This window comes from Hyalella azteca, unplaced genomic scaffold (genome assembly GCF_000764305.2).
Source record: "Hyalella azteca isolate HAZT.00-mixed unplaced genomic scaffold, Hazt_2.0.2 contig17346, whole genome shotgun sequence".
In the NCBI taxonomy this organism is placed as follows: domain Eukaryota; kingdom Metazoa; phylum Arthropoda; class Malacostraca; order Amphipoda; family Hyalellidae; genus Hyalella; species Hyalella azteca.
The window spans coordinates 46,280-107,227 of NW_025947133.1; the positions used below are offsets into that span (position 1 = coordinate 46,280).

At 37.1% G+C, this 60,948-nt stretch overlaps 1 protein-coding gene and 1 long non-coding RNA gene across 2 annotated transcripts; one reads left to right on the forward strand and one right to left on the reverse strand.

Annotated features, from left to right (window-relative positions):
* Positions 1 to 22,633: 22,633 nt before the first annotated feature.
* LOC108677283 lies at positions 22,634 to 51,683 on the forward strand. Its single transcript, XR_001931244.2, has 3 exons — positions 22,634 to 22,747; positions 46,798 to 46,902; positions 47,523 to 51,683. It is a non-coding gene; the product is annotated as an uncharacterized LOC108677283 (long non-coding RNA).
* A 141-nt stretch (positions 51,684 to 51,824) lies between these two features.
* LOC108677293 (single-strand selective monofunctional uracil DNA glycosylase-like) lies at positions 51,825 to 60,712 on the reverse strand. The gene is made up of 5 exons (XM_018165501.2): positions 60,318 to 60,712; positions 59,321 to 59,455; positions 58,811 to 58,963; positions 56,751 to 56,924; positions 51,825 to 56,222 (listed from the first exon to the last, which is right to left on the reverse strand). The coding sequence occupies exons 1-5, from the start codon at positions 60,570 to 60,572 to the stop codon at positions 56,136 to 56,138; spliced, it is 804 nt and encodes a 267-aa protein (XP_018020990.1). The 5' UTR covers positions 60,573 to 60,712; the 3' UTR covers positions 51,825 to 56,135.
* Positions 60,713 to 60,948: the final 236 nt, after the last annotated feature.

Here is a 60,948-nt window from a genome sequence, read left to right on the forward strand (position 1 = left end):
ATGTATTTATTTGTATTTATTTATGAGTCCATTAGGTTACATTCGTTGATTCGTTATTGATGTATTTTCAGGAAAGTCTCAAGACTCAAGACTTGAGAATTCAACACTTAAGAATTACACCCTTTAATTGAGAAACTCGCGTATGACATGAGCCTTGGGGAAGGGGAGAAAAGGGGTTTGAAGGACGACATGAGGCACAAATAAGCAAGGATGTTTGGGTCTAGCTGGCGTAAGGATTGAGCCCACAACAACATGTTCCCTTTAGGGCTCATTTTTCCAATGTTTTTCATCATGTTGATGGCTAAAATTATATGATCAGTTGTATAGTTTTCAATTACTGACTTCTATTTCACGATGCCGAACTCTATGCTAGCAGGTAATCAGCAGAAAACTTGATACGCGCATGCCAAAGTGCGACTTTAATATACGACTCATAACATCAGATTTCATAAAACCCCATAGGGGCTCAATGGGAGAAGGAGAGCATACAGATAAATTAATCGACCGTATTTTCCCCATTATAGAAATGCCTACCATTTCGGCCTTACTGAATATGCAGTAAGATTTTGTTGTTTTTTCTTATGTTTTGTGTATTGGTAGCTGAATTATTTTCACAGAAGATCTTGTGATTTACATTTCCCTTGTTCAGCTTGCATAATGTTGTTCCGTGCCGTTGAATCCGGAAAAGTTATTGGTGACATGAGCTTCATTTTTCATTCAAATTTGTTGAACTAGTTCGAGTCCAATCAATATTTTAACAATTGTTTGCAATTCTTCTCCACTAAGGTGTTTTCACAATTTATTGCTTCATCTCAATTATTAAAAATATTCTCAAAATTTCTACGGAGTTATCTAATCTTTGTAGGGCGATGGCTCCAAAACTTGCTGTGATCGAGTACAACTTGAAGGTCGTACAGGTGCTGCGTTTCGCCAGTTTATAGCTTCATTTAACCGTTAATGTTGATCAGTTAGTTAGTTGTATTTTATTTCCCTGAATGCGTTAGTATCCTTAGAATCGCGTAGATTTGCTGTTCGATTAACTCAAACTAACAGTTTCATCGTCGCCTTCTAGTTTATCGCTGGGCGTGAGTTTGGGGCTCATCGCAGGGCTGAACCTATACCATCCCGCTGTGGTGGCGGAAAGCCTACACCAATGCACTGATTCGCTCCTTGGGTGCATGCGAAATTTTATCAATACTTATCCAATATAACTGATGTTTGGCATCACTAAGTTTTAAGGTGACCATCTGAAGGGAAATTAGTACTAAATAGACAATCAACGTCCAAGTCGAGGAAGACATGTGCATGAAACGCGCCTGATCAGCCGAAGATGATCACCGCACTACAGCGCATGCATTCACCCCGAACCTCGTAGTGCCCAGCTGAGAGCAACTCCAGCTCAATTGAACATTTTATTTGGTAAATACGGTCAAGACTTTTGAGATATATAGTCTTATCGTGCGTTGCAAACATGATAACGGCTAAAATTTATTTTCAAAACCTGTTAAGTATTGTTTACGATTCATTTTTTAAGAAAGCTTTGAAATAATCATCAGGTGAAGCAGTCCACATACTAATGACCAGCCACAATCATATACTAAATACTACCCACTTCGATCACTTTCTAATCCACATGGGCTCAAAATTTCTAACCGTTCCATTAAGAAGTCTGTTGAAAGTGCTATATATAACAATATTACTGAATGTGCGATTGGTTGAAGAAAATTCAGCACAAATTAAGCTATTCCTGATACTCCGTTGAAGATCCAATCACCTCATGACAGTGACACAAAAAATTGGGACTTATTAATGTACTGCGAACCTACATCACCAACCATAGTTTATTGACATAGCTTTATTATTACCATGTGGAACACGTAGCAAACTTTCTGATTATTTTACATTAATATCCTCATACTAGTTTTTTTCGAAATTCGATACAACACAAGTAAGGAAATTGCATTGCCACGATTCAGATTAAGTAAAATTAAAGGGAGTTATAGTATGAAGATCGCATGTTTCGAGCAATTGATCCAAAAACGTTCCAGAGTTCCAAAAACGATCCATTATTCGGAATTATCGAAAAATTCAACCTCTTTAATGAAATGAGTTTTATTTTCTAAAAATACGTTAAAGGTGTGTAGGTGTGTATATTTAGTTATCATAAGTAAAACACACCCGAGCATCTGAAACTGTTTTTTGGTGGATATTTACAGGAATTTTCCTGAGTGTTTCACCCATTTGTACAACTATAAATGGGAAGCACTGGCTCAGCCATAGCCGCCTGGGTTTTTACTGAGCCACGCGTACGCCTTACAGACAGCACTTACAAGAAAGTCTCCCTTACAAATAAGATGTAATCTCCCTTACAAATAAGATTTTCTTGTCTCGTTCTTTATGTTTACTGATTTCGAGGATAAGCTATTGGAATATCTGTTCCGATAATATTTTTCAGGCTATTACATCTTCCCATAAATTCACTTGCAGAAAGCTTCATTCATCACTGCTTATTATTATGTTTTTAACTTCTATATTTCTTTCTTGTAAAAACATTTAATAGGATTCCGAAACGAGTCTCTCGCACAAGGCATTTAATCGTGGATACTGTGTTCCTTGCTATAAAACTCTCTGTGTGTTGTAAGAAAATGACACGAAAAAAATTAAATTGCAGCATTGTAACTTGAAACCTATCATGTTGCTCTAATTTTAAAATCCATATCGATGTTTGAGATAGGATTCCATTATTGTAATAATTTAGAGCAGATTGATCGTATGGTTGACTGCATACACGGAAAAGTTAAAATGAATGAGTGCCCCAAAAAAAATTTTAATTTATGACAAATTCAGTACAAATTTATGTATAAAGAAATGACTTTCGAAATATTAGAAAAGAGAAAGAAAATATAATGTTTCTGTTCTGTAGAGAGGCTGTAAAATCCGCGTCGCAAGTTTCGGGGATGAAGTGCCAGTCATCATGCTTTTGTGACTTTGTGAGGCCGCATTGACTTATGAAAATTAAATATTATATAAATATTCTTTAAAATATATCTTTAATTATAGATCATTATTCGCGTTAATTGCAAAGGGTTTGCACTTGTTTGAAAACTGCATACAAGCCTCGTTCAATAGAACAACAACCATGCATGCACATGCAATACTTTTTGCGTAAGGCCGTTTTGAACTTCTATAAAATGGCAATTTCACGATAATATTTACAAATTTTTGTGTAAAAAAACTGAACTGATCGGTAATAATTCGCGTTAATTGCTAATCGTTTGCACTCGTCGTTCGAAAGCTACAAACAACGCGCGTTCAACAAAGCTAATTCCAATAATGTACATGCAATACTTTTTTTGCGTTAGACCGTTTTAACTTTTATAAAATGACCAAATTAGCGAGATATAAATATCAGAAAAATAACATTCATAGCTTATTATTCGCGTCAAACTGAACAATAATAAGTCTAAAGACGTGCAATGGCACGCTCAATGCGAGTAATTGGCAATGGAAAAGCTTGGGCAACAGTACCAAGAAATTTTTTGGGCATTTTCTTCTTTTTTCAATAAATTTTACTTGTTTGGCTCCCCTGGACAATTGAAATGTCCACAATACCTACCTCAATAAAATAGGCACGTATGAACTCGTTTCATAATAATAATTCTCAAAAAATTAATTCAGAGTCTTGTGCATCGAACTGGCTTAGTGCTCTAATAGGAATATCTCCCATGCTGAAACCGCATCTCGATCGTTTTCAAGTTAAAAAATTCAATTCCTAATACTAATTATGGATTTATGAGCATCGCACCATTTGCGATAATTATGATAACTTCTTGAGAATTTTGGTCCAAGTTTGGTCGGGACAAACACAAAGCTAGGGCCCAGGCGCAATCTTCTTGACGAGAAAAGTTCCGCGCTGTAACAGGACGCACTCCCGCAAATGCGATCAATATTTAGGTCTCCATTTCGCGAATCCTTACGTCCGGAAAATGCGTTCCCTTGACTTTTGTGAGCAATTTATATCAATTTACGGACCAAAGTACAATTTGTCTAATGGAACCGTGCTTAGTGAATAGTTTTTTGTTTATTTCGAGTCTATATTTTTTTATGTAGTTGAAAGGATTTCAGTTCGAAACGTTTTTTGAGCACTAGGTGTTCGTATTATTATCCGCTAGTAATATTAGTTTTTCAAACTTTGAGCATACATAATCCGCAATTACTTAAAAATTCCAGTGAAATTATAAGTCTATTGATTAGTTCAATAACGTAATATTGTTATTGCTTAACAGTAGGTAGGATTGTTTGAGGCACTAACATATCTATCTTTTTATTTCAAATCCGCAAGAAAATATATATGGGCACATTTTAATACATCTTGATCTAGAATTTAAACGAAGTAAAAGATGGTTTTAACACGGAAACAGGAAATTGATTCTTTAGAAGCATTGCCTGCGATGCCGGGAAAATTTTTGTTAGACTGGTTTCGTTTGCAAGGGATTTGGGATCGCCAAAAGCCTCCTCACGAACTTTTCTCTTTATAAGTACTTGGAAGCCCAAAAAGTTTATCTATCTCCTTCCAGGACCATTTAATTTTACTAGCTCCTTCTCCATGCAATAAATAACTGACTGGAAATTAATTTATGAATCTGAAATTATTCAAGGAAGCAATTTATCATAACCTTTCAAGAAATTGTAGGAAGAAGGTCTACACAAACCAAATCAACTTACACTCCTCAAACTTATTTTATAGATACGGCCAAGCGACAATAAGTTTTAAATATATTCCCTACTTTCGCCGTTTGATTTTTAAGAATAACTGCAGGCTGCAATGTAACGATAATTCTTGATGTGTGAAAATTGATTGATGATTCCTCAATGGAAAATAATACTGAAGTATGCGTAAGATTGCTCTATTATTTCCTTTGAAAAGTTATTCAACACCAAAGAGTTTAAATCATGCAGACGGTTATCGGTTAAGAAGCCTCCAGCGTGGTTTGTTGACGAACGAAGGAGACAGGCGAGGATCGTCAGGAAGAAGGCTAGCAATTAGGCTTTAATTACTTCATTAAATAAGTTACTGAGGGTTAGCCCGCCATCTCTGCGCTAGCCACCGCTAGTGTCAGGAAAACGAATTATTCATCAAACGCTGGACGGGAGCTGGCGACCATTGTTTTAAAATTGACACACTTAAATTCTGGCATGTAACACTGACCCGTACTTTTTCCTGATCCAACAGTATTAGGATGACCCACACGGGACAGGAAATGCATCGCTAGTAGCAGAAAGCTTCGCTCGTTCCTCTGAGTGTCAATTTGTGTATGAACTGAGGTCGGACTTTGTTTCGTTGTGGAATCATAATATGGAGACGGCTGTACAAATTTTCCTTTGAGATCACCAGATGATGAAACAAAATTTAATTCCGTTGTTTAAAATAATACAAGAATTAATGTTAGCTGACTTTAGCCTCATTTAGTTCGAGAGTTGAACCGAATGAAAAACTAATGCATATTAAATGGGAAGTCAAGCCCTATTGGAATCTATAACGAAACAAACTCGATTTTTTGCTAGAAATTTATTACAGAACGAGAATTAATTAATCTAATCATAAATGTTTATCAAATTTTTACAAGAATTTAATAAAGAAACGAATGAACAAGTATGCCAGGATTTTGCAGGCAGACAGACTAGATCAGAAAATTTTCAAAATTTTTATTACATCTGAGATAAAATCTAAAGAAAAATGAACGAGTGTTCTATAAAGCCGAACTTCGCGCCCCAATCTTTTTATTAACTTACTGCAGAACTCAGTTTATGAGAACGTACAAAGTTACACACACGGTAGTGCAGCATTACAGTCTTCACACATGGTAGTGCAGCATTACAGTCTTCCCACACGGTAGTGCAGCACTACAGTCTTCGCACACGGTAGTCCAGAAATAAAGTGTTTACAATGTACCGCAGCATTACAAGTTCCTAGGCCACCGCCTGTATAGACAACGAGATTATTCTGTTGGAAGCGCCGGACGGCTTATTTCGGCAGCTTGATGCACAGACGCTGAGAAATGGAATTAATTTTAAAAATTCAACTGCGTGGTGCATCTTCCTATGCTTGCCTTAACATTCGTATCTTTCTCTTCTACAGCATATAACAACATACAGCATGTACAAAGTGAGGTACGTTTGACTCAAAGATTACGCCGTGAATCGAACAGATCATGATATTTAATCGTTAATAATTATCAATACATATTTACCGTATAGGCATTTGGAGGTGTATTTGGCTTTTTGCACCGTTATTAATATCTATCTATTCCGCACAGGCAAAAATAGTTTTACATTAGCACATTCAAATAGACCTTGATTGTGAACGAAATAAGTTCAAATTGTATTTAGTTTCAGTTTAGAACCTCAAGTCGATTCCATAAACGAAATCCTCATTAAAAGAAGAGAAGGTTTGGCAGTGGGTTATCCATTGTTATGAAGAATCTCTTGCCGAATAATAATACAGAGAAATAACATCGATGTGATCTGGTAATTCAGAAGATATTGCAATTAATTTATCTATCTGATTTTAGTGCATGTTCTATCCACTAACGTAACTTGATCATATTTGCAGTTTCTAACTCAATTCAACCCATAATGCCATCGCGTTGTCTACTCAGATTTGCTTCGAAACAATGCCCAGCCAGATTCTAGTTCCAATTTGCAAGTCTCTGTCTATCGATTCATCAATTTATATTCTGAATGCTTTGCAGCAACTGAACAATAGATCTTCATGCGACACTGGAAGCCACACCTGCTGCAATAACGCAAGGCTTCTGCATCTGTCGCTCTCTACATGCACTGACAGGACATTTTTTCCTCCAAATAAAAGCTCTCGCTGAACCTGTTCATGGATGCTTTGATGAAAATCTGCTGGCTATTGAAGGGAATAATCGGGTGGCAGGTGGTCATTTCAGTTTTATATGAAGCTTAAAATAACTTCATATAAATTATTCATGTGAGGAATACAAAGTTCTCTGATGAATAGATAGTTCATACGATGAATCCTTATAGTTCATTTGATGAATAGATAACTCATGTGATCATTAGTTATTTCATGTGATAAATCCATAGTTAATTACATAAACTGATAATTATCAGTTTTTGTAATTACCTTATTCCCTAGTTCTTTTAACCTATATAATACATGCAAATGTTGGTGATACAATTTTCCCGACAGAGATCAGGCGTTACTTTGTAAGTCCATTAGAATTTTTGAATCGTATTTATTATTATTTAAATTCAGCCATATTAATCACGAGATGAGGCAACATCCGTCAATTAACACGTAAAATACGATTCCAAATGCACATACAAACTCATCATACATTACGACTGAACGAATATAGAAAGAAGGAGCGACGCGAGCTGCACAACAACAATACGCGCATGCAAATACACGCTGCCGTGGGGAACGATGGTGTCTGATTCTCAGCAGTTCCCACATGCTATTGTGCAGTTCGAAAACGGTATTGTAAGTTCAAAAATGCGATTGAACATACAATTTACAAATGGTATTGTAAAGTTATATGGTGTTCAGGTTCTGCTTAATATTCGTCTTTGTTCTTCAATGTTTTGTATTTAACGCAAAAATTTCTTCACATTGATGCTATTCAGAAGGCCGCTGATAATTATAAGCGTGTTTCAAACATTAGCAAGCACGCGATGATTAGCATAGCGTCACTTGGCACTAAAAGTTACAGGTTAGTAACCGAGAATTAAAAATATTGCAAGCTTCTCACTCTTAGAAAAGTATATTATTGAATTCCCAAACTAATAACGCCCAGGCGGATGACATTCAGATATGCTCGAGAGTTGCGCTGCACCATGTGCCGTGAGAAGCGATGTCGTAACGCCGGCAAAGAGCAGAGGAAAAAGCAAGGAGCTTCACGACGGATGAAACATTTTTCTTATCTCAAAAGCCTCCCGCTGACTTCAGAATTTAATTCACGGAGGTAGCTTCAGCCCTAGCTGGTGAAGGCCACTTATCTCCGCGCGGAGAGTAGCGCACTACGGGTGCAATAAAATACGCGCTTCTGAATGAACGGCTGAGCAAAATAAATGAAACCGAAGAGAAAAGTGCTGCGCAGCCACGAGATCATGCAGAGGCTCTTTGCAAACTTCGAGACAATGCGGCACTCCGGAACAAATCCTCACGGGATGATTTATGCATCAAAAAATGAGCGTAAAACTGCAGATGGTCCTCAACTGAGCCTCTACTTTACATGAAGATGTTCAGGCGTTAGTGATCGAGCTATGAAATGCAAGGCGAACGAAGGCTACGAGGATCTTCAAGAAGGCAGAACACTAACGGGTTTAGGGCAAAATAAGATTTCATGTGCGAAGTCCTCCCAAAAAATGAGGTCTGGAAGGCTGAATAAACCCAATTCTGATCATTTCCGTTAATGGACTTGCATTTATGGAAACAAAGCTCCATTTTAATTTCCAAATGCCATTTTTCAAACTGACTCCACAACATACACGTATAACGAGCTGTGGAATCTCGGCAAAGTTTTGTTCGTTTCGAATGAAATTTAACTTTTGCGTGAAATTGCCATTTTTTATCATATTATGGATGAATAAATTTCATCGGATGAAATATATTATTGATATACTTGTATTCTTTCAACCAACCATTTGTATGAAACAGGAACCACATTATGCTTGATTTTCTTCGATAGCATAATAATTTTCCTCAATATTCAAGCAAGCTAAAATTTTAATCATCAACTAAATCAAGCAAGAATAACATCCAAACTCAGCATTAATAGCGAAAAATTCAGCATATTAACAAAGAAACAAACAACTACGAATGTAGAAGACTTTATTCACTCAGACTCCAAAAATTAACGCACTGAAATCGTTGCATTCCACGATGAAAAACGCTAAGAAAAAAATTACGTCCATTTATTTCATGATTTGACATTGAAAGCTGTTGGTAGAAGAGATTAATATCCTTAATTATAAATAATGGATGGAATTAATAAGCATATCCCTTAGCACTTTCCTGGTCGAATTTCAGAAATAACAGACAGAAAAATCCCATATATTTCCGGCCGTCAAGCAATGATGGTTACGAGGATGTTCGGGACTTCAATTAAGGCCATCAATTCTGACAGATGAAACTCATTAGAATTGTCCGACGACAGGGATGGCAGGCAGCCGACCAGGCATCGACCCCTCTCCCCCCCCCCCCCGAGACAAGCGCTGAGAAACTTAGATCGGGAAATATTAATTGGAGAAATTTCGTGATGATACGGAAATGATTTTACTGCGGAAATGAAAGAAGAAGAATAATGAGGATTGTTGCCAAGGTCGTTAATAAAGGAAGGATTACTCATGATGCTGAAGAAGATTTCTCCCACTGAAGGGGCGAAAGTTCATTAATTTTAACGTAAAAAATGAATAAGAGAATAAAACCCATTGTTGGAGTGTTAATTAATTAAGTGATAGCTCTCCACTCCAGCAGTGAGATATATTTTTCACAAACTATTAAATAAACATATGTGAGCAATTAACAATTAAATGATGTATTAGAAACTCGTATAGTAACTAAAATTCGTAATAAATGACATCAATTATTCGTAAACGATTCAAATGTATTTAATCAGAATTTAATAATTTGTCTAATTTGAATTCATAGCTATTCCATGTCTTGATACCGATGACCCTGATGTAATGCGATATATACTTCGCATATAATTTTACAGACTACAAGTCCACTATGGAGTAGAAATATCATTACCAATACGCTTATTTCTAATTTGAAAACTCCCAGTCAGAATACGTTTATCACATGGATCACATCAACCTCGAAATTTTACCCTACCAAAATCATGCGGATTCTTTACCTTATATTCTTTGCCAAAATAAGATCAGTTTGACTGTGGTTGTTTGACAACCAATTACAAGTGTATTTATACGTTTAAGATTATACTAGGCGTGTGAAAATAAAACGTTCACGAGGTTTCTTCATTGGAATCAAATATCGATTCGTCTTTTAGCTGGCTTCGTTGTACTGGTCTACCTCTCATGACTGGCTGCTCAGAGGCCTTGAAAATTATCAATACATAAACAATTCTCAATCGAATCTAAAATATAAAAGCTTTGGCCTAGGCTTGAGCCTATTGCAGCTTATTCCTCGTCGATGGCGTTTAGCCTGGCGACTTAAGTAAAATATTCGTGCGGTTTGATTTTTGGCTGAAGACTGGGTTGGATAGCTAGAGGTCAGCATAGCCCAAGTCCACAGTGCGATTCATATACCTTCCCGAGCGTAACGCAGCCGGGCATCTTCACGGCTTTTGACACAAAGCGCCCACCACAACAGCGCCAATCAGTCACAGGTCGGAGTGCATACAGGCCGGAGCACAACTGGCCGGAGCGCAACAGGCCCTACCGCAACAGCTACTCCTAACGTAACCTAACCTAACCTAACCTAACCTGCGCCGCCTGTTGCGGTAGGGCCTGTTGCGCTCCGGCCAGTTGGGCTCCGGCGCTGTGAAGCAGTGGCTGTGTTCTCCAAAGCGGATTTACTGTTAGCCGGAGTTACCCACAGCTCATTGGTCTGAGGCTAGTATAGATAATGCATGCTGATGGTTGGCGTTAGGCCCAGGGCCTGTTTACGAGTCAATTTTGTTACCCACGGCTGCACTCCCGAAGACTGCACCTCAAAACTCAAATTCCGCAGTTGGGAAGAAGCAAAAGTCATTAATGGCTTTAAATTCGCTCTCGGCCACGAATCTACATTAATTAATGTATAGACCAGTGCATAGTACTGGGCTTCACAATGATACACAAAGTCTGTACATGAATATACATAGTATAGATCAACGCTAAACTATAGAAATTATTTGTACCTTCAACTTCGAACGCCAAATTCTAGTTTGTATGGGGTGATTTCTCAATTTTGGTGAAGACCATCTCAACGGAATGCCACTGAAATATTTCTATCTTGAGCATCTCTTCGGAAGGGGAGAAAAATTTGACATTTTCTACCCTGCAAAATGTTTTCTCTTTCAAGTAACACACTTTAAAAACTTCATTTAGAAATTGAAATCAAAAGACTTATTGCGATCCCTGAGCGCCAGTACTACTAAACCTATCAGAAAATGCATATCTTCATACAGGGTACATTTAGATGCGGAACTCTGAACAGCGGAAACCTCCGATCCGAAGCAGGCAAACTTCCGAGTAAAAGAACACATTTCTTTTAACGGAATGCGTAAATGGAGAAAATAGAAGGAGAGGAGTAAGTAAGAAGATTACATTCATTTTTTAGATTTCACATTCGGTGCGTGCACGATGAACAACGGAAATGAGCTTCGAATTCCTTCAGGGGGATAATAAACAAATGCAAGTTGCTAGTATTAAGAGAAAAAACCCGCGATAAAATAAAGAACCGAGAATGAAAAATGTCAGCACATTAAAGCATGCGGACCAAAGTTAATTGAATAATAATTATTAATATTGTTCATGGTATAATTCCTGACTATGAAATTTCACTGGAGTGACTTTCTTTGCTTATTAAATTTACGATGGAGCAACTGGTGAAAGTTTTTCCTGTTGAAGTCGTTAGACGACAGCGAAGAGCGCATGCTAAGGTGCTCGCCTGCCCATCTCACGTCTTGAGGAATTCTAAGGTGAATTCTAAAGCCTCACAGAAGTGAGGGCATAAAGATTGGCCGCAACAGAGGCGCACGTCTGCTTCTTCAAAGAGAAATGATGGCGTTAGCAAATTTTGAATAAAAGAAAATCGCCTCAAGGGGGGCTGCCCAGAATCCAAGACGTGTCTGGAAAAAGGACCGAAAACTCGTTCACCCTGAGAAAAGCCTCATTGATGTCAATAGATTTTAGTATAAATGGTATCTAGGCGGACACAAAATGTCCAGAACTCTTTTATATTGCAGAAGAAAGTACGAAAAATCATATGTTCTAACACGACAACGAATGTTTTTCCTACAGGCTCCTGAGATTCGCTCATATTACGCACTGCTAACCACGTCATCCAGGTCAGATCATACGACGTACGCAGCCATTTTACCAGAAAATTATTGTTATTAGGTAATCTTTCAGAAAGAAGAATATGATCTCAAAAAAATAAGATGTAACGTTAGCTATTAACATCTGATGAATGATTGAACCTACCAAACTCAATGTAAGTTGAAAGCGAATTTGAAAATTTCAACCAGAGATTCGGTATCAACCATCAATATTTGAGAAAATATTTAGAAAATCCTTTTCAAATCCCACACAAGTCGAAATTTCTGCGTCGCGGACATCGTTTTAGTTTCTCTTTGCAAGTTTGGCAGGCAATTGCAACCGCAAAGAAAACTTTGACAACTCGTGTGGCCAGCAATCCAGTGCTCTGCGACGGATAACACACGACCGACCCCAAAAAACTAGCAGCGTTGACCGATTCCCCTGAAGTTTTTTCGATTCTGTGAAGCGAAGGATTGGAAACTTGAGGTTGTTAGGTTCCTCAGTGGTATTGAGAACCATGACGACCTTATTTATATCAAATTTGTAAAAGTTTGATACGTATTAAGAATAATAATTATAATTTTAAATGTTATCATCGGCCAATTTTCCTACTAACAGTCATTCGCGTGCGAGAAAATCTGTCCTTGAATTTCAGGATGAGTAATTAGAAATACGTTACATTCAAGCGTGAAACAGAATCAAATGAACGATTTTGTTTGCATTAGACTTAATTATTTTTCGGGTGATTTTTTACTCATGAACATTGTTCGGATGAGCATGCAGTTCCTTTTATTTCACTAAGGAATTTATTAAATGCCTCAGTTTGATAATAATTCCAGCTCAGTTTCACGCATGCTTTTATACATAATACCGACCGACGCCTGAAGCGAGCACGGGAGGAAATAACATGTCTGTTTGAAGTCTCCTCACAGCAAGCTAGTAAATCCTCTCGCAAGCCACTCCACTGAATTGCAGCTTAATAAATTGCCCAGAAATATAATCGAAAAGCTGCATTCGTAACTACAGACGAGTTTTCGCCGATCGTCACCCGCCTTACTTTTTTGCCTAAGTCTTTCATCATTAATTTTCTAAATGCTTTGAAATAGATAGACCAAACAACAGCGAGAAACTATATTAGAACTAGCTTGAAAAATCAGTTCAGTATCATATATAATTATGCACAATGTCTCACTATAACCTGTTTTATAAATCAAATACCTGGCAGCAAGAGTAGTGATGGATCTGCCAGAAGCATCGTATCGGGAGGCTAATAGCAAGAACATCGTAACCCAGGAATAATTCATTCATTCGGGAACATATTTTTGGCGTGGAAGTTCAAGTATGGAAGAGACACGGATAAGTTGTTATGTAAGTGCTGGTGGTGTCAGGTGGTCCACTGTTATTACTCATACTTTCAGTAGCATATCCCACGTCTCCTTCCGTGACGTCACTGTGATGCGTCTATATACGTAAGTCACTCAAGCATCACACTGAGGTAGTTGTAGACCGACGTCTAAAGGAAGCACTCACTTAAATTATACTCTCCGATTATCACTTGCCTCACTTGCGTACGAGTCATACTACCTTCATTGCTACTGTACTAATTTACCCCATCGTGCCTTATCCTGTAATCCTATATTTAATAATTACTCTTGGTCTTGGTGTTGCCACTCTCTTATTCTGCTGCTGTAGCATATGGTCATATGGACAATAATAAGAACCTATCGGAACTCAGAAATAATCCTTACATTCCACCTAAGTATAAATTAATCAATGAATGCCACAGAAAAAACTGAAGCCCGGAAAGTTTGATTAAATCTGACTATTGGCCCCCGAACACATCCTTTGACAGAAATAACCATTTTAACTGGATTAATCAACTTGTATAACATTTTACAAAGGTAGTTTAGAAATTTGAAAGACATTATCATAGTATTTGTCTAAAAAACTGTGCCCGCTGAAAAAAACACGCTACAGAATTTGTATATTTGATAAATAATGTAAGCTAGTATATTAAAACAAACCAATAATTACGTCTTCTTTTATTAGCGCATAGTCTTCCTTGAGGTTTTTGCTCTTCTGACCCGCGTATACCAATTCTGCCCTCACAAATGCCTATCGCAATCATGTTCTCTTGTTTCGCTCCAATTTAGTAATTAATGTATAATTGAAAGCATTTGAATAGACACTCAAACTTTGAATTGCGAGGCTTTAGGTCGAACGTGCTTTCACTAGGCTTAATAGGAAGCATCAAAGAAAAACAGGCAAGGGAAAATGATTATATATGAAAATTGCAACTTCAACTACTAGATGAATATCAAAGCTTTTATAATTAATATTAATTTTATAGCGAATAAATATATTAATTCGCTAGATTTACGGAAATAAGCCTGATGAGACTTCCACTGCTAAAATGTGTTGGGGCAAAAAAGGTATTGCTGAGAATATTCTCATGCAGTCGACTTGTTAACATAACGCTAATATAAATGTAATGGACCGTCAATATAATTCACTTACAACAACTTAGCTTACCTAGAAGTTTCTTTTGAGTTTTCTTGGAACTAAGGAGTCGCGTCAAGACACTCCTGCGATAACTGCAGGTCGTTCGATCGTTTGAATGAAAAGCTTCGTTCACTGGAACGAGGCGGTAAACAGGCCACACGGAACGCAATTGCGTAACTCGATCGATGTTTGCTTAACGAAGAGCCCCTGTCTCTGGATTGATAGCATCCAATTTGTATTGAACACCCAATTACATGTGTACCAGTTATCAACCGCTTCAATAGACGTGGCAACCTCTTTTGGGTTTTGAGCGAGCAGCCAGATCGTTAACGCCCCCATTTCTGGAATTAATTAGTAGTATCCACAAACTTACAGCTAAAAAGCACAATAAAGTAGATAATTGAAGGTTTCTTCCGCATCAGCGATCACTTGTAACTGTCTAAATGAATGCTAAAAAATCGGCTGAATTGAACTTTGATAACGACATTGTCGTGCGTATAGTGGCAGGTTCTGGTGCCAGGTGATAAAACCAACAATCAATAATATACTTTATTGCACATCAATCATCATTACAGACTTTCTGCATGAACTGGGATACGTAGCACATGTTCACGTGGCACACAGGTAATTAACAGTCTTCGTTCGAACAGCTACGTTCCACAACACGTGACGATGTCTTCCACATCAAGTCCACGTTCTTACTGCTCGTTCATAATCCGCAATTTCTATTCTCGATTCCAACTTTCTCTAAAACATTCTTACAATACTAATTCTAATAAATTACAAATTTACTACACCTATATATTTAGTAGAAGCTTCATATTCTAACAGTAAAATACAATTTACAACAAGCCCTCTACAACATTATGTGAAATGTATAGGTACACTTATGACATTATGAGAGTCCCACAAAATCCCTCCAAATAGCAGCTATGCAACTTCATTCTCCGTGTCAGTTCTCGGTGACAGTTTGAGTAAGAGCCTCGCGTGAGGTCTGCAGCGCAGGGCAACTTTGGCCTGCTAAACAAAGTCCAAAACTTTATCCGGACCTCATAGCAGAAACTTCATCACAACCCTCGACTGATCCGGCTTATTTTGCAGGATTTGGGGTGACGGCAGTCAGCACCCGTGCAAAGTTTCTTACTCTCCTGCAAATTTTGCTATATGGACTAACGAAAAATGAACTTGAATAACGTCACATGGATAAATTTGAAAATTTTTGGTGGTTATTAAACTGTCTTCAATTGGGTTACAAGTTGAGTTCTCATCGTGACCGACATTATCCTAAGCATTCTTGAAGCACGAAACAGAAATATATTGTTCCTCCGATTGCATTGAAAGAACTGAAATAATAATCCCAGACTGATAAAATTCGTTTGATGTAAAATATTTAAATGGCATCACAAAATACCTAAACAGACCAGTTATGCTAAAACCTTCATTAAATTAGTTTACAACCTCCATGAAGTGAAAGAATCAGAATTATTGTCTATAGAAAATTAAAGTTAAAATACATCTCTTTTGGACCCCTTTTGAGAACGCCTTGGTGGCTGCTACCAATACAAGGACCTCGAAGTGAGGGCCAGCGACCTCACGTTGATGAGAGTGCCCGCCCTGATGGCGGCCGTACGTCTTAGTAGAGCTTATTTGAAACTCTTGTGTGGGGGAAAAGCCTTGTTCCTTGTCTCCGGCTTTAGACCTACAGTCACTGCCTCATTCAGTGTTGAAAACCATTTTTAAAGTCGCCAGAAGTGTCCGAGATCCTCAGCAACGAATCAATCTGCTGTCGCCATCACTGGGGAGAATTCATCGTATCGAACGAAATTGTTGTTTTCCTCAAGTCAGTCTATACAATTTTTGTTAAGAATCTAGTCTCTGCTTTGTAAGGGCTCAAACTTCCTCGCTTATAACCATAGATCTTTCTATCAGTCCGAGCTAGTATTGCTTTTTCCAAAAGTTATTATTACTGTCGTTTCTTCTAATTGAGAAGACGATTCAGGTCGTATGGCTTATAATAGAAAACTGGGTCGTTCCTACAGCTTTCTATTTTCCAAAGGCATATCATTGACCGTAATTCTTTTTACTCCCGAACTCGTTGCAGACGAATAACGATTTCCGATCATGTTAATCATGCGGTCATTCATTGTCCTGCCAAGACATTCAGTGCAGGCTGTCAAAGAAAACCTTTGAGTGAGTAGCAAGTAAACGAGTCAGCGTCAATGCTGAGCCAGCACTTTTCATTTAAGCTTTCTTTGATGATCTCCAGGAACGTTTCTATTGAGTATCCACTCACCATTAATAACATGAATTTCGTTTCGTTGACGAGCCATTAAGAATAGGAAATTGTCGCTGCCAGAGGATACCTATTAGCAGGAGTGGTAAGGACCTCTGTTCGTGATTGCTGAAATGAAATTGAAATGGTTAAGAATTATTATTGTATGTATATACTATGAGAAACATTCTTCAGTACCCTTATAATGAAGGCCTGTGAACAAATTAATGAACGATGGTCATAATGAACATATGACGGCCTCTTTCAGGGACCAAAAAAAATCAGTAAAAACACACGAAAAACTCGAAAATATTCTACAGTACCTCAATCAGAGTGACAATATTTGCGTCCTAACTTTAGCCATTCTTTGTTCTTCCCGTACCAAAGACTTCCCATCTCTAGTAAATGAACAGCCGCAAGCCATTTCTTACTCACGCTCACCAGGGCTAGAGAGTCTAAAATCCTTTCTGAAATCTGACAGAAGGACGTCATAATTGCGCTCAAGGAGATATCTCTTATATCGTCCAAGTTTAGCCATTTCTCCGAAGAGAAGTTTTACGATGCATGGCAATCAACGAGAAGCGAAGAAGCTGCGCAAGCAAATCCCGATCGGGTTTTGCGATAGTCAGCCTTAGAAGAAAAATTAATGCGAGTTCTCATATTGTACTGTTTATAACTACAATAAAAAATCGTTTATTGCATTAAATTATAATTCCAGGAAAATAAATGTCAACTGTATACTTGAAACGCAAGCAGTATTAATTGCTAATAACATTGAATAAAATTTGTTCAGTACTTATGCTTGTTTTCGTGAGGTGATGGAAATGAATACCAACACTAATAGCGTTCTTGAACTTGTGATAACTGCCTGAAACTCAAGCCTTAACCAAGTCCCTTCAATATTCATGAGAAGGATCGCAAACACGGGCCTGAGTCTTAAAAAAACGTGGCTTCTTAATTAATGAGCCTGCCAAACACGCGCCAAAACAAGGCCAGCAAACAACCGCTGCGCGAGGCTCCTATCGTGAGAGTTTTTTTTACAGCATCTTTTCCTTCATGCAACACCTACCAATGCTGTCGGAAATTTTTTCTTTATATCCTCCGAAAATCTTCATATTGACAGCATCTTTTTTTTCATACAACCCATGCCGATGTTGTCTGAAATTTCTTCTTTATATCTTCTAAAAAGCTTCATTGACAGCAACTTTTCAGTCGTACAACACCTGACGATGTTGATTGAAATTTACTTAGCTGTTAATCAGTTTTATTTTATTCAATAGCAATAAATGAGATTTGTCGTCTAAATAAAATAAATTATAAGCTTCTCGTGATACATATAAAAGGTTTGGTTTTGCCGTAATAATCAAAGCTAATTTTTATCTTCTTAAATACATTTTTTTCGTTTGCATTTCGATTCAACGCAAACCTTTTAGCCCGAGCATTTTTGGCTGCAAATGCTACTAATTGGACTAAGTTGTCACTCAACAATAGGTTCTGAAAGAAATCTCATTCAAGCGACGAATTTTAAAACTGTTCCATCACTGTTTTTTTCAAAATGACATCCACCTGTGTATTCGAACTAATTAAGCTTCCTTCCGAAGAGGAGGCATTTTAATAAAGGATACTTGAATGGCTTCTAGTAGATGAAATAGTGTTTAGTCGAGTTGTAAAATTTGATAGTAACTCGTTTTGAAGTGACTTTCAGCACAGACATTATATCATTAATGGTCAAACTACCACATATATAAAAAAATCTTTCGGAAAAATCAATGTAAAATAAAGACTGGCCTACCATGAGCAATGAAGAAAATTTTATGATAGTCAAAAAGTATTCGTAATCAACAAATCCCGAGGAACAAATTTTACCGAGAAATACAATCAAATGAATGTGGAAAGCTATCGCGCAATTACTCTGCCCTATGACTATCTGTAGCTTGCATGTTCAGCGAGTACAGATTCTTTGAAAAGCGAGTGTATGATATCTATAACGTCAACTTGGTTGTTAAATTTTACATGTTAAACGCAGTTTTTCATTTCATTTATGAGGGCAAACGCGAAAAAATAAACTTAAAAATAGTTAGTTTCAGGAACGTCCTCGATTTGCATTTTAATTACAGCTATGAAACTGGACTGCAAGCTATTCATTCGACGAATCCAATTAAGAGCGCTGGTGAGGAAGAGTCTGTTAATTACTTCGCTCAGTTTATTCGCAATAAACTTCCAAAAGGTGCGACTTCAAAAGCTAGAAATATCTAAACGAATAGGAAAAAGTGTTGCTTATGAGACTTTGAATTACATTTCCCCATAATATCTGAATGTATATTCTTTTCATGCAATAGAATAAGGACTCCAATTACATATAATGTAACTGTTTAGTTTTTTATCTCTTATCACCAAACATTTCATATCTCTTAACCTCTGAATATACGAGTGTTCTTATCTCTTGCAACATTGACACTACGAGTGTTTAAATTCTTAACGCTGCAAACAGTGGCTGAAATCTCTTACCGCTGATAATACGGAGCTGCTATCTATTAACGCTGATTGGGTGTACGTACGTACTTATCTCTAAGAATTGGCATTACGGGGTTCTTATCCTGATAATACGTTGCTGTAATCGCTCATCGCTCTTAACAGGACAGCTCATATCTCTTAACATTGCTAATATGTATGTACATATCTCCAAACGCTGATTATTAGGGTCTTCTATCTCTTAACCCTGATTATAAGCACGTTCCTATCTCTTAACGCTAATGATCTCTTGACGCAGCGAATATGAGTGTTCATAACTTTTTACGTTATGGATATGAGTACTTTTTTCAACTGGCAGTGAAGTTGCAATCAAGAGTGCTATATGAATACTCCTAAACCATTGCTATAGTAGGAGCGCACAGTTTTTGGTTATTTTTCTTCGGCGAATTGATTCCTGATCAATCAACAGCGAGCAAGCGCTTGTGTATATCATATCTACCAGTGTAGCGTGTTTACTTCTGCCTCTACTATCGGTGACGTTAGAGTGTTCTCCAGCCCTTTCACAACTTTATTAGTCTTCAGCCCTTTCACTCCTTTATTAGTCACCAGCCCTTTCACTCCTTTAGTAGTCTCCAGCCCTTTCACTCCTTTATTAGTCTCCAGCCCTTTCACTCCTTTATTAGTCTCCAGCCCTTTCACTCCTTTATTAGTCACCAGCCCTTTCAGCCCTTTCATTTCTTTATTAGTCTCCTGCCCTTTCACTCCTTTAGTAGTCTTCAGTCTTTTTACTCATTTATTAGTCTCCAGCCCTTTCACTCCTTTATTAGTCTCCAGCGCTTCCACTCCTCTATTAGTGAAGTGAAAGTATTATCGAGCTCTTGCGAGTCTGGCACGAAGAGCGGACTGCAAGAAAATGAGTGCAAAATAGAAAAAATTTGTACAAAGTTGGAATTCAAGCCAGCATAATAAATAATCTAACATGCTTTGCTCAGAACAAGGATGCAAAGTGCTGTGTAAATATTTAACATTACGAGATTTTTGTTTTGGAAACATAACCTGCCATGAGCTTTTAGCTCCGGAAGCCTCATTCAAAAGTCGGATTTCTGTGATGAAAAGTTTGCCTAGTTATATTTTAACATTTCGAAATATGTTTTTAGCAGTGAAATTATCGGACATTGACGTTAGGAATGTTTTTTTCAGTAATGGCTCCTTCAAAATTCGTTGATTTAATTATCGTGTCATTATTTGATTGAACATTTATTTAAACCATTGAACATTGAACATATCGTGTCATTAAACATTTATTTGAACCAAACTTCTCACGGATCACAGTATTCGCTCAGCTCGGCAGACATACCATCAATGCTGATAACGTCGCCTCAGCACCTAAAAAAAACACATCTTTTCAGCACAGTCAAACAGCTTCCTAGTCATCATGTGGTTATCGAACCATATAAATCGTAGTTCTGACAAGGATTGTACGGTTTTTAGTGACGAGCTGCGAGGTAAATTCGGTATCTGATGTGTGGGGACTTACTGTATGTGGCACTGATTGTGGTTCATTGTGAGCAGAAAATCTACGGTAGAAGCTCCTAATATTTTATTAACTTTTTCCATTAGTCGTGTTCTCGTCAATTTTTTAACCAACAATTTTTATTGTAATCGACTTAGATCACATATTCACCTGATGTTTAAAAGTAAAGAAAATACAAAGCTGATCCGTCACATTTTTATTGAAGATCGGAACATCGAAGATGAAGATTTTTCTATACGTGAAAAATTCAGACGAAGAATTTACTATTCGTTGTCTTTCTTGGCTTCTAACGGGTACCAATTAACTACAGTTGTATTTCACGCACTTTCCGTACAATATTAGCTAGTGATATGATTTCATATCTTTTAAAATTCAGGCCTACTAGTCGTTTTCCTACATCCATTATAAATTTCGATCTGCATATGCTAAAAATTGTGTGCATTTTCATAACATTCTTCTATGCAAAAGATAGGAATTATCAACATTTTTATGACTATAGTGAAGCATAATAACATTCCGCTTACATTTAGCAACCAACAGCATCTGTGATCGACAAAAACAGAGTTGAGCAGCAGCGCCTGAAAAGTACTGAAATAAAAGTAGCCATGCAGAGGCAGGGATGCGAGCTATCATAATCCAGAGCGCAATAGCCGCTTAATGAGCAAATGACGCGTAGCTTATGTCATCAGCCCTGCTGCTGCTGCTGGTGCTGCTACTGATGCTGCTGCTGCTGCTGCTGCTGCTGCAGGTGCTGCTACTGCTGCTGGTGCTGCTACTGATGCTGCTGCTGCTGCTGCTGCTACTGCTGTTACTGCTGTTACTGCTGCTACTGATGTTGCTACTGCTGTTACTGCTGTTACTGCTGCTACTGATGTTGCTACTGCTGCTACTGCTGCTGCTGCTGCTGCTACTGCTGTTACTGCTGTTACTGCTGCTACTGATGTTGCTACTGCTGCTACTGCTACTGCTGCTACTGCCGCTGCTGTAACCTTGTTGTAGTCTAGGTGATAGAGGCTTCGACGCGGTAATAAGAGAAATGAATACAACTTTGTCCAAATTAATTGTGATTGTGGATCATCCTGACCCAGTTTCTACCGATCAAAGGACGCATCAGTGCGATGCCCGCTCTATGCTCGAGTTGAGTTAACAAAGTCTATCACTGTTAGGACATTAAGAACTAATCATGTTTTTAGTGTAACACGCCATGCCTGCTTAAAACCTAACCTGTGTCAAATTATTCCATGCTGTTACACAGTGTCTGCAGCTTTAAATTAACTAAAAATAAAATATATTTTATCGAACGATAAACCTCAGTAGTTGAAGACCCCATTCACTCCAAACCTTTTCCGTGTTTTGAAAAATTGCAAGTGCCCACTGGCTAAAATAAGGTCAGGGGCGGGAAATGAAGCTCCACAATTCAATTACCCTATCAGATTACAAATTAATCAGCTGGCGGAAATATTCTTGATCATTTTGAGGTCATGAAATGTCCGGCGTTAAATTGCGTAACTGCATCCGCGGGAGCGGCGACTGGCCAGGAAGATCGCGCCGTGACCAAGGTTGCCAGGTGGGCCGTATTCCGGCCAAATCTGAAAAACAGGGCCTTTTACCAATTGCGCGGACCAGGAAAAATCCATGAAAACTGCAAACGTATTACAGTTTTTAAATGCATAATAACAAACGAAAAATGCATTATTAAACCTGAAATTACGAATTTATTAATATAACTGAATTTTTGCCTGTTTTGGGAGCCGTTTCATTGTGCCACTATTTGGTAACTCTGGCCCGCTGTCCTAGTCCTACGACTGTCAGTTGCTCGCCAGCTGCGCCGTGGGTAGGTGTGTCGCTCTGAGCTCCGCTGAGATACTCTCGCCCGCTGCGCTTCGCAGACTCGAGCTCTACGCTGTAACGACTGGATGAGCGCTCCCGTGGCCCCAATAATCAGAGTGGTAAGTGCTCTTTTGATGTTTATATTTAAGAGAAAGCAAAAAAAAATAATAGTGATATGCAAATTTAACAGAATCATTGTGAAAAGAGATTAATTTTAAATTTATTCTCCATGCATTGAAAGAGCATGACGAATTAATTTTTTGCATTATTATTTCATTTGTATTCATATAAAGTGTATGGTTTCGTTTTTTCCAACCTACTATTTCGTCAGTTTTCCTTGTTTTTCTTTATGAACTTTAGTTAGATAGCAGAAATTGATGGTTTATACTAGTCTGATTAATGACCAAAGTATGCACTTTATTAAAACAATTTTCAGGGAGTCGAAATATTTTTTTCAGATGACGTAAGTCTGAACAGGTTTCAGAAAGTTATTTTTTTAGTACATAAATAACGCTTTAAATGCCAACTAAATTCATTTTATTGTTACAAGATACATTTAATAATGAAACGTTGGTGGACATAAGACGCGTAAATAAGATAGAACTCATAAATTGCAACCACTAAATTACTGGAAAAAATTAAAAGGATCTGAGAAATTCTGTAGTTAGGAGATTGATAACTCGAGTACAATCCTTAGAGATGAGGACATCAGATATCGGCAGTCGGAAGACCTTTATTTTTTCTTTATTTATAATTATTTATACTTTCATTCTGGCTTAAAAAAATAAGGTTGCTCTATTATTAAAATTATTATCATAGAAACAATATAAAAATATTTTGTCAGAGTTTCTCTTATAAATACTTGATGTTGAATTTCCTTCAAATATTCATTGTGTTGCTTATTACTTAACATCAGTCACCATATATTAACCGCCGACAAATTTATTGAAGTAATTTTATCAGGTATACGAGCTTTATACTTCATGTGCATATTCTCCGTCTATTCCACAGCAAATGTTTGTGACATCAATAATTGCAGCCACCATTTAACGCATAATATGTTTCAGTTTTCGGCCATCGATTTATAATTTTATCATGCGAATGCAGCCCAATCTTTTGGGATCGAGTCAGCACTAATAATTCAGTATGATGCACGAGGTAAAATACTTAAAATTTAAGGACTTTTTTTAAATTTTACTCATGTAATGTCCGCTGTGGTTCTATAACTTGAACACAACTGTTCCCGTTCATCAGAGACCAGTATTACTTGCTCAGGAAAACTTCGGAAAAGTTCGTCAAGACTGTAGACCCTTTCTCTGGTCTGTATTACGGCAAATACGTCGTTCTCTGCAGACATTCACTTCTCTGGTTTGTAGTATGACAAAGCCCTCATTCTCTGCAGAAATTCACTTCTCCTGTAGTATGACAAAGCCATCATTCTCTGCAGACATTCACTTCCTTCTCCGGTCTGTAGTATGACAAAGTCGTCGTTCTCTGCAGACATTCACTTCTCCGGTCTGTAGTATGACAAAGCCCTCGTTCTCTGCAGACATTCACTTCTCTGGTCTGTAGTTCGACAAAGCCCTCATTCTCTGCAGACATCTACTCAGTTTTAAAATGAACATCAAAACAAAATGATTCATATATTTTTTGAGGGTGCAGCACGAGCAGAGAGCAGACGTAGCTCTGACACGCCCATGTAAAGGGTAAACTTGCTCTGGGTGATCCTCACAAGAGCAAAAAGCGCAATGAAATTCGGGAATATTCCCACTTATTTTGTTTTTAGTTCAGAACAGTATAAATAGATAGATAATCCCTCAACTGTGGTAATCACACTCCTTATAATTCCATTTATTTTAAACCTTTTTACATGTATCTCGTTGCCTCTAATCCACCTATACTAATTCACCATATAATTTAGCGTGTTGATTGATGGTAATTAAAGAAATACTAGTTATTATTAAAAAGCAAGAAAATAAATATTATATCATTTATTTAAAAGTAAGCAAAAAGTGTAAATGAGTGGATGTATTTGATTAGTGGTTCCATTATCTTGTTTTAATTTTATTGAAAACAATATAAGCCACATGCCACGCAGATGATTAATCCTCGCCCCTCGTGTTCCAATTGTTATTCGCAACTGCAAACCAAGGACAAAACCAATGTTTTTCACTCTCTGCCCACAATGCTCAATTCTTCGTAAATATATAGTGCCCTTTTTACTGTTATTCGTACCAAGAAGACAAAAGCAAAGCCAATGCCATGCACTTTCTGCCCATCCATGATCAATTGTTCGACCCGCGTGCCCCGGTACCCATTGTTATTCGTACCAGGAAACCAAAAATTAGGCCATTTGCATGCACGCCTCAGCGCCGCGACGTCTCATGAATCGTCTTGGCTTATCACACCCCAAGCTGCCTCGTAAGTCTCATGGCGAACTTGAGCTGTCGTTCCCTTCGCATTATGGCGGCTTCTAAAGGATATTTCACACATATCTTTCCTGAGGGTATTTTTGGGCGGATATTTCAGACGAGACGCTGATCGGAGTTTCTATTACAGCTTCCCTTAGCGCCAAATTTCCTTGGTGGATCATTGAACCGGAGATCATTTTACCGTGTAAAACTTACGTAGCGTGAGTCGCAGTAATGTTTCCTCGAGCTCCCATAAAGAAGGCTGCGGAGATGGAATTTCATACTAATTACGTGGAAAAAAATGAATGATTCTATAAAAAATCATTTATATTTCGTTTATGTCGGATAATTCATGACATCGATAACATTATGGTTACCAGTGAGTTTCACACTCTAGGAGTTTGACGATTTTATCTGATTGATTTCCTTCTATATTTCTGGTTACTAATTTTTTACCAAGCTACATCAGTAAACCTGTAAGAAATAGAAGTTAGGGAAGATGAGTGCTTCGTTAGGTTCATTGTCCAAACATGCCGATTGGTAGGAGCAGAAACGGCCTTTGTAAGTCCGATTTTATTTCAGGTTCCGTTTGAGCTTAGTAGAGCAATTGCATCTCCGGTAGTTATTTTTTTCATTGAATAGCACAGGTAGACAAAGCAGCGAAAAATAGAAAGAAAAACCACCGATGATATCAAAATAAATTAAATTTCCATTAAGTTTAGGGTAAGGGACAGGGACAGCACAAAATCGTAACACAGAACGTGCTTTATGCCGCAGTCCCAAGGGATAGAATTAGCGCTGCTCTCAGCAGCACTGCTTCCTGGCCTACGCCTGTCTCTTATACACATCTAGANCATTAGTCAAGGCTTACACTCATGCCTCAATGTTAGTCAAGGCTTACACTCATGCCTCAATGTTAGTCAAGGCTTACATTTACACTCATGCCTCAACATTAGTCAAGGCTTACACCCATGCCTCAATATTAGTCAAGGCTTACACTCTTGCCTAAATGTTAGTCAAGGCTTACACTCATGCCCCGGGGAGTGCAGTGAGCTGACTACTTGTCTTAGTGAGTGCAAGACAACTAGGCTTTTATAACGCTAAATGTCAGCAAATAACGGTAACAAACACCTTGGAAATGTATATATGTAGGTAAAACCATAGAACTCGTTCTGAGAGCAGTTGCAGAGGGAGGAAAAATTGTCGATTTAAATTTAACAAATAATGCCAATTAATATAAAACAGGTTTAGTGCTTCAGTGAAAGCTAGTAGACTGAAAACATGGATGAGATGTCAAAAATGTGAAAGTCAGCTAAAAAATTATTAATATGCTCAATTAAAAAGTGGTATTGTTGCCACAGTGTGGCGTCAATTCACCTGCAATATGATCTCGTTGACTAGGTACTGCGGTGTTATTAAGATCTGAGAGCTAGTGCTGTTCATGTTTTAGGGAATTTTGACGTCAACCTGGAAATTTTGATATGAGAAAAGTAATGGTCTTTGATGTAGGTCCTTGAAGAATCGTTAAGGGCATGAGGATCCTTACACGCAATGGTTCCTCCCTTGTTCCTTATTAGATTGCTTCTTATAATCTTTTAAGCGCAATTTTGAATCTATTTTCCATGTATTTTCGCAAAATACAAAGACTTACGATGCGCTTTTTCAGTCCACGTTAATAGCTTTGTTAACCTCAATGTTAATGGCTGTTAATTCTTGTTGAACAATTCCTGAAGCTCCCAATTCTTTAGTGACTCCGTTTGTGTTTACTTCTTGTGCTCGTCTTAGCGAAGCCTGTGTGTCATCGAGAGTCTTAGCGAGCCTTGCGTTGCAACGAGAGTCTTAGCGAGCCATGTGATGCGACGAGATAGTTAAATACTGGTATGAAAGTCCTTAGAGTTCTGTGCCAAATTCCTTCCATGGGCTCGAGTTTCAGGCCTCAGTGATCCGAACAGGTCGAAATCGACTTCACTCCGTAGGTTCAACCATCGCAGAAACCAATATATAATTTTGTACAATATTTATTAGTTTTGTTTTTATTATTGTGCAGGCTTTGGATGCTTGATATTAAGTAATTAATCAATCCAAGTTGGTTTTATAGCGTTTGTTTGCTTAATGTCATGATATCTCATTTAATATATTCAGGTATAGACCTGCTGGAAATGTCGCAAGGCAGAGTAGGAAAAATATTCAATATTGTTTCACTGAGTACTGAAGGTCGAATGGTTGAAAAATTATTTGAGATCGTCGAGTATACTTAAAAGCAAGCAAATGGATACTTTTTGCTCCTGGATTTGAGGATTCGACGGATGCACTGAATCGCTGATGTTTATTTGTAAGTGCAATTGGAGAAATTTATATAAGTACTAATTTCTATAAGTACTTCTATATATATATCAGTACTTATAATTACTTCCTGTACGTATTTTTATTCTTGTGAGATAGTAAAATAAAGACATAAAACTTTTTCTCACGTTCTCAACTTTCAAACTCAATTTGATCTAAGAGAGCTTCATTTATTTGTAAACTTCTTTACTCGACCAATGTTGAAGCCTCCGCGTCCAATTAAGGCGCTAAACCATTTAGAATTACACGCCGCTGCGGAGACTTAGAACTACTCAAGTGTAGATAGCTCCTTGAACTGAGGGAATCAGTATTTACCGTAGACTTGAGCTCATAAACTCAGACTCAAAATTTTATCATCAGAATTTTTGGCTACTTTACGTCAGAGTAATGACTATTAGTTTGTTGGTATAGTAACTATAATTAGTGCTTATTACGTGGGACTGCTGTAATATTAACATTTAAAACTCAATGCAGAATGTTGAGCAAGCCATCTTGTAGATCAGCATTTTGTGCTGTCTACAATTTTTCGATAGAATTTAAAATTGACAAGATGTTTTGGATGCAAGGCTGTAATCATTAGTGATATTTAATTTCTCATGCAAAATGAGTTACTTGGGACGAAAAATAAACAAGATATTAACCATCACAAAGCTAAAAGGAAATAAATGTCTCGCTTTTGCTATAAATATTTTTTTAATACCAGAATCAGAACTCGTTAGCCAATATGAATTTGTATTTATATTTGTATTTTAATCTGACATAAGTATGATGAGATGTATCAGAAGAGTTGTACTTTATTGCATCCAAGATTTCATAAGGAGCTATGCCCTATAAACGATACATGGCTGTTTTGCAAGACTGTATATTGAGTGCATTGTAGAATCTAGAGATTGAAATTTTGTCCAATGAAAGTTTGCAATTTACTAAATAAGTTTATTTATGGCTTATACAGTCGCGCTGGGGAAATTTAAATCAATACTTTTTTAAAGCAATTTGATGGTAGGCCGACGTGTATGAAATCAACTGATCAAGGCCGACGTCATCATCATACACTTATTATTACAAAAAATTAAAATTAGAATTAAATCAATTGAATAAAAGACCAATTGTAATCAAACAGAGCCCTGTGGCTGCATTAATGTCGAATTAGGATATATTGTTATTCGAAAATCTGTTTAATAATTAAGAAATATTTTGACACATAATTTTACCATTTAATACAACTTTAAATAAGTCGATCTTGATTATATTTACAGTCCGTGAACCCTCTTACGCTCCCAGATCCGGGAAAGATGGCGTAGAATTAATTTATTTCCTCATTATATATTGTGAATTAATCAAGCAATAGAACATTACCTGTGGAGAATGCGAGACTGAACATCAAACGCGTCGTTGCTTATATCTGTTCCTACACTTCAAAAATCCACATTATGTTGGAAGAGAATAATCCGACTCCATTAATATCTGAATGCGTTATGTCAGCGTTACGTTATCGTCGTCTCCTCCGGTCACATTCTATTTTAGAATTTTGATAAGACGTCAATACGATGCCAAATATTCGAAGACAAATAAGTATTTGGTTATGTAATTATAACATTATTTACTGTAATAAGGACTATTACTATTTTTGCGGATAAATAGTTATTGATAAAGTTTTAACTCAATGGTTTTTAATACAATAATCCTCAATGCTTGAAAATACTTAAAACGAAATGCCCATGTCATATGAACGAAGTTGAAGACTCGCCACAATTTGGCGTTTTTTAGACAGAGGATTTTGCACAATACATTTATTTAATATATATCATGCCTGCATGCCTATGCGAAATAGTTATGTAACATAGGTTCACTCGTGCCTAAAACACATCATCATAATTACAACAAAATTTTGTGTTTCATTAAAGTTTAAAGTTAACCAAAACTTCAATACCCTTCAATAACCTTCGTATCTTTAAATGTTTGGGCGAAAAGAATGCGAAAGCATTGCCTGGCTTAACGAAAGTATCCTTTAAAGCGATAGTAACCTAGGAAGTTAATAAATGCTTTATCCTGCCGGTAATTTCCCGCTACGAGCGAAGCCAAATTTTCTTTGCCTCAGCCATTCAGCAAGCGGCTTTCGGGCAAAATTTTTATGACAAGGAAGGCAGTAAAAATGTAAGAAGCAATTTTCCAGGTGGCCCTGTTATAAGTAAGGTTTAAGGGAGGCTTATTCTTTATCGAGATCAGAACACTTCCGTTCTTTAATCGCTTCATAAGATATTTACAGCACCACCGTGATTAAGTAGAATATTTTGCTTAAGCGACCGGTACATTCTGCGAAACAATTTTCTCTGCCTGAGTAAATCTGCACGTTTTTAATTCGAGACCGGTTTCCGAGATTGCGCTCTGATTAGATGCTCCCAAATGCAAAATATAGTTTCTTTTGCTTCAAGAAAAATTTATCGTGTCCAAACTATTCTGATAAGTCTCCTAATTAGGCAACTGGCAGTGTGTGTTTTTACAACTGTGGGTTTATAAACTCAATTTAATTAGTTCAGGGAATATATTACTGCTATATATAATTCAATGTTTGCAGAACTTATTTGATTTGTGATAAGCATTAGTATGCTTATGGTAAGCTCACCAAGATCTTGAAAGTAGAGAAAAGCCTGTTAATTCATCTACATCGAAAACGTTTCGGAAACCAGCTCCATCGTCAGAGAAATGATTTAGAATTATTACAAATTTAATACAATGTTTATGGAAACAAAAAAATTACACAAGACGAGATTAAAACAAAAGTCGAAAACCGGTCCAAATTAGATAGAAGCCAATATGTTAACAATTTCTTGAGAATAAGAACTGACAGCGTTATTGAGTAAAGCCGACTAGTCATTTGTGGGCCAAGTTTCAAGAGCGTGAAAAGATGGGTCAGTTTTCGGGGGCCGTCAACGCGCGGCACAAAACCTCGCGCGTGAGTGGTGCTGGAGGGTGCGTCCAATTCCTGCCTCTGGGTTGTTGGTCTCCTGATGGTCTCAAAAGTCACTGGATTGTTTGAGTACCAGCCCCTGCATTAATTGAGCTAGTTAAATTACAACCGCTGAAATTATAGGTTTATATGAATACTAGCTCCTGAATTCAGCGAGTTCGTAGATGCCAAGCGCTGAATTCACCGTGTAGGTGAATTCAACGTTAACCGCTAACCAGTCCAGTGAAGCAGCTCCATCGAGGTGAAACTAATTTTTAATGTTGATGAAATAATTCAAAAATAAGGTAATATAAGTAAATTTATTCCTTTCGTTCATATTGCAACATTTTTTGAATCCTGTTTCTAATGTGTAATATTGGAAAGAAATACAGTTTTAATGCTTTTAATTACAACTTTTTATTCGGATTATCGTCGCAATTTTATTCCGTTTTGTTATTTGAACATATATATATACAGTATATGTAAAGATATTTGAGCCTATCATTATGTAGGAAGGTGCAAGCCGTACCCCTAAAAGTCTCATGGACACTAACTTTTAGCCCGTTTGTAAGCTGGAGGTAACTCTAGGTACGAATAGCATAACCGACAGTCACCGTATCCCTGGACAAAGGGTCGCGGCGTACGCCAAGAGAGAAATGATCTACGCGCCTCCGCCTGCCGCTGGCGGGGCGCCACGGAGACGCTCCCTCCATCATGCGTGTGACGGCCAGCGGCCGAGCTGAGGCCGTGCGTCGTTATTGAATTTTGGCTGCGACACGTGGCTCAGTGGGGATATTTATTGGCTTATGGTGGCAATACTTTAGGTCATAAATGTAGGACGGGTAATTCTTAGAAGGCTTGAGCCATTATTATCGCTTAGTATGAGTTCATCACATCGAATTATGGCTGTTGCGTAACGTCAAACTACTTTGTAAAATTATCTGAACAAGGTTATTAGGTATTCCTTTCTCCCAAACTTATTAAAATTACATCCAATATTGTTTAAATAAACTTTCAATTTTATACAACGAGCTGAAATCGTCCAATTTGAATGCTGAAGCGATAAATATTAAGCGAATGCTGAAGCGATAGAGAAGCTTAAGGAATTTTTGATCAATATCATCCTGAAGCCCGTACTTTCAGTTCGGATTAATTTTAATTAACTTATTTTTTCCTGTCATGAGAGAGCTTTTGCTCAAATCCAATCATTTCCTCTGCAAAAAGTGGACACCTGGCACGAACATAAATGAGATACGGCAAAGTTTCCGAAGTTTAGAAGAGAAATAGCAGCGGCATAACCGCGATGTTTATTTTATTGTATAACCTAAATATGTTATAGCACGTTTACTGCTCAATGACTTGACTTTGCTATTCAGGCGGAAATTACATGCATTATAAATTAATTCTCTCGAGAGGCAAGAGTGTAACTTTTTTATGTCATCTCCCTTATAAACGCAAGTTTTTAATGGGGCATGAAACGTATAATCGCTGGGAGTAAACTCGAACAATCTGTTTCGTGACCGTGACAGGAGTCATGCTGACACGATTCCTCGATCTGCAAGCGCCAAAAGAAAAGATTAATTCCCTATCAAAGTCGCTGATGGCCAGATTTACGAGTCCTTTTACGAAGACGAATGAGATCAACTTGCCTAAGTCCTGCAATTTCATAGCATTCGGGCGGTGTTCTTGAAATGAATAAAATATCGTTAGCTCTCCCCTGATCGTAAAAACCAGTTGCGCTGCGACGATTTGTAAAATTACAGAGAAAAGTGGTGAGTTTTTTATTGTCGTATGTTCTCGTCTGGTTTCTTTTAATTGCCCAATGCCCCAATCCTGGCGGGTACATTCGTATCAGTGGTTATCGTTTTTGTGATACAATTCATTTGTTTTCAAACAACTTACATCTTATAACGTTGACGACAAAATTAGATTCATGTGCGACCATCAATAATATATAGACACAATATAACATACCGAGATTTTTAGAATTTAGTAAAAAGCATATGATGCAATGATCTCTCGCTTCCTTAACACCTATTTTTAATTAAAATGTTTAAAACATAACGGTCCATTTATTGTGATTTGTGTTAAAAATGTGGGCGTATGAATTCCATTATTACGAATCCATTATTACGTTGAACTTACATTAGAAGAAGTTCTTATTGAGTACTGACGTCATATGATCGCAAACAATCCGAAAGCTGCGAAAACAAGTTGGTCTATTTCCTGCTGAATTATTTTTGTCTGTGAGGGTCATTGAATTTACATCTCGCTCATCTCAGAACATCCCTCCACCGTAACGAGAATTTAAAATTATTGTTCTTGTCAGTGTTTCATTTATACCATAATTTGTGAGGAGGTAGACTATGCCGCAATTTTTTCAACTTGACCACCTGTTGCTGGCATTGCCGCGTCTGTTGCTTCGAGTGAAACCTGCATTCGAAAACTATCGCTAACACTACAAGTGTTAGCGACCTTACTATACACTATAACACTTATAGTGTTTAGCTAACACTATAAATGTTAGCTAAATAGTTTGGTACTACTACTAAGTATTAATAGTACAAAATACTAAGATGTCGTTTGGTTCATATTCATTCACATCTACTGCAAGCTGTTTATTTTCGTTCATATTATTTTAGCACTTTCACAGTTCACATGAAATTTATGAACAAAGAGGAGGAGAAAATTGCTTGAAATCTCGCCTGGAATAGATAGATGTCAAGCTGATAATTGAACTTTCCTGGAATTTATAGTGGAACTCTATGCACTCCTGGCATTTATATTCTATACGTGAAAAAGAAGTGTACAACATTGAAAGTGTACACCATTGTTGTTATCCTCCGTGCTAGGCTGCGTGCAAGGTTCGATGATGATGGCATTAGCCGTAAGGCGTAACATGATCCGAAAATTGCTTACTTGATACTGCTAATCAATGACATAAATATGCCTCTTAAACTAAAATATGTCTCTTAAACTTAAACTAAAAAATATGCCTCTTAAATTCACAAGTTCGGCTATTTTTTCATTGGAAGAAAGCTGCTTTGAGCTCTGCGGCAGGTTCACCAGAAGCAAACTTTCTGTAAACAAAGAATGACTGAAGTTGAGACTGAACTTTGACCAGTGATTTGCGAGCCTTCCGATCCTGCGGATGCCTCCGTCTTAAGAGCTTCTGCTCAAGCAGAGCAATCCCAACTCGAACTCATACATTGCCATCCCTGTTTGTGAACATATTCCTGCTCACATTACCATTCCTGCTCGCACACATATTCCTGCTCGCATTACCATTCCTGCTCGCACAGCAGCTCCTGCTCGCACTCACAATGCTGGCCGATTAAGCATTGACAAGTAATGCTGGTTCTGACGACGCGGTCTCCAGCGACCAGCGTTGCCGCTGCTATTTAATTCACGCCCATGTTATGGCTTCGCTCTTCATTGCCGCCACATTTATGGCAAATTTTATGCAAAAACTTGATATATTCCCATAATTTGAACATAGTTAAATAGAGAATATTTTTTTCCGCAAGACAGAATCAGAATCTTATAGTCCTCAATTTTTTTAATCCGTTTGATTCGTGACTGTATACGATCAGCACCGAGCGTTTGAAACGGGACTGTATACAATCAGCACCTAGCGTTTGATTCGTGACTGTATACAATCGGCACCTAGCGTTTGATTCGTGACTGTATACAATCAGCACCTAGCGTTTGATTCGTGACTGCATTAGGTCAGCACCGAGCGTTTGATTCGTGACTGTATACGATCAGCACATAGCGTTCGATTCGTGACTGTATACAATCAGCACCTAGCGTTTGATTCGTGACTGCATAAGGTCAGCACCGAGCATTTGATACGTGACTGTATACAATCAGCACCTAGCGTTTGATTCGTGACTGTATAAGGTCAGCACCGGGCGTTTGATTCGTGACTGTATACGATCAGCAGTCAGCACCGAGCGTTTGATTCGTGACTGTATACGATCAGCACCTAGCGTTTGATTCGTGATTGTATACGATCAGCACCGAACGTTTGATTCCTGACTGTACAGTATACGGTCATCACCGAACGTTTGATTCATGACTGTATAAGGTCAGCACCGAGCGTTTGATTCGTGACTGTATACAATCAGCACCGTACGTTTGATTCGTGACCGTATACGATCAGCACCGAACGTTCGATTCATGACTGTATACGATCAGCATCGAGTATTTGATTCGTGACTGTATACAATCATCACCGTACGTTTGATTCGTGACTGTATACGATCAGCACCGTACGTTTGATTCGTGACCGTATACGATCAGCACCGAACGTTCGATTCATGACTGTATACGATCAGCATCGAGTATTTGATTCGTGACTGTATACAATCATCACCGTACGTTTGATTCGTGACTGTATACGATCAGCACCGAACGTTTGATTCGTGACTGTATACGATCAGCACCGAGCGTTTGATTCGTGACTGTATACGATCAGCACCTAGCGTTTGATTCTTGACTGTATACGATCAGCACCGAATGTTTGATTCGTGACTGGAATGTAAAACATTACTGAATCAAGTGAAGCACTTGATTCAGTAGTGTGTTGCAGGAGTGCGTTGCTTCATAGGAAAACCCTGCCAGAAATGCCCCGGACGCTGATTCAGCAAATTGGCTGACTCATAAGCTGCGTTCTCTTTAATTTTTTCTACGGCTTGCTGCTGATGCTGCATCTTTTATTTCTTTCGGTCCTCTACTTTCGATTTCTGCTTCTCCTCTGCTTCCTATTACATAAGTCAATTTACTTTAAATTTCTTACGCATATTGTTTCTAATTTCGAATTTATTGGTTGTGTACAGTATATGGATAAGTATGAATCTTCGCCATAGCTGTTGCCAATTTTTGCCTTCGAATAAACTAGCACTATTGATGCCCACAAATAAGGTGTTTTGTTCATGATAATTCTTTACCTTCCCTGAGACTCGGGCAACCAAACTTGCCTTCGTGGCCAACCCATTTGTCTGATCCAGGCTCTCGCGTGGGCGATAATGAGGACGATCAAGCTGATGGTGGCACTGCGTCTTCGTTGCGTTTATTGAAACTCTTCTGCGGGAGTGATGGCCATGTTTCTTGTTCTCAGCCGACATCACAGTCCATGACTCCCACTATGTTGAAATCTTTCTGGAGAAGCGCTGCTGCAATACTTTCCATTTGGAAGCACAATCTAAACCACTTCCTCTGCTAGCAGAGGAATGGCAAGACGAACAACCTAGTAGCGGCCCTCCAGTTGACTACACAATCCTAACCTCTCATGAAAGTTTGGAAATCTGTATAGTACGACGACCATATTTCATAGCATCTTTCAGGGAGAATTCTGTAACTGGAATAAAACTCTCCTGGAACTCAAACGTGAGAATAACCGTCTTTTCATTTGTTTTTAGGTGATAAAAGTGCTCATGTTTCAATATCTGTTACGAAATCACCAAATATTTTTCATATCTTTAGCTACGCTATCTAGCAAGACTTGCAATTCTCCCTCCATGACATCGCCGTCCATACTGCGCATTTTAATTGATAAATAATCCAAGAACGTCCGGTCCTATTTGAGGAAACAAGCAGCGAAACCCCATCTCAAGTTCATTTTGTGAAAATTTAATTTCGATCTTCACTGGTCTCGTCAGTTGTTACCGTTTTGAAACAACTTTTAATATGGTGGTTTTGAACCAAAGTCCACAGATTTCCGAACGCTGTAATCCAAAGGCTGCCGAGAACGCTTTCCCCGTGGCAGCAGCAGCTCGGCAGTTCCATATGCAAACTGTAATGGCCACTCGTATGGATGGGCACTTGGTGAAGACAGTAATTGTGGTGGAGGTCGGCGCATGGTCAGACTCGGTGAACTGGACAAGCCAGCCTCAAAAATATTAGAAGGATTGTAGGTTCAACGGTATATTTAAATTAATTCAATATTGTTGTAATTAGACGTTGTGAGAAATTAGACATGAGAAATTGAAACTTCAGAAATAGATGTAAAAGTGAGTGATAAATGCATCACGTGTTGGAAATCCTAGCTTGGCATCAGCATCGACAAAGCACAATAATAGAGTTTTCTTTACTATTTTCTGCTCAAATTTCAAATCATTTTTTGAATTGTACGTTATTCTTTGTTGCATACAACTTTAGCATCAAAATATAAACTGTAACACGTGATATTTTGATACTTTTTAATTTATCAGGGTCGTTTCTAACAATTTTTCGACATTTATAGCATTTTTTAGATTTCATGAAAAATTTATTCAATTTTGCCCGAGGAAAATTTAATTTCCGGAGCTGAGGCTTAATTTTTCCTCCTACGCAAAATTCTTAAACGCAAAAAGTGGCGCATTTCGTAGCCATGAAACAGGTCGTCGTGCGTGAAAATGAGATAATCAAGTGCGTCATTTGCCCCTTAAATTCCAGCAAGAAAGCTCAAACTTTAGTGAGGGAGAAACTTTTGTGTGTCACCGGACAGGTAAAAAATGTGTAGGCATAGCCCCACGTCGTCCGATTCGTAGTGTTCAATTAAAATATGCAAGCTTACCCATTTTGCCGGAACCGTGAATTTTTTTTCAATTAAAGTAAATGTGCAGTACGTTTTTATTGGATACGTGAAGTGGTGTTCAAATTTGTACGGACTTAAAATTGAATGTTTGACATGTTTTCAGTGTCCATAACATCATAGCTGTGCGTTCCACTTCAAGCTTTGGTTGATAGGATACAATTTACAATACTGACACGTGAAAACCGGTTACCGGTTCGTCTTACAACAGTAATTGGTCATTACAATACCATCACATCATGTATACAAGCTTGACTAGGGGATTGAGCCTAATTTTGAGAGATGCTCATTTTTTTCTTCATATGAATTTGTGATCTTAATTTTTCATTTGTTATCCCGAATGCATTTATGCGGAGATCCCAACACGTTGACGAGTGAGATCTCGGGATCTAATTGAAAAGCTGGATACAATAGAAATTCAATTTGATATTGCCAAGCATCGTCCTATCATTTTGAAGATAAATAATTGTTATAAATTCAAAAGAAAAAGCAACCATCGCAAGTTCCATTTCGTGCTGCACAGGAATATTTGCAGTACCGTCATTTCGCTACAGAAAGACGGGCTCGTTGATGGCGTCAGATGCCGTTACGGACAAGCTCCTCTTGTCATGTGGCAAACATTGAGACCTGAGCTGGCAAACACCCACCCCGCTCTTGCTGCAACAAATTTTCACCATCGCCTATCATTTCATGAACAATGTGTATGCGTGTAGGTTCTGAATGTATAGCCGCTGCGCAGCGTAACTCGTTTGAGGTAGTTAACGACACGCAGTTTGCTGTTGAACTCTCATAAATGCATTCACGCTTTGTTTTGAGGGCTCACAGGAATGGCTTTCCGATCTACTTCGCAATATTGCACATAACACGCACTAATATTATACTGATAATTAAACATTGCCATGCCCCATTAGCTTGGTTTAAAAATACGCATAAGTGTATGTATGCGTACACTTATGCGTTATAAGTGTACTTATGCGTTATGCGTTATAAGTGTCAGTTTAAGGTAATGTGAAGATGTATCAAGAAGGGTGTAAGCTGTCACTGCAAGGCTGAAGTATTTTGCAGCCTTCATGACTGTATCTTCATTTCGAGAGCCGCAATAGACTCTCGTATAATATCCTTGACGCTCAGTAAAGCTCTCAGGGGGAGTCCTAAAACTTGAAGAGATAGCTTTGAAACCTAAAGAGTTTGTGAAAGCACCGCTTTTCCGTGCTAACTGCGGGACCGAGTTATTCCTCAGCGGCGCGACGTTTCAGATTTTAAAATGCCAGACGTCGCCTCAGAGTGAGCTGAGCGCTGAATTACCGACTCGTGTGGCACTCAGAGTTTGACAGGAAATCTGCTTCTGTGCTGCAAACTGTTAATGGGGTTGCCTTATAACATTTCAATTCGATAAATATTGAAAATGTCCTTTCAAATATTTTATTATTTTTTTTTGCATTTACACCACTAAATTTCCAAAAATAAATTTGTCATGCAAGATTTTAATATTCTCACTTAATTTTTGGGTTTATTCATCAAATTTTGCAGTGCATTTCCACAACCTCACTTTATCTGTCTCATTGGAAACTCCTTTTGTAGTTTGAACTGAATTCTCCGCGCAAATGGATGCTGGATGACATCCGAGTCAGGAAGTAAGTAGCGACTCTCTTTGATGAATTTCACGATGAACTTCCTAGGCTTTGATGCATGAAGGCTCTGAAGCTCAGGCAGAATTTCTAACAGGATATTGAAGTTATCCTCAAAGGCGACGTCACACATCGCGGCCCTGACGGGATGATCGATGCCGTAAACTCTGAAGTTCGAGGATATCTTGTTTGGTCGCTGACACCCTCAGATATCGTGCACTCGACTGCCTTTATATGACATTTAATTATACTTGTGCCGTGTTCCTGCCATTATCCATGTTTACATGTATTTTTCGGCGCAGTTACTTCACATAACAATTAATTATTTGTAGTTTCAGCAAAAATATTCCATCAATACAAAACGTACTACTTTGACTACAAGTAAATAATAAACAAAACATGCGAAAAATCAATGGAATAATTTTTGTCGTCCCTATTCCGACGTTGAATGGATTATTGAAGAATTTTTCTAAGGAATCATGATGCTTTATATATATGCATAATGACATATAATGATTTTATTTATGAATATATTTTAAATTCCTCTATCCGGTCAATGTGGATTTCTTCATCTCTCGAAGTCTGGCCGTAAAATAAAACCCTTCTCGCACATGTTCATTCCTACATTTCTTGTCTTTTGTCGGAGTCTTTGTGTACTTTTTTGTCAGCGTGGAACTCCAATTGAATTCCTGGGAGAAATTCGGAATTTGTGCATCCGTTGTGGCTCGGATGTAGCAGAAATAAAACTAGCATTTATTTAGAACGGATCGCACCGTTAAACGCATTTGTAGTTCAACTGCCATTCTGCGACGGCTTGGGTAGCGATTCGGTCTCGTGTTATCCTTCTTTCTGTTCATATTCCCGAATTTCGTATTATATGCAGTTCATGTTCCTAGATTTTTCCGTGTTGCCTTTGTTAGTGCTTTGCCGTGCATGGTTAATAAGAAACAAAATTCAACTCGCACATTTTTTTAATTCCTCTAAATAAATTTTATTCAGCGGCGCCGATCTGTCACCCGCCTATAGAGTCGCGTGGATTTCCACAGTCAACTGTCGAGATAATAGATCGCTGCTATTGTGGTCGAAAATATTTATGGACAATTTTTAAGCTGTTTCATCCATTGTGCGTTGTCTGTATGGTATAAAATTTTAGTCATCCTCTAGTTGGTTAACTCGAAATAAATTTTTGTTCTGGGCTGCAGTTTTTTCTTGCCTACATGCAACCGCGAGATTTCAACATCTAACTGTTCAGATAAGGTTTTAAGAATATAAGTATAAATTTATATATAAACTTGCAAAGCACTTATTTTCCCTCGTGTATTTTCTTCCATACAATAGACTGTAACAAATCTCCGTGGCTCAAGTTTGTGTGGCAGCAGAACCAAAATTTAAAATTTGCCATTTCAAAAAAGTGAATATTCTAATATTGTTGATCCTTATATAATGTTATAGTCAATATATGGCATTGTAGTCCCCATATCATAGTAGTCTGATGATGTAATCGCAGTTAATTTATGTCATTGTAGTCCGTACATGTGATCGTCTTATTATCATAACACATTTTGCGGGCTATATGTGTCATCGTTCTTTGTATATATCAAGGTAGTCTGATGATTTAACCTCGGTCTGAATACATCATCGTAGCCTGAGGGTGTCATATATTGTGGTCTGTCAAGCCCCCCCAGCTACCCGGCCTCCCAAATGAGCAGCGACAACAGATCGCAGTCGTTTGCGTTTCGGGAGGTCGTCTTTATACGTTCGCAGCTGCGCGCTACTGTCTGTTATTGCTTATGTTATGTTATGTTATGTTATGTAATGTTATGTTATGTTATGTTATGTTATGTTATGTTATGTTATGTTATGTTATGTTATGTAATGTTATGTTATGTTATGTTATGTTATGTTATGTTATGTTATGTTATGTTATGTTATGTTATGTTATGTTATGTTATGTTATTTTATGTTATGTTATGTTATTTTATGTTATGTTATGTTATGTTATGTTATGTTATGTTATGTTATGTTATGTTATGTTATCTTATGTTATGTTATCTTATGTTATGTTATGTTATGTTATGTTATGTTATGTGTTATGTTTATGTTATGTTATGTTATGTTATGTTATGTTATGTTATGTTATGTTATGTTATGTTATGTTATGTTATGTTATGTTGTTATGTTATGTTATGTTATGTTATGTTATGTTATGTTATGTTATGTTATGTTATGTTATGTTATGTTATGTTATGTTATGTTATGTTATGTTATGTTATGTTATGTTATGTTATGTTATCTTATGTTATCTTATGTTATGTTATGTTATGTTATGTTATGTTATGTTATGTTATGTTATGTTATGTTATGTTACTGTCTCTTATACACATCTAGATGTGTATAAGAGACAGATGTTATGTTATGTTATGTTATGTTATGTTATGTTATGTTATGTTATTTTATGTTATGTTATGTTATGTTATGTTATGTTATGTTATTTTATGTTGTTATGTTATGTTATGTTATTTTATTGTTATGTTATGTCTGTCTCTTATACACATCTAGATGTGTATAAGAGACAGATGTAATGTTATGTTATGTTATGTTATGTTATGTTATGTTATCTTGTTATGTTATCTTATGTTATCTTATGTTATGTTATGTTATGTTATGTTATGTTATGTTATGTTATGTTATGTTATGTTATGTTATGTTATGTTATGTTATGTTATGTTATGTTATGTTATGTTATGTTATGTTATGTTATGTTATGTTATGTTATTTATGTTATTATCCTACGTTATGTTATTGAATCATTCGGAATCAATCGTCAGCCCATTTACCACTGAGCGAGGAAATTAATTTTTGTTGTCGTAAATGATACTTTTTCAATAACGAAATCTTCGTGTGTGGAAATTTCATGAAATAAAAAATGCACTCCACGTTTTGATCACGTCAAGTATGAATGCTTCAACAATACTAATTATTCTTCAATTCCTAGGACCATAAGGACGTATGATGCTACTTCCTTTTTGAGAGATACTTTATCAGGCAATTCTAAGTTTAATTTTAAAACTTTTCTGATAGCTTTGAACCTCTATGGCTCATATTGTCGTTAAGAAAGTACCATCTCGAGAGTGTCGGCCCCTAAAGCCGTCCGCTATACAGCAAGGTCAGCCATCAGGTAACCGAGTTAAGCGACAATTGACAGTCTGATAGCTAGCCTCCAGTGCTGCTCCAGCGCTTCTGTCTTTGTGCCGTGCCATTGTATAAGCAAACTTTCCCATTAATTCCATCTTGTTCTTTTTAGAGCATTGCACTATTGGGCTCGCCATGTCCGTCCGTCTGTCCGTCTGTCTGTCCGTCCGTGACTTCACGTTTTCGTCGACGAGAAAATGCGCTCTCTGTCACATACTGCAGTGAGTAGTGAGTTATATTTCTTTGCACACATAGTTCAAAAACTTGTATCATATTCGTTATCTACTGTGCTTGTCTATTTTTTTGTGCCATATTCATCTTGGTCGTTGATAATTATCATGCTCTAGGTATACTTCGTTGATCTGAGATCTGTTTTTGCGTATTTTCTCATTAATAGAAAAAATGCACTATTGTGCTCGCCATGTCCGTCCGTCCGTCCGTCTGTCTGGCCGTCCGCAATTTCACGTTTTAGTCGACGCGAAAATGCGCTCTCTGTCACTCACTGCAATGAGTACTGAGTTATATTTTTTATGTTTTAACGGCTTTAGATTTTTGGATTATCGTACTGAACCTGCCTCTTCATATTGATGCCGTTATAATTGTAGTTCAAGTTGAAATTTTTTTACATATTTATATTTTAGGATTTTTGAGGTTAACTTACCCCCGGTTTGGTTAGAAATTAAAAAATACGGTGCAGTTTTTAATTGTGCAAAATATTTTAATAAGTTGCCGGATGATTTTAAAATAGATGGTTCTAAATTCCTTTAGAGACTAAATTCGGCAATTTTTTTCTTACCATTATTAATTTTGATTCGATTATCATGTAAGATTACAGTAATTTGACAGGCTGTTTTCAATTACAGCCTAATTTTCAGTGTATAATGCATCTTTTGCCATATGCTTGCTTCAAGTGATATGCTATTATCAGTTTTTTTTTGAGGTTTTTGTAATGGGTGTATTTATTTTGGGAAACTTTCTGTCATTCTTATCATTACCGTATTATCATTTAAATGGGGTTAAAATACCACCTTGTAGCCTGCAAAGCTTTTGTTAGCTTGTGGGCGTTCAATATTTTCAATTTCAATATTACGCACAAAAAAAATTAAATTAGTTTTTATTTCAGATTTTATTGTTACTTCTGTGAGGGCAACAGAATCTCTGTTTAACTAAGACAAAATCCTGATCAAGACATTAATATTTTATATGGCCTTCACAATGGAGCGTTCCGAACACTATTGATAGATTAACAAGACAGACTAACCGTATCTCTGTCTCCCGTCAGGAAGTTTGCTATCGTAAAACTTACACGAAAATCTAACGAACATCGACGAAAGACCGACAGGCTGGCTTTGTTCTCCAGAAACTGTGGAGAAATTTTTGGCTTTTTGTCGGAAACTTCTGAATGGCTTTGGTGTCATTCATTTCCTATTGACTGAAACAGAATTTGAACCATTTCAGACTGATACCATTGTACTTTCAAATTTCTCCTGTTACTCTGAATTTGACGGAAAACTTTTAGATTGTAGTTTTCAGCCATTTCAGCCTGATGCTATTGTACTTTCAAATTTCTCCTGTTACTCTGAATTTAACTGAAAACTTTTAGATTGATTGATCATTTTCAAATATTATTTATAAGTCGGCTACAGTTTCTACCCGTCATGTTTTACTTGATGGTTATTAGCAACCGAACCTGAAGAGCTTGATCCAATAAGTTCATTTCCTGAGATAATAATTTCGGATAAATGATTTATGCTGCAAAACTTAATTAAATGCAAGTGCTAATTTGATAATAATATTAAATGTAATACAGTATAACAACATTAATATTTAATTTTATCTCGCTTAACCATTCATTAATTTTTCGCTGAACCAAATATTTTAAAATGATAAATTTAAAATCCACTTGCAAGAGCATTACTTCTGCAAATGGAGTGGTCGCGTGCGACGCAATTGATAGGAAGTCAGATGGCGACGTCGCTGGACGCGGCTGATAGAGGAAATAATCCCGGCTTTGTCTGGCGGTAACGAACGAGGGTCCTGTTCTAAAGCTGAATTTCGAGTCAGACTAGCCAATGCCTGCAAAAATGTCGTAGAAACGAAAATAATTGATAGTAGACTCGTGCTTTTGTTTTTCAATATAAGTAAATTTTACTCATACATTGTCTTGATCTCAACAGACCATCTGTGCGTCGAGTGTTCGGAATTGAGTAGTAGCACTTTTGTGCGTTGGATATTTTATCTTAGCTTAATAGTCTTATATTTCTTCATAGATTAGTAGGCCTAAAACTAACGTGCATATATTTCAGTAATTGCAGCTGTGTCAGATGTCCTAAGTTTTCAACTGCCAAGTGAAGACAATAGTTCATTGTATTCCCGACACGTATTGTGGACCTGAACTTTATGGGAGGACAGCAATGAAACGCCATCAGCCAAAGGACTGGCAGCTAAAAACTGCAACGAGCCGAGCACAAATTTTATTGCCAAGTCGAACATAAACTACAAGAGAAAAGGACGCTAGGAGTACACTCTGTGAGGTCCTAAAATATCTGAGAACGTGTCCCTTGAGGTTTGTACTGTCGACACAATTTTTCTTCGGCAGCCGAACTGTTATGATAGCCTCTGAACATTCTTGCTACTGCAGCCCAACTTTTGTGATAATCTCCTGACACTCCTGCCTCGGCAGCTGAACTGTTGTGATAATCTCTTTACACTCCTGCCTCGGCAGCTGAACTGTTGTGATACTGTCTCTTATACACATCTAGATGTGTATAAGAGACAGCAGTTGTTATAATCTCTTTACACTCCTGCCTGCATGGTCAGCCACATGCACACTCCTGCTCTAAAGTTTTTTACGACTGTAATTTTTTACGACCGTAATCTGTAATAATCTCCGCACACTCTTGGCTTGACCGCAAAGCTGTTGTGATAATGTCAACTGGAAGTCATTACGATATGCACAGTCGATGCACGTGAAGTTAGAAAGACTTTTGAGACATTAAGAATTTAGAGTTGACACTCCACAATGAATCTACCTTTAGTCTATGCAAGTTATTTTGTTGCAAATAATTATATTGCAGGCTGTAATGGAAGTTTCAGGATTTCGTAGTATTCTGCACAAAAGTATTAAAGAAAGAATAATAAGTTGATACGGTCTCCTACATGCACAGAATAAAAAACAAAAAAAAACAAAACTACCTAAAAATTGTTGTGCTCTGACTGATACTAGTGAAACAAACAAAGAATATCACTATAATACTAGTGATGCAACAAATAATATCATTTTGATACTAGTCAAACAAACAAATAATGTCAGTATAATACTAGCGAAACAAACAAATAATGTTACTATAATACTAGTGAAACAATCAAATAATATCATTATAATACTAGTGAAACCAACAAATACTGATCAGTGACGTGAATCATTCTGATCAAAATAACTCCGAGCTGCTCCAGGATGTCAGCAGAGATCGATGCCCTATTATCTTCCGATGCTCCTGCAATTCTTTTATCGATACCGGGGGCTATAATCTAAGCAGGCTATGGCTTGGCTCGCGTGACCTTCGGCCGATGCTATCAGTGGAAATTCTGTTTGCTCTAAACAAATTTCGTCAGAAACAGCTGGAAGGATCTGCTTGAATACTCACGATAGAAATTACGTAGTTTTGTAACACTAAATACACATTGAATATTCATAAATTTGTCAGAAATGATGGTTTTTGGTGAAATTTCTGAGAGAATGTGACTTATTGTTAAGCAACGTACGTATGTGTAAAATTACAGGCAACAAATTAACGCGACCGATTCAATTATATTTTAATAGAAATATGTATTGATCGAAAAGTGCGATTCGTATATATTGTATTGATTATCTATTGAGAGAAAAGTTTTAATTTAGGTAATTGCCATTAGAATCTTTAGGAAAAACCTATTTTGATGATTGGAAATTTTTGTTTAATAAGTTCAGCTGAGGTGTCACCTTGTTAATTAAGAATACAATTTAAACGAAGAATGCTGCCACGCATTGAATATGAAATAATTATATTTTCTTCCAGTAAGAGCAGTGCAGCAGGCATATTGCCTTAAGTTGATCTCAAGATTCTATCTACAATATGGACCTGGCTCTTGACCTCCATTTTTTATGGATATTGTAGGCAATCTGCCGTCCAATCTACTAACACCTGCCCGCCCTGCTGGCGCGTGCTGGGCCACGCCATCACCTTGTGGACTTATTAGCGCATTTCTCATTTATGGCATAAATGCATTATTGTGCTCGTCATGTCCGTCCGTCTGTCTGTCCGTCTGTCTGTCCGTCTGTCTGTCCGTCTGTCAGTCCATGACTTCATGTTTTCGTCGACGATGAAAATGCGCTCTCTGTCACTCACTACAGTGAGTACTGAGTTATATTTTTTATTATGAATTTTGATCTTTAATAACATGGCGCGCACTTCTTCAATTGTTAATTCTCCGGGTTATATTAACATCACTATCATGCAGGTTATATTTCCCTCTCAGTAATGAAAATCAAACAATTGCTTCCTTCCATATTCATCTGAAAAAAGATTAAATGCATTTTGAAGTTTTCTTAGCATTTCGCTATAAAGGTTGTCGCAAAAATTTCTACTTTTTCTCTCTACCTTCCTACTCACGACAAGGAATTCCAGTTATAATCATGCCTGTAGTCCGGTGAACTCTAAATTATAATACCAGAGTATTATACCTGAGATGGTATTAGCGAGCTGCGTGTTCTAGTTTGAGTTGTACTATAGCAATTGTTATTCCCAAGTGAGCAAGAAACTCCTAACAAAATTCCTAAATAGAAAGTTAGCTCGGCAGAGACGATCTTGTGTCTCTGAGCCGTCAAACCCTGTAGGGAGCATCAAAAATTTCACATCAAACTTTTCCGTTAAACTGTTACTGCCAAGAGTGAATATGTTATGATGCCACGAAAATTTCATACTGTAATGTTTACTTTATATGTATATCAAATACACTTGTATTGTACATTCTTGCAAGCTAAATCAATTTAAAATTATGAAAAAATATGTTCTACTGTAATTTTTTATTTCAGACTGCATCTACTCAACCACGGACGTATTTCAACCGTTGCTTCGGACACTTCAGATGGTGTGACGATTGCACCATCAAATTGCTTTTATAAGCGTCACAATTTCTGGTACGTCATGCAGTGTTCTCAGTACAGTTGCGACGCTGATGTCATACAAAAATATTCCGTTGCCTAAGTAATCATAGCGTTAATGTATATTACCGTTACGTGTGTATTAACTTAATGTGTGTATTGACGTAACATGTGTATATTAACATAACGTGTATATTAACGTAACTTGTATGTTAAGGTAACGTGTATATTAATGTAACGTGTATATTAACGTAATGTAATGTTAGAGCGTTACTGATATTTCGCGATGATGCTTGCTGTGTTAATACCATAATGAATTCACATCATGCATCATTAATGTATTTCATTGAAATTAATGATAGTTTCAATTTTTTAATTTATTATTCATGATTAACTTGCTCAGTAATTAATTTCTAAATATGCTTAAAATCTGTGGGGTACTGTTATTTGGGATAATCATCTTGTTTTTTCTGTATTATTTAAATTACGTTAACCAGTAATTCTTCTATGCTATTATTTACATAGCATGAACTACTTCTTGTTTAAATAAATTGGTAACTTGAATATTTATTGCCAAAAATTAGTTTGAGCTTTACGTTACTAGGAGATTGAATACTTCAATATTTACCTCGCTTATTGATGATTTTGTATTGCAGGTTCTGGACGATTTCCTGAGGGAGAAGTTTAGCCGTCGAAGCCCGCAAAGGTGCTACACCTTTTCACTTAATCTTCGCACTGAAAATATTTATATGAAACTAGTTCAGAAACGTAAATTTCTATCAAATCTATATATGTATATTGGTGGCTGCAGAAGTCTTTTCTAGTTAAAATTCGCTATAAGCTACTACAGCAAAATTCCAACTTCACGAATGTATCGATAGGTTCGCTTTATTTTTGTATGGGTGTCATAATCTGAACGGCATCAAGGTCATTCGAAAACTATCCATCAAGAACTATATGCACCAAAATACAAAAGTCGCAACAGCATTAAGACTTGCGTATTTCAGTACAATTTCATCCTTCATTGCTGAGATTACATTGTTTCTCACTGTATCGACGTCTCTCCAATAACGTCTCGTAAATAACTTTTCTGTCCAACGTCTTGCCGAGATTTTTCCACTCCCACCTGCCTTCTCGGAGACAGCGTCGTTAGTCAACGTGACAATCGGGAGGCCAGCCCTGAACCTTTGCTTGTTCTCCAAACAGACGAGATATTGCTGTTGGGGCCACGCTTTTGTCCGCTGGTCGGACAAGTATCATACAGGTTCTTATTGGACTACTATTGGAATATAGAGGAAACTTTCCTTCTACCTTCATATCCGTGGAGAGTAGAGAAATGTAAGATTGGTACTACAGTTAATACCGAAATAATATATTTTCTGATCTAAACAGTTTTAATGTGCAACAATGTACTCAATACCTGATGACTTACAAAAGCAAGACGAGCGAGTTATTTGATCGCTACTATGCCGACGGCACTTATCATTTTTGACCACGTGTTTCTGCTTATATTGTTCCTCATCGCGCTCTTCTTCGGAGTGGTTGTCGTTGTGACAAAAGCCATCAATAACAGAAAGGTGTAAGTCATTAACAAGATGCGAATAAATCTAGAATTTTTCGTTTAATTACTGTGAACAGTGCAGCATTTAACGATAAAAACATCTTTTATTCAGTGTTCGGTAATGTGCAAAATTTATTAGCGTTCAAATGCTCTCTGAATTTCTCAAAATGTTTCATTTCGCAACGACCGACTTGGCGTTCTTGGGGGTAGTGTTCGTGGCGGCCGTCGGTACGTTCCTGTACACCGTCATATTGCCACTACTGCAGCCGCTCAGGCAGACTCCCGCCACTCACGTCCTAACGAAAGAGATCCCAGTGCCTGAAGATGCTGTTGCCCCCATCATTGATGTGTAGCAATGTCTTAATTAAGTGCTGAACTGGTCGGGGCTCTTGTTTTTTACATACTATGTTGGGAAAAATCTCATATACTGCGCTACATCTATAAGGCGAGAGACTCCTGAGCGTATTTATTATCAATGCATCGGAATCATACAAGGAATCGAACTGCCAGATAAAATGCTTGTTGAAGCTTCACGTCGAGACCGAAGATTTCAAGAAAACTTTTTACCCGAACTTCCTCCACACGCGCAAATTTTACTTTCCAGCTTGAATTCCAATTCCTTGAGGGCAGTTTCCTACCGAAATGAACAGAGAAGCATGTGCTCAAGATCAAACTTTGATTTCAAAGGAACAGTCAACTCTTACGGCTGCAAGAAGGCATTGTCTTTTGGGGCTCACGGAAGTCATTGGCAGGATTTGTTTGACTTGCCTTACGAACTGCAGAGAAAACTAGCCTTAAGCAAAGACCTGGAACTTCTGCAATATAATTCTTACAAACTTTGAGTGAATGTAGCGCTTCATCCTCAGCATTAAATATCTAAAATCTTTGTGAAATTACGAAGAATGTTGAAACATCCCGGTTTCTGGTCTTTAGAAGCGGAAGTTAGTACAAAATCAATTGTCCATATCGGATAAAGTTTGTTATTGTAAAGTAATATACATCAGTTTAGTCTCAGTGCAAATTTTACGGCAATGGAAGTCTGTACACGGTGGTCCAAAAAAAGGCGAAATAAAATTTTGAAGCAGAATATTTTCTGGCTTAAGTTAGATAGTGAAATAAATGGTTCAGTTTCGTACTCTTTGAGAACATTTTCGTCAATGGTACGCTCTATATATCGTATGCGACCAGGGCGTGGCGCGCAATGAACAATCTGCAATTCAAGTGAATTTGAAATGACGCACTTTGTGTCGATGCGTCTATGTCTGCAAGAAATCAATACTCGAGTCTATTCCTTGCGTCGTACACAGTCATCGATATTGTATAGCTTCAATATTGTCGTCGAGTTAATAATCGGCATTAAAGTAAAACATTAATCTTCTAGGCAACTATAGCTTCTTATAATCTGCGTAAACTTAGTAGCCAGTTACTAGTTAACTGTCCATTTCTTTAACTTTAATTGAAATTATATGATGACACTATATATGAAATGTATAGCCAATATTTACCGGGTTTGAGGGATTTAAGATTCAGGACAAAAATTGATTCGAGAACTCAATGTCGTCTGTGAACATTGTTATAAAAAATTAATATTTATCATCGCAGAAATTTTTCTGCAGTTTTACCCATTGTAATCGTAGGTTATTACCGCGGCCAGGGCAGGAAACTATCAATTCTTATACAGCATCACAAAAAAACATCTCGCAATTCGATTCGTTGACTACAGAGAACAGTCATGATTGACAGGCTAAGAACGTGTGAACTCTTGTTAGCTGTGCTACATTTGCTAACGTTAGACAGCGGTCTAACTCAATGAGTCTAACAAATTAGTCGATAGAAACCAAAATTTAACACCAATCAATAAATCTGGAACTTTACCGTTTGTAACTGTGCTATTGAGAATTTCGACTGCGCTTCCGGTTGTACTAACATTAGTGTTGGGTTACGTAAATCTCGCCATGCGGGTTTCCAGTTGCCATACCAATAACGGATGTGAACAATTTTAAACAACGATTTAGCGAATATTATAAAGCCTGTGAACCTGAGATGCGTAAAAGTTGTATCCCCCACATTGTATCCCCTGATGACAACAGTAGTTGTATTTGATTTTAGGAAACCTAATGGTCTAAATTGTTCGATAATTCCAGTATTCGAAAGTCTAGCTGACTTGAACTGGCGGGAGCAAACTCTTTTCAAAAAAGCATTATGTATTAATTAATTTGTGTATGATGCTGTATCGGTATAATTGTTGTTTACTTGGTTGCGTATAGAATTACTAATAACCAACTCAATGCAGCTCAAGAAATATTGATCGTACATTTGGGTGTGACTTTTGTCCAGAAAACTGTCAAATCTTCCAACTTAACCTGACAGAACATAGAAGTGTGATAGCAGTTATTAATGTTATTGTAACCCTCGTTAAAAAACCTTTTGTGGGTACAAAGATTTAGACACGGCGCACTTATAATAATGTCGTAAAATTAACTTCAATGCAGTATTCATTCATTTACCTTTTATCATTGGAATACGTAATATTAATAGAAATGGGTGAAACGTTACTTAATAATCACTCCTTAATGTTGTGGCATTAGAATCTCGGATATTTTAGCTGAACAAGAAAGATTTACTGGATTCACAATTTTTATATAATGGCAACAATCGACTGATATCGTAACATTGAATTTATGAGAGAATGAGTCCGAAAAAAATAACATAATATCAGTCGGCGGTGAACGAAGATTTGAGCAATTGTTGCGACATTGTAGTTTGCGTCTATAAATGCCATTGTGTGAACTAATGCTAGTTGGAGGCCGCCATTTTTCAAGAGCATGAATTTCCAATGTAACAACTGTCACTGTGTACAGAATATTTTTTTCAATGCTCTGATACGAGATTTAACATGTATACAATAAAAAGGGTGTTGAGAATATCAATGATTATTTTGCAGTGTGTATTTTGCACATCTTCTGCCACTAATAATGCAATGATGAGAGTAAACATGAGAAAAGTTTATTAAGTTCGTGTTTACAAATGTGTTAACCTGATACAGTTATAACTTTTCAGAAACGCCATCAACTTTAACATAACTTTACCATATCATCCCACATGTGACGTCCAGCTAAATAACTGCAATAACTGAAATTGTTTTAGCAAATAATAAAATGAATGGAATGATGAATATACCGGAAGAGAACACATCCTTTATGCTGGAGCAAGGTTGCCAGATGGTCTTAAAAACGGACAATCCGCGAACAAAAAAGGCCTGTAACTCAATATATATACTAGTATATCTGTAGGTTCCGGTAACAAAATTCATTTATTTTTATTGTAGTTTTTTTTTTAAATTTAATTAGGAAGTACCCTTATCATACATTTTATCCGGCTAAAACAATTGAAAAAAAAAATTAATTGCGGAATTTGTCCGGAAAAAAGTCCGTCTGGCCACCCTGTACGTGCTGGAGAACTCACAAGTTCGACAGCACATCCGATGAGGACGTACTGGTGTAATGTTTTTTGCTGTGGCAGTTTAATTAAGGAAATTAGGCGCTCACAGATGCAGAGGTTTAGGGAAAGACCTTTTGCCCAATCCAAAGCAAACATCACCGACGGGACTAGCTACCCTGGGACCGTTCATGGTTGTTTGTTCAATGAACTCAGAACTTGATGTTAACGATAGCCTTAAAACATAGGCTACTTTTCTATTTTAAAAATAACTTTAAATGACATAGGCTGACTTTAAATTTTAAAAATGATGTTTTCAGTAGTTTGCAGAATGAGAAAAACGATCCAGAACCTTAAATAAACGTAAAAAATTTGATTCACGAAATGACACATGTCGATGTTTCTGGCCATCGAAGGCAAGGTTCGTGGCGATCTCTTGAAAGCAACAATGAAAATTTACTATAAATTCACATGATTGTTGCCAAAACATATAAAACTCAAATAAATTTATTCAATGATTCATGGTCAGACTTAATAAGCAATTTTCTCACTTCAACTTCGTGTCCTAAGTTGAATTAATAATTAACGATGCTCGCCGGAGGCAGCAAAAAAATTTTAAAAGATTTACACGCAATTTTAACGCGCTTGTGCCAAGCACCAAATCGATTCAAATTCTACTGCTTGCTTGTCTCCCTAAACATTTTATAGTTTTTGTACCTGACAGGATACATTAGGTAAATGTGTACTTTAGAATACCAGCAAAGCGAGTATCATTTATTCAATAAAAAGCATCAAAGTATCAAGTTATTCAACAAGCAGTATGCATTATCAAACATTCGAAATTTTAGATTCACTAAGATGATTAACAGGCGTTTTTATACTTGCACAGAATGTCCTGACTCAGCACAATGCCTAATTTACAGCTAAATTGAATTTTTGACAAGTAAAAGTATATTGTGTCAAATCGATAACTAATCTAGTCTTCTTAGCATAGAAAATACGTGGTTATTAAGTGTTATTATTAAAGTCATTATTAGGTCTTTCTAACACCATGTTGAACATATTTCTGGACAGAGCAGGATGAGACGCGTCGGTAATGCATATAAGAGACAGATCTTTGCAATATAAGCATCGAAACTGTAAACGCAAATGGCTTGTCAAGGTTTAATCATGCGTAGAATTGTATATGAGGTGTTCTAAAAACTATGAAAATAAAATTTATTTCCCACAGGCGTTTTTCACTTGTATTCATTATAAAACTTTGTTATTCAGTTACTGAAGAATTTAAAGGATTCGTATTCATAACATTGATATTGAACTATTAATGCGCTGCTGCCATAAATCTACTAACTGCTTGCAATTAAAATTTGCTTTAATATTCAATATTAGGTTTCCGGAATAATATTTCCATGAAGAATAGTTAACGCCAGCGTTAAGCAGATGTTTATATACATAATTGAACTATTCAATCTAATATGATTCTAATATTTCGCAACACGAAAGAGTTTCGTCTCTGAAATGTAAAAAATAGTTATGGAGCATCCACTGCACTAACACGCAGGTTAAAATGTTTTAAATGCAAGTACAACCAGTCATACCATTTTAAAGATTTCATCAAAGGCTCCTCCGTCTTTGATGCTTTTAGACGAGATCCAACATGAGCTTAGTCGATCGACCGATAATTGCGTAATATTCTCGAGGGATCAAAAGATTAAAAACCAAATAATGATTCTTGAGAGGAGATTTGATCCATTTGGTTGTATTTGTAAATTAACAAATGTACTAGAGTTTTGTTTGTGTGAAAATTACTCCAATAATTTTGAATGAAAATTGCTGACGTGGCATAACCAAGGTTGATAGGACGATACAAGAATTTCTAGCAGTTCCATTAATTAATCGCGGTGCAATTGGAAATAACAGAGACCAACGGAAGCAATGGAGATTTTATTGAACGTCAGAAGGAAGTGCATTTAGAGAAGCCAGAATGACCTGAGAAACGTACACAACTGCAGGACAATCAGTCTGGGTGCAGAAATTTAGAGTATTGTATAACTATATTTTAAGATGAGAAGGAGTCACATATACAATAAGATTGTGGGCATCTCTCTCAAATGTCACTGCTGGAACGTGGTTATTTACGCACAAAATTTTAGTACAATTGATAGTTTATGACATAGATGACACGCACAGCTGGGGATTAGAGGTCAAACTTTGCTATATAGAATCTTATATAGAAAGTGGAATCAGTTATATAGGAAGCTAGAAGCCCATGCAGTTCTTCAATTGAGAATTTGTGAAAATTAAATCTCTTCATAAAGACTTTCTGGTGTATTCGAGCATCTTATTCATACGAGAACAAACACAATTACCTTGATTGTTCGATACATCTAGATCAGTCTTAAAATATTCTATTATCAACTAAATTCCTAAATTATTATCAACTAAATTACTAATATAAACGTCAAAGGTGTTAGGGAATTAGAATTTAGTATTTTCAAAATTTTGTATTTTTGTAATTTTAGTTTTCAGTTTAAAAATGCGGAAGTTAGATTTGTAGGTTATAGTCCGTGTTAGTGAGTCCCGCATTTGAACCCACAGTGTCAAGGTGTGTTTTAACTTGGTTATTTGTTGGTTCCTGTGTTTTGCATTTTGTGGTTATTCCGAGATGTTCTTTATTCTGTTATATTCTGTAAAGTTAGATTAGTTTATTCATCAGAAGGTTTGTTCATACTTTGTCTTTTGTTCGTTTATATGTTAGTTCAGGTTATTTATTCTTTGTTCTTTTTCTTTAGGTGAGTTTTGGAACTACATATTCAAGAGAGTGGTTTCTGAAGTGTCTTTCATTGCAAGCCTTTGTTGGGGTCTACGTTAAAGTACTATTAGTACGGCTGGCCGAACCTGGGTGACCCCAGCAAAGGAACATATTTTTCTGATGGGTCAATAATAATTAAAAATTTTTTGATATCTATGTAGTCTTTTTTCCTACGACTGTATGAATTTAGACATCAATTTTTTTATTAAGATTAAAAGTTACATCACTCGCTCTTCCTTCTCCTTCCTTCCGCTTCTTGCTATGCTGCAAAGACCAGCCATTATTTTATTCCATGGCCTCGTCTTTCATGGTTGCACCTTCCATACTGCCGAGCTTTACTTTAGTATCTTGGCTCCTCTACGGAAGTGAATCACAAATAAATCAAAGCATAAGAAGCATTAGTTTTTTGATCTCTTCAAGACAACTACTGTGACGAGAGTGGCAGCAACACTTCAAAAAATCATCGTAAAACGCTCTTATCGACATCTCAGTGACCGGTCGGCAAGGGAAAAAACACTGTGTGGCTGTTTGTTCCTATTCAATACTGGAAACCCGTACAAGATTTGAAAAAGTTGAAACGGTTCATTTCCAGGGGCAGCCGGTCACTAGAACGCCGGTCAGACCGTTATTTCGAAGAGTGATTGTATCAGACAGTATCGAACCATTACCGGATTTGTAATGGAGATGATACTATCATCCAGTCATTACATAACGGCAATCAACCGCAATGGACATTTATAAGGCAAAAAAAATCACAAACTCAATCAAATCATCACTCACGGATAATTTTACCTAAATAGACGTCATGAAAATCATAGATGCATAGTTTGTATGTTGTTTGTTGTGACTGTATAACTGTAAACAGGTAGAATAGATTATTATTGCAAAATCTATTTAAAAATTGCCAGGTACAACAAGCTTGCAACAAGATTGAAGAGATGTAATCCATATAAACAGGGGATCTCCTAAAATAACGAAGAATACCAGTAATTTGGTGATACTTAAGTGAGAGAAAATGAAATGAAAACAGTGATTTTTTTGTTAACTTTGTTAAAATTTTCAAACTCTTGTTGCATCAGCCCAAGCAATGACGGATGCAGTGACGCAGAATTTCTATAGATGAAGATTATAGTTTGTTTCCAATAATAGCACGAGAGTCCGTTGTATTAGATCTATCACATAAGTTTCTTGCAAATATTTAGTTTAAAATAAGGTACAAATATGTAAAAAGTTTCTGATACGAATTTGTAACTTGTTCATTTAGTGGCTTGAAACAATGTCGATAATTTCAGGCAGTGACAACCCTTGCGTGCATCAATTTTCATTTATTGGTCAGTTTGTTTTATCTTCCATTACTCACTCGTCATCGTCTTGGCCAAAGTCCGTCTTCGAGATATTTTTCGTGAGATCATCCAGTTTAGAAGAAGAAACTTCTGCCTTCGAATATTTATGGAAGTATTACAGAAGCTGGGCGTCGCGAAGAATTTTCTCAACAGTTTCGTTCCAAAGCAGTTTATTATTGTCTGGATGACTGATCCTATGGATCTGCGACCGGTTATTCAAAAATTTCCATTATTATCATTAGATTTATTTGACATGCTCGCAATTTGCGTATGCGTAATAAAGTCCGACTCTCAAACACTAAAAGCATTTTAAACATTGAAAAACTTAGTCAAAAGATTACAATGGCGGCTGTTGGCCGGAAAATCTTGAGAAAATAACAGCAGTACCTCGCAATATCGCAATAGCGATAAAATAGTTTAGCATAATTTTACAAACGGAAACATATTACGACATTTGACTGATCAAACGTTCTTGGAAATCAGACGTTGAATCTTGTTGTAGAACCATTTTGTATTACTTATAGGTAAAATGCAACACAACTCATTCGCGAAGGGCCCTACATACTAACAGAATTGCAAGAGCATTTACTTCCTGTACGAATTTTTGTCGAATTCGTTTTGCCCGAAATTTCATATTCGCCCTCTCACTCGAGAGTGGCGTTGATATTCGCTAACCTTAACCTCTTAAGCCTTAATACACTGACCTTAGCTCGTTGGATAATTCACTGACCTTAACATTGTCGGTTTTGGTTGCGGTATGGAAGGAGCGTTGAGCGGCGTGCGCTGGATATTTTCCCACAGCGACGATGTCCGTCACGCAGAGCAGCTTGACGACCTCGCGTAGAGCCTCGTCACACAGAGACTCCAGCTTACGGCGACCAGCCTTAGTAGCACTCCCGCCACCCTTGTTTATTAATATTAACCTTGTGAGGACTTGAAAACTGTCTTACTAATCTAGTTGTTTGTGTGTAACTAATTAATGATATTGGATTTTAGAGTGCAATAGCATGGAAAAATTGTCAGGCTCTTGAATTTTATTCTCACTCGTCCATTAGTACTTAATTAATAACCTATTTATCGTTCTGTTACTCAACATTACCGAGAAACGCAGGTATCACATGCTGATTTCAATAGAACAATAATGTATGCGTGTGTTTGTATGTGCGAACGAGTGTGTATGTGTGTGGGATTGCAAGCTGTCGTTGTTTCAGGGAGAACGCATCCGTTGACAGCAATTCAACTCTTAATCTAGCTCTGGAGCCAACGCTAATTTTCTCGTAGCTACGAAGTAGCAGACCACGCTAGAAACACAGCAACCCTCAACTGTTCCAAACCAATTTACGGTAATAGCTATACTGTGGGAAATTTCCCACCGTTAATCATACTTGTATTCTTTAAACTGAATTTAGTAATAATTTATGTTTGGGTAATACTAAGATTAGTCTAGGGTAAGTTTAATGTTAGGGTAATTTAGGTCAGACCCGGGTTTCCGCAAATAGTTCGCACTGAGACACCACCGTAGCCACACCAAATTTTGCGATCTCCAGCCTGCCTGTCGCTGCCGCCGCTACTTCACCAGCATTCAACCATAAGTCTAAATTTCTTCCTCGTTCTGTGATTTATCTATTCCTTGGTTTGAGTGCCCGATATTCTTTCGTTTTGTTTAGTTTGCTCAAATCTATGCTTAATTATCGTGTGCGATGCTTCAGACTTCAATTCAAATTCAACTTCATTAACTCAACTTTAGGTAGATGAGGCTTCTACTAGAGCTCTATTTTTAGAGTTCACGCCGAATCGCTTAACCTTTATTCTTACTTCTACGCACCAAATCTTCAACTATTCTTACTTTAATTCCGTCTGAAGCATCCACCTTCAACTGATTTCTTCTTTTTTCTATCAATGCAATTCTTCCAAAAAGTGCGTTAGCACACTGAGTGGCATTTAATCTCAGGTGATTATTTAGTTTTCCTTAACCTCGTATAAATTTATTGCTTTAAGTTACTGTATGCTTTTTACTCTGTTTTCTATGATCTTTATATTCAAAATAACTTTTCACAGTATGAACCGCAAACCTGGTGTGTAGCTGATGGCGGAGCAGCAGCCACGACATACCTGTTACCGCTTCACTTGACGCGGTCCAGCAATTCATTATCTCTTGGCTTTACCTTTTGGCGCAACTGAAACCGTCCCGGCTCCAGGAATTCATTATCTCTTGGCTTTACCTTTTGGCGCAACTGAAACCGTCCCGGCTCCAGGAATTCAGCAAGATTCCAAGCTTGAAGTTAATATCCATACTACTAAATTCAATAAATTTTCTCGAAAGGTTTATTTGCTTCACTACCTTAAAGAAAGATACGATTGTATGAAATTCTTCATAATACACTAACTATTATAATAGAGACAAACATGACAATTACATATAAGCGGAAGAGCACATTTAACATAGTAGTCCGAATGATAGCAAGTCCAGAGATGTCCAACATATTGATTGCATGAAAAATTCGATAATATTTAACCATAAACTATTGATTCATCCAACACGCAAACTTTACACAGCAATATACAAATAGGTGAGAATAAGTGATATTGCAAACATATATACCATTTGTCTTTTAATGCATTAATGTCGTGGTTTTGACCATGAGCTGACTATGTGACAATTTACTATTTGTTCAGCTCCAATATCGATGCATGGATTGTATATCCATGCATTGATATTTGTACTAGAGGCAGAATATGGGAAAAATAATTTAGACTGTTCATGTTTTAGGTTACACAATAAAAATTTACCTGAAGCTTCTTCACGGCTAAGTATTTGTCTTCGGAGTCGAGCAGCATCACAGGACAATAGTAGTGCACGAAGACCAGCTGAGAACTGAAGAGCGCCTTCACGTCGTTATCGAAGAGTTTCAGCAGCAGCTTCCATAGTCGATTCTCACATTTCTACAGTATAAATAATTAAATCAGTTAGTGAGCAGTTGAAGAGGGTTGTATTTGCATCATTAATCTATGTAGTATATTTATTGTATTAAAAATCTATTAAATCGTATTAATAATCGATTTAATTTCAGCTATTAACATAACCGGGACAATATTTCCATGTAAAACAAGGAAACCCCAATTAAGTCGAGCAAATGTTGACATCATTTGACGATTTTACTCCAGTTATAATATTTTATCATTTTGTTACACGAAAGAACACCGTCTGCGATATAAAAAGAATTATATCGATATTTAAAACCTATCTGGTAGACTCATACACAGACCAAAATGTAAAAATGCTGACAAAATAAGCCGTACCGTTCTAATGGCATTTTTAAAAGGATTGTCGTCCGTGTCGTCCGTGTCGTCCGTCTTTGCTTCTTTAGGACGTCCAACTTCAGTGCAGTTGATTGACAGCAGCTGACAATCTGAATCTGATTCGCAGAATGGGACCTGCGGAATCATAAATTTTGAAATGGTGGAGACTAAGAGGTATTTGTAAACCAGGGCTAAAGTTTCTTTATATTATAATCAATGACATTTGTCCACGGACACTTCAAATTTTTTTACGACACTCCACGTTTTCATAAAAAAACTATGCAATTTACCAAAGAGCCTGTCGCGCATTTATTCACACTAACATTAGGTTTGAGGTTCACGAATTCTCATGGTATTAAAAATTATATAAATAGAAATCAGTAAAGTTAGAATTGTTTTATAAAAACTGTTAAGTGAAATTAAAGCCACAAGAGCCAAGCATCGGTCAACAGAATTAGATATGCAAAAAAAACTACAACTAGTGGTTTTGGGTTGTTGTTATAAATTATTTTCCATCCGAGACATCATTGAGTATGCGTATCTAAGAAATATTGGAGAGTGTAATGCATGTCATTACGTGTATAAATATGTTATTTTGGCCATACATGTTAATATCTTACGGTAATGTAATGTGATCCATCTTGCAAACGTTCAAAAAGTACCATAAAAAGTCTTCAACTAAAATTAATAAATAACAACCAAAGGAAAAGGAAATTTTAACAAAATAACAACCAAAGCAAATAATAAAGTAATTAATAAATAACTACCAAAGGAAAGGAATTGTTGATCAAAGGAAATTTGATCATGTTTTGCATCATGATGTTAGCGAAAGTTTTAAAACGTAACGAATGAATTTACTGATAACACAGAAAACATGACAATAAACTGTTGGTGATCCATTATATTTTATTCAATGCAGTGTTACAATGCAACTTTATCATAACAATCAATCACAAAGATTTAAAATATTAATAATCTAAAGAATATGTCAACATACTCCTGTCTGTGCTGCTCCCCAACCGGGATTCATGCCGAGGAAAAGAATTTTTTTCCCCGCTGGGCGTCGCTCTTGCCCTGGCGGGAAAAACTTGTTGAGATATTCCTGGTACGGTTGTCGAGCGTAATTCACCGGATCGTAGCGCTTGGCTACTTTCCCGCCAAATAGATTAGGGAGGTGAAGTTCCATGACTTTATCGCTGAGGCGCGTTGTAAGATTCAACAGGTCAGTGGCCACCTGATTTCTTTCATCCATAATGATTAACAAACTAAAAAAAATTTAAAACAAAAAAATCAAACTGAGTAATCTTTGTTCTTGTTGAATGTCACTGAAATTCAAAAGACCATTCAGAGTTATCTAAAGTTATTTTCTTCACTTATTTATTAGATTCTTCTGGAGCCTGAACAAAAAGAAATTGTGCATAACAAAACCTGTAATGCCATGATATGCGTAGGGTTTCGCCATCTACGACGATTTCGCCTCCTTATTTGAATCCGTAAGATATTCAAGTTTAGAGCATTGACAGCCGATTGGTCTGACCGTGATTCAGGAATACCGGTCGAATCGAAAATTAACCGAAACCGGTCGTAATCGAAAATTAACCGAAAGAGAGGAGCGTTCCTGCATGAAA

Coding starts and splice junctions, on each gene's coding strand:
- LOC108677293 (XM_018165501.2), bottom strand. CDS start 60,572: ATGGATGAAAGAAATCAGGTGGCCACTGACCTGTTGAATCTTACAACG. Junction 58,964..59,320: donor TTAAAAATGCCATTAGAACG/GTACGGCTTATT, acceptor TTTATACTGTAG/AAATGTGAGAATCGACTATG. Junction 56,223..56,750: donor CCAAAACCGACAATGTTAAG/GTCAGTGAATTA, acceptor AACCGGTCGCAG/ATCCATAGGATCAGTCATCC.